Source organism: Cantharellus anzutake, assembly GCF_015039405.1.
Source record: "Cantharellus anzutake strain C23 chromosome Unknown EI90scaffold_123, whole genome shotgun sequence".
Classification (NCBI taxonomy): domain Eukaryota; kingdom Fungi; phylum Basidiomycota; class Agaricomycetes; order Cantharellales; family Hydnaceae; genus Cantharellus; species Cantharellus anzutake.
The window spans coordinates 157,920-225,693 of NW_024067073.1; the positions used below are offsets into that span (position 1 = coordinate 157,920).

The window sequence follows — 67,774 nt, forward strand, 5'->3', positions numbered from 1 at the left end:
GAGTGCGGTGTGCAAGTGTGGTGTGCAAGTGCGGTGTGTGAGTGCGGTGTGCAAGTGTGGTGTGTGAGTGTGGTGTGGTATGTGGTGTGAGTGTGGTGTGCTGTGTGCTGTGTGCTGTGAGTGTGAGTGTGGTGTGCTGTGTGCTGTGTGTGTGAGTGTTGAGTGCTGGGTGCTGAGTGTGCTGGGTGCTGAGTGTGCTGTGTGCTGTGTGCTGTGTGAGTGAGTGAGTGTATGCATGCCTGGAAAGTAATTGCCCATGGGTTGGGTTGGTGGTTGGGGGTTTGGGTTAGTGGTTGGGTCGGGTAGGGGGGTTGGGAAGTTGGGTATGGGGCTGTGGTGTGGTGGGAACGTATCTCTTTAATAATGCCATATGGAGCAGAGCAGGACAGCCCCTGCAGTGACCAATGTGGAGTAAGGACAGGGAGCAAGTGCAGAACACATGGCTAGCTGTCTCTGATTAATATCAGGTACACTATGATGGCAACTTAATAACATTGATTTCCCTGGGTAGCATGTATATATGCAATCCTGCTTCCATTTTTATCAGTCACCTGCCAAGACTTTAACCCACATAGATGTGGAGGAGTGTCCATGCACCCTCCCTCTACCTGACATCTAGGGCTCCTAGCAGATCAGACCCATATTGGCATATCTTTGTGGGCCAATCTGAATGTTGGGGACATAGCATATGACTACATATATCACCGCATGTAGCTGCATCAGCCCATAACTCTCTCACCCCTTTCCCTGATCTGACTCCGCCCCTTGAGCTGAGTATCTCCCTGCTTTTATTACTTTGTTGCCTACCTCATCATTTAGTTCTGTTGATCCTTTTTCTTCCAATTGATTCATATCTCTCATGTATATAGCCCTATGTGTTGCTGAGGGTTGGAACCTCAGCTTTGTCTATGACTAGGTTTTTGGGTGATACTTGACTTGAACTGACAAGTGATCCCTGACACTGAATGCACATTTCAATCTGTGGATATGGCTCAGATTCTTGGATTGGGTATGGAGTTTATTTACTGCAACAAATAGACCATTGCCTGAACTAAACACTTTGCATACAAATGAAGATGGCATATATTTGAAATTGCAGTACGGTTTGTTAGAGGGTTCCTCCCAAACTGGATGGCCAAGCTTGCAGTGCAGTGCCGAAGGCACTGCAAGCTCGGCCATCCAGTTTGAGGGGAACCCTCATAACAATTGTAGCCTGGTATGTCCTGAAAGCACTTCAAAGGCACTATAGTTCCTGAATTTTTTTTTTGATTTTTTCCCTATATTTTTTTTTTCAACTTTTCAGAGACCAAAATTTTCCTTCCACTGCTCCTGGCACATTGCATACTCATCATGTTGGAATACAAGTCACATGATGAAACTGAACCGGAATATCCGGGAATATTCTAGGGGTTACTAGGTGCCTGCATAAGCGCTGGGCATAGAAGAGCCTGGAATATTGTTGAGAAGTATGAATATGGGCACTGGAGCACCGTGTGTATTTTAGTTATATTTCTTTCTATATTACATCTGGGTTGCAAGTGAACCGCTGAAGCGGGTTGCCATATTTGGAACTCCGGATTTACAACACATCACCACTCCCAGCTGCTCCTGAACCCCCTCCCAGGAGAACACTATTGGCTCCAGGAGTGCCCAATCTGCTGTTTTGTCTCCTACATGCTCCAGCCACTCTTGATGCTCCGGAGCATAACGGACTTTTGCTGATGAATATATAAACCATTAAATCTCGTGTGCACACCGGGTACTAACTTCACAACCTTCAATGTGCTCCCAATGGGTTGGGTTGATGACCGCATGCACTCACACTGAAATTGCATTGCACAACTTATGTACAGCTCGTAGTTCAGGCGATTCAATCCAATGCAATTCAGTAGCCATATCTGTGTTATTATCGAGGACAAAACACTCGAGTTAAACAAACAATAACAGCTTATTGCGCCAGTCGCTTACGCAGTTTCGCCGCGCCGATATACTTCGGCGAAACTCACGTGAGCGACTGGCACTGAGTCTGCCTTGCAAGCAAGGTAATTTTTGACCACTGACAGTTTCCCATATATAGACCACAAAGGGGCCAAGTAAATCCTATGGCGACTGCAGCGGCAGCCCCTACAGTTATAAAACTGCCACTTGGTAGTATTCCTCGATGGGAGGAAGGCGAAGATGATGCCAGTCTGATAGAAGACAATCGGGGCGAGGACGCTGAGCAGCAAGCCACAAAGACTCTTAAATCAATTCCAGAGGTACGCCAGTTCAGTCCCTTGCACCGTTCGCTGGACTAACTAGCCGTTGATGGTAGAGGCAAGTATCAGTGCAGTGTCATCACCACGGCCAGAAAGCTTGACACACTGCTTTGCAGTCTTGTGCTTCTACATACTCTGAGACAATGTAGGCGCCCTATACACGCTCTCTCGAGTGCTGAAATGAACGCCTACTCTTCAGCCCGTTCAAGGTGGATCAACAACCCTCCTTTAACTAAATTTTCTGTGCGACATCGAGGGAAAACCACTATTGATATTCACCAGCCCCCACATAGTCTTGTCTTTCTGGGAAGATGTGATGTAGAGATAGGACCGCATGTTTTCCTCGACACGAAGTTCATGGAGGTGCAGTGGGACAACATGTACCAACCACTGACTTCTGCGGGCTCAGCGCCTCCGACTCTCTTGCTCAGGACAGACATCATCATCGAGCTTAGGGAGAACTCTGCGGAACGTTTCCTATTGCCATTAGACGGTGCCGTGGTTGAGCGAGCTTCTGAGCGCGGTCAAGTGTTCACTTTACTCTCGCTTCTACTGGACATCCCTCCTGAATCGACTCCAACTGGTACTCCCAATGCTAGCACCAAACAGCCAGTCAACATGAGACTCGCCCAAGGCACTACTTCCATTTGGGAGGCATTAGATAGGCGTATAAATGCAACGTCTCCATCAAAGCGCAGTAAGGCAGAGGAGGACTTCAAGAAGGTGGTACATGGCGCATTCTTTGAGGGTTCTTGTCCTGATGATGCTAGTTCAGGCGGTCAACAAATTCCAACGAGTATTTCCCCCACATCGTCTTCCGTCCGGAGCCTTGTTTGATGAAATCGAGGAGGTATGATCATTCTGTCATAGCCTTCGATGAGATCACAACTAGCGCCATCAGTCTGTTTTAGATAAAATAAGGCCTGCTCCGCTGCAGGCTAGAGCGCTGCGAATAGGACCACCAACTCCTGTTGCCCCGCCAGCCAAGCGTAGGCCACCACCAAATGCGAACAAAGAGAAATCAGTGCCCAAGGCTGTTGCTGCGGAGGGATCTACTATAATAGCGACTGAGGGATCATCAACAAAGAAATACGAGAGAAGGACAAAAGTGACATGTACCGTTTGCAGTAAAGCTATCGCACGCAAGACGGATGACGTGTCGAGGGAAGGATATAGTAGGCATCATTTAGTCCTAGAGGACTCCGCTAACCTCATTCATAGAGCCTATGTGTCGGCTGTGCGCTTTTGAAGCAAGAAAAGCAGCTCGAGCCTCAGCGAAGGCTTATGCCGCCTCCGTTGCTGCTTCTCGAGGCCCAACACCAGGCCTCCAAGTGGAAGTAGTTGTCCCACGACCCCCTCACACCACAACACCGGGTCACACATACAGCTACTATTCAACATACCTCCCTCCGCAGCAGCGACCCCCATACGCCCCCGTCTATACGCAATCACCATACCGCAGTATATCGGGAACACCTACAAATCTCACTGCCGCCTCTACTTCTGGTTCTGCAAGTGCGTCCACACATACTCCAGTTAACGCCGCCTCCCCTTCAAGACCGCCAACTTATCCTTACGCTGGCACAGTATCCTCATACCCGTACTTTACCCCAGCGTCAGGTTCGACGTATCCAACAAGACCATATGGTATCCCGGGGTATTACAATGCACAGTCCGCTCAAGAATGGGCTCGATCAACGTTTATCACAACTCCTGGAGTGCATTCACCAGAATTACCAAGAGTCCCGCTTTCGACAGACAGGACCCCCGTCACTCCCACACCCCCAAACCCGGCCTCTACTTCTACTTCTGCTCCTGCTCCAACCTCAAAACCAATGCCCATCGACCCTACTCTTGAGGAACCACATGCATAAATCCCAGGCAGACCCTGCGATGTCAAGTTTATAGTACTGTGATGTTTTCAGTAATGGATACAATATGATTAAGCTACAATGGTATGTATGTATGCATAGGCATGGTATATAATTGTGAATGAGTGCAAGAATGCGGGTGAAAAAAAAAGGAAATCTGAACAGATGAGGAATTAGCAAATAATTAGATGGACAGGATTAGCCGGAGTGTAGCTGAGGGGTCGTGATATACCAAAATATGACAAGCGACGATACAAACGCGGCATTTTTCCAATGTCGACGCAAAAAACTGACGAAAGCCCGGAAGATTACGATGCACACCAGGACAGGATAACGGAACAAAGCGAAATTCGAGAGCCAAAGGCCGAGCGAGTAACTCAGACTCCAGTACTTCCCAGTTAAACTGAACATGATCGCGACAACGCTGAGGGTAATGACAGCAATGAAAGTCAATGCGACGCGAACCCAGCGAGGCAGAACACGCCAGATGGGATATAAAAGCCAGCGGATAATGAAGCCAACTAGTTCGAGTGTATACTCGATGACCGGAGCCAGCATTTCGCGTGCCCAAGGGGGCAGAGAGGAGATGTACGGGAGGGTACTTTGGCCAGAAGCGGATAGTTGACGGGCGAGGTCGATGTTGCGGCCGAGCTGAGCAAGAAACTCTGAGGGAGATAGTGAGGTGGAAGGAAAGGACGCACCTCAGGATAGGCCGTATCTATTCTCATCGCCGCTGCTTCGCAGTAGGGCAACACTCGACCCATGGATTCCGTCACCTTAGCCTGAAGCAATCTAAGTTCTTCCAACTCCTTTGCAACAGATGTCCAATATTCTTCTAGTCCAGCGGTAGCCTGCAACATCGTCATCACGCTAGCCGCAGGTTCGTGTATAGGGGGAGGATGCGACCAGGGAGGCTGAGTAGGGCTGGATTCAAAGAATTTCTGTAGATGCGTGAGGCTCTCCTCTCGCCTGTAATGCCTCATGTCCACATCCAACCAAGTTCCCTTTGTGGAGGCACCTTCCCGTGGGGAAGAATCAGGTATAGGAGCGAATGCATGAAGAAGGTCAGAAATGACATCGTCACTTTCACCACCCAAGGTAGAATCCATGAGCATCTTCAGCTGCACGTAGGTTGCGACTTGAGTTAACGCCATAGATGTGATGGTGGTAATATTGTGATCCTGCAGGTGCAATCGTTGAATGAGCCTTTGAAGAGAATGAGCAATCCGTTTTGGGGCGCAAAATATTTACGACTAACGAGGCGCGCATAGCATAAATATTCCTCTGCCTCATTTCCATACGTTCTCTGCGGATCTTTCCTCCTTTCTGTGCCACAGATTCTCCACGTGGTATTGTGTGCGAGAATCTGGAAATTGGATTCGCTGTGAAGGGATGGTCCAGCACCGGCCCGGGAGTCGGTGTAGGGGCAGGCAGAGACGATTCTTCCATCCGCTTAATTTCTCCAGCGGGCGAACTTTGGGGATCATCAGAAATCTGGGCATTATTCCTAGCCACGCTGGGGGTGGGCAGTGCTAACCGGGCTATGAGTGGCCCAACCCACCTACGAGAACTGGAGCGGCCCATTGGAGAACGAGCCTTGCTCGGCGACTGAGATTTTCCAGCCGGATCATCTTCGCTGGCAGAGAGAATCTGATCAGGCTGGGTGCTCCTGCGGGAAATTGACTGTGGAATGATAGCGAGGACGCCGTCGTCACGCAGGCCAATGTTTGCGTCACCTTCACCGTCTGATCCCGAAAAATCAGAAACATCGGCACCATCGCTAACATGCGTGCGAATTAGTCCCAGGCCGGGAACGTACCCAAGATCCCTTCTGCTGCTCGATGGAGAAAATTCTTGCGAGGACCTTGGCTGCTGGGGTGACGAGAGACTGGCCCGTGAGACTCCAGCTCTGGGCAGATGCCGGATGCCAGATAACGATAAATGGAAACCTCTGTGATTGATTCTCCGTGAAGCTTCACGGTCGGATGAACTGCGGGGGGACATGTCCCCTACAGGTGGTTGCATTGAAATCATGTAAACCTGCTGTCCTGAACTTGATGGGGATGGTGACGTAGAAGGTCCATAGAGAGGAAGGTCCACAGAGCCAGGGTAATCATTGGCCCAGTGGTCTTCTAAATCCTGATCTCTCTGGACGTACTCTGACACAGCTTGAGCGGTGACATGCCAGTCGACCATTTCCTTCCGGCTATGGAGGGGCTGAAGAAATTTCAGATAAAGAGTAGCGAGATGGGGCAACCATTGAAGCTGGTGCGACTCGACAGCGTACGGGGAAGGTGTCTGCGCCTCCTCAATTGTTCTCAACGGAACAGGTGCACTAGCAGAAGTGCGGCTCTTCAGGGGTCCAGAAAGGTGAGTACTTCCAGTAGGAAGGACAAGCCGCGGACTAATTGAGCGGCGGAGTTCGAATGTAGTTCTGCGCCACTTTATTACATCAAGCAAGTTTGGGGGTCGTTCGCGTCGAGCAATAGCGGAGTAAATCAGAGTATAACGATGTTCTAACTGAGCTCTCGCTGCCTGGGCACGTTCAATAGTGCTTGGGCGAAGTGCCTCGCGATATGCACGAATCCTGTTTTCTGCAGATCGGTTATATATTAGCACACATCGAAGGGGTGAAATTCTCACCGGCCTGTAGATAACGCAATGCTTGACCGGTGTCATCAGAATGCTGAAAGGCTATCCCTTCCTTGTGCCTTCCGGAGACTTTCTCCTTGATCCCCAAGAAAAGATCGCCCAAATGACGACGATGGGTCCCTTGTCGTAATTTGGGTGACTCAGAGGCAAAGAATAAGTTACTGTCAACAGGTCCAAAATCTCCGGCTTTAGATATGAATGCATCAGTGGGAGGCCTGGTAGGCTCAAAAGTTTGCCGAGGGGAAGGGGGCGTATTTATCCATGCAGATTCAACTGCAGTCAAAGAGGGTGGAGAAAGGGTTGGAAGGGCAGCGGGATTAATGCTTTCAACACGCCGGTGCAATTCCGCGATTTGTGCCTGAAGGAGAGGGTCTACACTACGTTAATATAAGGAGAGATGAGCAGGACAGTTGTGTAGCGCACCATTGTGAAAGGGGTCATCAAGGAGACCAAGGCCAAAATCAACTGGCCAGTCATTCCATCTTCCGCTAGATCTGCGGGACTTCATGCGCCGTTTCTGCCCTTCGGGAGTGCACGGAGAAGACGGGGTATTCGGCTTCCCCTGCGAAGACATTGTTCGAGATCGGTCAACACTCGCAATAAGACTCCTGTTAGACTTCGCAACAGTGCCGAATGACCCGGGTTCGGGGCTTCCTCTCATTGAGCTGTCCTTCTCTCCCGACCCAAGAGACCGTGAGGAGAAAGCAGTTATTTGTGAATGCTGGCTGTGATGACGACGTGACGCCTCGGCCGATGAGCGGCTTTGTTTTTCTGACCTAATAACAGTGGGCTGCCTCCCAACATCCGCCATGGACCAGCCTGATTCTATCCCTATGGGCTCCAGAACGTTTGGAGCTGGGTATGCGATGACTGGTAGGCTTGTTTGCCAAAATAAATGACAGCCCACTTTGGAAAGAGTTCGGTAGCCACCGATTGAATTCCCTGAGATCCACCATGGTCAGCGTTCTCCATCACGGAATCGGATATTTCTGATATTTTGTTATGCAGCCCCCCAAATCAAAGAATTCTGGGCTGGGTCGTGCCATTCTAAACAAAAGAGCAAAAGAAGTAAAAGAGAAGCGTTTGAACAATGTACGCCGAGTCCGACCGTTTTTGCCAGCGAGGACGCTGCATCTCATCCAGTCGAATTTCACACCAGTCTGAAGACGACGTTAATCACCGCAACAACCTGCAATCAATTACTCAAGAACGAGATTTGGATGAATTCCTGAATACTGCCCAACTTGCTGCCACCGATTTCACTGCTGGTGAGCAGCCTTTGGACAGCACATAGCACTTGGGCTTGAGCCTTATCTGCAGAAAAGCGAAGCATAAAAATTATTACAGCACCTGGCCTCAAGCAGTCCTCCGCAGCTAACCCCTTCCTCCTTTCCCTGGATGAAGAAAAGGTCGTGCTACAAAAGCATGCGCAGTTTCAGCAAAACCTTCGGGTCCCTAGACGACCCCCTTGGTCGAGAAACATGACACCCAAAGAGATTGATCGCCAAGAAAAGGATGCTTTTCTTGATTGGAGAAGAAATCTGGCAGAGTAATATCATTTGAATTCCCATCCGTGACTACGTCGCTGACCCTAGACGATTAAAGGCTTCAAGAAGCACACGACCTCCTTCTCACACCATTTGAGCGCAATATCGAAGTTTGGAGGCAACTCTGGCGTGTGCTGGAGCGATCTCATCTCATCGTCCAGATTGTCGACGCGCGCAATCCCTTGCGATTCCGTTGTGAAGACTTGGAGAAATACGTTGATGATGTGGAGGGACCAGAGGGTGAGATGGGTACGGGTAAGGGTTTGAGGCGTACACTGCTGCTGTTGAACAAGGCAGATTTGCTCACTGCAGACCAAAGGTGATTCCACTGTGATGTTGTTTGCCTAAATGCTCATGGGGACCTTGGTTTCAGATTGAAGTGGGCTGAATACTTTGAAGAGAACAAAATTCGATACGCCTTCTTCTCGGCTGCAAATGCAAATGCCTCACAAGAAGCTCGACGCGCCGCTCAACTGCAATCTGCAACAATACCATCCAGAAATGATAATACCCGCGCGGAGGGATATGAACACAAGGGCAACAGTAAACAAGGAAATGGGAATATGATATTTCAGGAGAAAAGCGACAACGGGGAGGCGAAGTCTCAGCCAACTGTTGATGATGTAGATTCTGATGCGTCACACACGTCGGATGTAGTGGGAGCCGCCAGTGATGACGAGTCAGAGGGATATTTAGGAGACATCCCTGCGTGGGCCCGAGCAAAGGCAGAATCGGAGCTTGAAAATCAAGACCCCCGTGCTCGAGTGCTTTCGGTGTTGGAATTGGAAGAGTTATTCATTACATCTGCCCCGGACTTGCGAAGTGAGCACACGGTCTAAGTTCTTGTAAATTCTGCCCTAATATCCTTTGCTATAGGTTTTGCTCAGAACAGTGAATCACCTCACAAACTTGTGGTTGGCTTGGTAGGGTATCCTAACGTCGGGAAATCGAGCACCATCAATGCTCTCATAGGCGAGAAAAAAGTGTCTGTCTCTTCCACTCCTGGGAAGACCAAACATTTCCAGACTATCCATCTCTCTCCTTCCATTATGCTCTGCGATTGTCCCGGTCTAGTCTTCCCTCAGTTTGCCACCACCAAGGCAGAACTGGTCTGTGACGGTGTACTGCCGATCGATCAGCTAAGGGAGTACACTGCACCAGTAGAGCTCGTGGTCAGGAGGATATGGCCCGAGGTTTTGGAAGGCATTTATGGTTTGCAGATACGGCGGAAGGGCGAGGACGAGGGAGGAGACGGAAAGATGATACATGCAGATGATTTGTTGAAGGCTTATGCAAGTGCGTCTTTTGAACCCCGAACCCGATTCTCAACGACATAATCGTGCATACCAACAGTTGCGAGAGGATTTTCCAGGTCAGGTCAAGGAAATCCTGACGAGGCTCGTGCGGCGCGCTACGTACTCAAGAATTACGTTGAAGGCCGACTTCTGTTCTGTCATCCACCACCCAGAGCGTCGGGAGAAGAATTTAACACTGCACAGCAACAATTTGCTCTTGATGCCCTTGTGGCAGCAAGTAGGAAGCGTGCGCCTATCACCCGAGTTGGGAAGAATGCAGATACCTACGTCGACGTATCGGGGTCAGGGCTGCACAAGGCAACACATGCAATCGGTCAGAGCCAGAAGTCGCAACAGATTGATGCAGATTTCTTCAGTGTAGGAACGGGCTTGTCTGATCGACCACGTGCTACTGGATCGGGTAGACCTGGCACTTTGGGCCCTGGCTACACGCGGACGATGCTATATCCTCATCAGAAGCTCATTGGAAATGATGGACGACCTATCGAAGGACCCCTTGTTGTACAAGTCTCATCGGGCAAAAAGCAGTTTAAGAAAGGGAAGAAGCACGTAAAACACAGGAGCGGGAGGGGATACGATTAACAGATGGAAAGGTGACTGTAAGCGTGAGGGCGTAAACCTCCAGCAATCATCCCATGTCAGTGGGATGAGGTAGTGGTGTTGGACTGTCATCCCATGTTACAACCTTGCTGTCGGTGTCTTCCGTTCCATGGTCTCGGCGACGATGGGCACCCAGGCGAATGCGACTTGGGAAGAGACGATGGCAGTCTGATTTCCTGGGGTCAGTTGCAGTGAACGTAATTTTCTGAGGCTGAATGCTACTGGCCGTTCATCGTGCAAATGAATATGGCGGTCCTGGTGCATGGCAATCTGCTCAATTGGGCATATGGCATGAAATTATGTGAGCGTACGATTGAGGGGTTGCTCTGGTTCCAACTGCGCCCTGGATGCTTTCGATAGTAGCATGAGCTATGGGCAACTGACGTGTGATTCGATGAAAGCATTTATCAGAGTTGGCGCTTACGGTCGGGAGACACAACCACCCCCTGCATCTTCCTCACACAAACCTCAGTCTGCGAGCTCGCCATAGATGTGACAGCCGCGTGTCCAGTGGCAGTGCAGTGACAAATTGGCGCTCTCACGCTCAGAACGCATACACTCCGCACCTTGGACAACCACTATGTGGGCCTTTATAATGAGATAGGAGCTATCGCGTGTAACTCAGTCTTGTAATGGAGAACTAATATTAAGATATTTTACCTATCGCGCATAACTGTAACATGAAAATACAATGAGTTATGCGCAAACACAGATAGGAAAGAAATGGTATCACCTCAGTCTCGTAATGGAGAACTGAGGGAGGGAGAAAAATTACGGTGTCCAGCATAACTTATACGACTGGAGCCAATATTGCTCAAAGCGATTGCCAGTGACAACTGGCGATATAAGACAAAGAAAATTGGGAGCGCGTGGTATCGCGACTCTGAAACAAAAGGTATAGTCATTGTTAGTCATGATGATATTACAGCAAGAGACAAAAAAAACGGCCGATCAGATTTTGTTAAACATATCGGGAACAAGTCAGCTGTTCGATTATTTTAGGAAAATTTGAGCACTTATTACATATTGTGTCCCAATGACACTCCTCCGTGCCAAATATGGCTAGCCCGCATTTCCCGTTGTGCGACAATGGGCAAACACCTTAAACCCCCAGCCAGAGAGCTCTTGATTACCATGTCTGAGACTATGAGCAAATTTCAGAAGCTATACAAGTGCCTGCACGCACTGTCCGGAAGATTCTTGCACACCCGGAAAGACATCAACGTGGCCCCCTCACTGAAACTCGCGGCCGACATCGCTGTCTGAATGTCCATTCTATCAATGTAGCTATCCACATATTGGATTCCACTGCCCTCTAACTCTTTGCTGTAGTTTCTAGATAGCCTCATTGAAATGAAGCCCGACCTCATGCTCTCTGAGCTCCGGACTGCTCTCATCAATGAGTTCCATATTGAAATCAGTGAGCGCACAATTTCCCGTGAAATGACGCGTCGCGATCTAACATACAAGAAGGTATTGAGTCACTTTCTAACTATGGCAATACCATTGATGTCTATTTCAGGTTCAGAGAATAGCCGCCGAGCGTGATGAAGGAAGACGCGCGGACTTCAGACAGTACATGGGGGGAAACTACCAAGCAGAACACCTAGTATTTGTAGATGAAACAGGTGTTAGCCGTCAGACAGGAACCCGGACTCATGGTTGGTCACCCCGTGGAGAGCGTGCCCGGCGTCGCGACTTCTTTATTCGCGGCATAAAGTATGTGATCCTAAGGTTTAGATGGCATATTATGAATTAACAACCACAATACTAGATATTCTGTCCTTCCAGCAATGTCACTGGAAGGTATTCTGCATTGCGACATTTAGGTCGGAGCATACACAAGCGAAGCATTTGATCATTTTATCGAAGCACTACTTACAAAAATGAATCCATTCCCTCAACCAAACTCGGTCCTCGTGATGGACAATGCCCCTATTCACAAATCCAACCATCTTGTACAAATGTGTGAGGATCGGTGAGTATCCTAATATTTATGTGGCATTATTATTCTAAACCTCAAATGGTGCAGCGGTGTCCGGGTGGAATTCCTCCCCCCTTACTCCCCAGATTACAACCCCATTGAAGAGGCATTTTCATCCATCAAACACTGGTTGCGACGCAATCGTGCATATGCCGATAATGAGCTCGCATCATACCTTCAACGCTGGAAGAGACCCCAGCAGAAGACGGGCAGTAGGCAGTTGCCATATAGGTCATGTGTGCTAAAACAGCGGTGTATTCTAATTCTAATTTGACCCTGATTTTGCTCCCGATTTGGATCATCACGAGACCCACCCGTGACGTTTAGCAAATTTTGATCGGCCGTTTTTTTTGTCTCTTGCTGTAAGTTAAAGTAAAGACTCCCCAATCCACGCTGCAGCTCGGCTGTTGTCGATGAGCGTTGATATTCCAACACTTTATAGGGGGGACCTCAGGACATTTGCATGGGACTGTCAGGGCATGCCTTCAGGTCACTAGCATAAGTAGCACATTGCCACATGACCCGTATCTCCATCAGCTTCTACTTCTTTTCTTCTTCTTCTTCATCTCCGATCTGATCCGAACTGCAGCTGTCGGTTATGATGCTGCATGATCTTCTATCTTTCTTGATCCGATACTACCAGTTATTAGCTAGTTGACTAGTTACCGCCTCTACCATGTATATATGACCCTGTGCTGGCATGGGCATGTCCCCCAGCTTTGATATCAATTAGGTTTCTGGGGCATCCTTCGTTGCAAGCACGCATGACCCTGACAGGGGCCTAAAAGGCCTTTTTCACCAGACTCGGATGACAGACTAGATGAATCAATAACTATCCTAAAAGACAGTCAAACCATGAGATACCTAGGGGCCCAATGTGGGAACAAACCCAATCATAAAGACCCCAGGCCCACAATCATAACAAACCCCTCACCCAATGGAACAAAACCCACCCAACCATTGAGGGTAGATGCCTTACCATCCAAATGACCATTGGGGGAATGACCCAATTCCATGCCCGGTGTCAGGGTACCAAGCTGCTCAGACTCTAAGTCGAGGGATCCCGAGCCTTCGCTGGAGCTGAGGCTGAGGGGGACAAGGTCAGTCTCAATGGGGGAACCCAGCAAAGCAGATTGTGATAGGGATTCCAGCTGAGCAGCAAGGGAAAGTGAGGACATGTCATTTGTATATACTATGTACAACATACCTGAGCAGCAAGGGGAGGTGAGAGAAGATAGTTATTGTCATGAACCTCTCAGCGCTAACAAGCGTTGTAACGGGGATTTGCTGGTGTACCATAAACCAGCCAAATCCCGTGATTCTACCACCCTTAGCCAATGTTCCCTCCTACACATTTCTTATTTTTCCTGATTTTTCTGACTCCATTTCCACCTGATGTTTCCCCTTCTCATTGTTCTTTCCTTATTTGTCATTACCGGACTCTTCCGTGATACCGTGACCAGCTGTATAGTTAGCTAGACAGTGAGGAGCAGCGGAATCCACCCAGTTAACAAACCTGTGCATGTGACCACTCCAACCCTCCCCCTCTCTTCTGTCTTGAGTCTAGTGGTGATAGACCCGTTATGGAATGGAGTGAAGCAAGAGTCATGAGATCACAGGAAGCAAGATCACGAGCCAGAAGATCAGAAGATCACATGAGGTCAGTGTGAGGCCCTGGCCCATGTCTATATTCCGCCCACAACATCAACTGCGATGCTAATTTAGTGTCGTGGAAGCTTCTCTATTTATTTGTGCCGAGAATGTATTAGAATGTATATAAACCCTCGGGGTAGCTGTAAAAGGCGGATCAGCCTTTACTTCTACCCCATTAATATACAGCAAATTCAAGCGTATACTTAGACAGACATCTGAGGCCTGAGGCGAACAGGGGAATGGAACGTTACCGTCCCCAAACTAGTAAGATACCTTTCACTTTTTTATGCTATATTCTCTTTTCCATTCTCGGCACCATGTTACCGGCGCCGAAACCCCATTTGGCAACGTGCGCGTCATCAGCCCCTGACAACACGCGACTTCGATCAAGTTCTCACGCGAACTTGTTGAACGACTCGACACCTCTTCTGGATGTCATGGAGATACAACACCAGGAGTATGTCTAACGCTCCCACCAACATGGCCAGCCCCTCCACTGGCTGTAGGGCAGAAGACAACACCACCTCAAGTGATGGTGGTGATCTGGGCCTGCAAGGGCCCAGGGACATGTCTCAGACGTGTCTCACCTATATGAGAGACGTTGATGAAGTCACAACGTCTGAAGCCCTTGCAGCTGAGACTCTCGCAGCATACGTCCCAATGTGCGCATTGCATCCTCCATCCCCAACCCACTCCCTTGCGTCTGAAACGGCACGAGTACTAAGAAATCGTGTCGACCAAGTCGACGACGACATCACTGACTTGAGGGGCGATGTCCATAACATGAATACCCAAATCTCTGGGAATAGCGATAACATCGCTCGTCTAGATCGTAACATCATTAAGGTGGAGGAAAGACTTAATGAGAAATTAAACGAAATTCTCCTCACGCTCTCTCGATGCGACGAGCCAAAGCCACCTGGTGGATAACCCACCTGCAAACCCTCCAGTGAACCCAACAACAGGTGGGGACCCTATCGTCATCTCTGACCAGACGAAAAAAACCGCTGTTGAGGTGCAGGCGCCCCAAGAGGTCCCTGTAGTCCCTGTTAATCAAACAGGTCAACCAATCATTGGGGTCCCCATACCTGGAGGGATCCCCACTGTCTCTGCTGTCGTCACAGAGGCGACAAGTTCATGCCCGTCTGTCGAGGTACAAGAATCTGACAGACGATTTGTTCCCATCTTTAGTGGAACTAAGCCACCTACCCCGTCGATGGCGCCAGTAACCACTGACACCAAGGGGAAAAGTAGGGAGATCAACCCAGGACAACTGGCTGGATCGTCGACTGTGGGGGAGAGTGGAACTTCTCCATCCCATTTCAGGCCAGGCTTCGTGCCTGCACCGTTCATTCTGTCGTCGCAACCCACGAACAGTGGGGTGAAAATACCATGCATTGACGCTACTCAAACGCATAATTTCCCTCCCAACCACAGAAGAAAGAAAACAGTGCCAATGAAGGCCACTGTGGAGATGATACAGGAGGAGGACGGTGATGCGGAAGTCACAAGTAATCGCGTGCAAGATGCTGATTCTAAAGCCCATAATCTGGGATATACCAGATTCAATTGGTTCAGAAAACCGAGATAAGTACTGTGTCTGGGTGATCACCAACACCTGCCCTGCTGGTGTCGGGGCCGTGCTCGCACAGGGTGAGGAATGGCAAACCTCTAACCCTGCTGCGTTTATGTCAAAGAAATTCACCCCGACTCAATGGGTGTATTTCGCCTATGAGCTGGAAGCTCTAGGCATTCTGGAAGCGCTCACCAAATGGCTCGACGAGCTGACTGGTGGGCGAAAATTCACTGTGGTCACTGACCACAAGGCGCTTACTTACTTCAAAGAGAAGAATCACACTGCACCACATCACATTTGTTGGCAAAATTTCTTTCACGGTTTCAATTGTGACATCATGTATGTACAGGGCCACACAAACAAAGTGGCTGATGCCCTGTCGTGATACTATGAATCCTCGTCAGACGAGGATGTCCACTATGATGATTATGTATCCACAGATATATGGATTGATAAAGAGGGCGACGACCTGCCCTTGGCACGTGCTGAGGAAGCACGAGAATTATTACACCTGCACAGGTTAAAACTGCAGTGCATACGCCTGGGTGCATCCCACTCTATCGGAGATGCTCAGGAGCCACGAGATCTCGAGGCATCTGAGCTCGAACCCCCTGACGATCGTCAAGGGAGGAGGGAGCTTTCCCTCGAAGATGTACTGCCGCCATTGGCAGAACTACGTCCTCATGTAGAGGACAAGGCTTTCATCGCAAGTGTGAAAGATGGCTACTCCAAGCACACTGCTTGGAAAGGGATCCTCGCAAAACCTGAGGATTTCCCTAAGTTCTCGATCGTCGATGGCCTAATTTTTCGTCTGAATGATTCAGGCGAACCACGACTTGTCCTCCCTGAATCTATTCATAAAGGGGAGAGGATTATGGGCATCGCGATTGAGCATGCACACCAAATCCTTGGTCACCTCGGCATCAAGAAGACGCTCGAGTACATATGCAAACACTACTGGTGGTCTTCGATGTCAAAAGACATCGAGAAATTCTGCACGTCCTGTGGGACGTGCCAGACGACCAAGAAAAGCAAACTCAGATATCCGGGACTGCTTCACCAGCTCCCGGTCCCTGAGAAACCTTGGGAGTCAATCGCCATGGATTTCGTCGGACCATTCCTGACGAGCCTGAGTTATAACTACCTTTGGGTAGTTCTGTGCTGACTAACGTGCCAGGTTCACCTAGTGCCTGTGACAACCCAGGTCAAGACTATTGAGCTGGCGCATCTGTTCCTGCAACATGTCATGCGCTTGCACAGCATGCCAACATCCATTGTGTCAGACTGCGACATGAAGTTTACGTCTCAATTTTGGACTGAGTTACACCAACTAATGGGTGTTAAACTCAAGTTAACTACCGCATTCCATCCTCAAGGGGATGGCCAAGCAGAACGAGCGATCCAGACGGTGGTCCAGATCCTTCGGTCATTCGTCCGACCCGATCAGCGAGATTGGGCTGTGCATATACCCATGGTAGAATTCGCATTGAACTCAAGTGCGAATAAATCAACAGGATTCACCCTGTTTGAGTTGGTATACAGATACCTCCCACAGATGACCGTGTCTCTGCCGTCATTGTTAGAACCGGGCGGAAACAGACGACTCCGGAGTGGAATTGGAGACTTAGCATGGAGGGACCTTGGCCTCAGCGACTCAAGCGGAGCGCTGTGCCATTGCTGTTTGTCCATTTGGTCCTTAATTTCACAGTAGGTGAGCAGGAAGTCTCTAGGGGGCATTTCAGGTCGATTTCGGACTGAACCAAAATGAGTATGTACAAGCGCTGATATATATAATGGAGGGGGCAAAAGCACAAGGAAAACAAAGGGTAACCGAATCGGAACAAAGACGTCTGAACGGGAACAAAGGGTAGAAGAAGCGGAGCGGTACCGAAGGTCATAAGGCAGGACCTGTGATATGTCCGAAAGGAGGTAGGGAGGGTGAGGCCCAGAGGGGCAGGAGGATGAGGAGAAGTGGGGAGGATGACTAACTGGCTAGAATGGGAAGAAGCAGTAGTCCAAATAGGGATGAGGGGTAAACGCGAGAGATACATGAAAGTGCTGAAGGCGATCCACGAAGCTCGGGGGTGGCGGAGCTTACGGAGGTTACGGAGGCGGGGTTGAAAGTCCGAGGGATATTGGCAATGGTGTTTACGTAGTATGAGGTCACCGATGCAATGGACTAAGACTGAGGTGGAGTCAAAGTCCGAGGTAGGGACTATGATGGAGGCTCGGAGAAAAGGTACGAGCGGTGTCCGAGTACGAAGTACGGGACAGCGGTGGAAGGTCGTAACTTGGCAGGAGGGTGGCGGAGGAGTACCAGAGGGAGGAGAGAGGGGAAAGGTAAGGGAGAGGGAGTGGCGGAAAGGAGAATTGTCAGGTCCGAAGGTGAGTATCGGAGCGGACAGAGATAGGGGAGGAGAGGGGTAGAAGGAGGTGTGTTGCCAGGACCGGAGGTGAGTATCGGAATGGCAGCGGTAGGGTATGACTCCGGAGGTGGAGAGGGTGGAGGTCCGGAAGTCAGGTCGGGGTCGGGTCTGCATGGATATGACAGTCATCCGAATTGCCGGGGGTAAAATCCTTTGCCCAGCGGGCCCTGGACAACATCCAGGCCGCTCATGATGCTATTATTAAGAGTCGTGTAGAACAGGCTATCCAGGTGAACCAACATCGGCGCCCTGATTCCCCCAAACTGAAGAAAGGGGACTATGCATATCTTTCAACGAAAGATCTGAACCTCCCCAAGGGGAGGGTGCATAAGTTGTTGCCAACTTATATTGGCCCCTACAAAATACTGGAGGTATTTGAGGACTCATCAAACTACATCCTCAGGCTTCCCCCAGTGTTGATGCAAAGAAATATCTTTGCGAAGTTCCACATCTCACGGCTCGCACCTCATGAGCTGAATGATCCTGTGCTATTCCCTGGGCACGCCGTAGAAGTCTTTTACAACTTTGGCGATGACCCAGAATGGGAATACCAGGTTAAGGAAATCGTCGACCATCGGTGGGACGACAATAAGTCTTTATGGTTCCATGTCCGATGGGGACTTGGTGACCTTACTTGGGAACCCTTGGCCAACGTAAACAATCTAATTGCATTGGATGACTACCTAACAGTACAAGGGGTAGAGAACGTCGAGGAACTGAACCGTCAACGACGGGATCAGATGCTGGACAATAGATCCAGTGGACCATCACGACCGTGGCATGAACGTCGCCTACCGGTCCGATACCAGCGGATATCAATGCCTTATCACGGCCAACTATGGCGTTGAAGCCATGAGTTGCCTAAACTGGCAAGTCCGGGAATATCCGAATAATATCGGATAAATGCGACGAAAGCGGGATCAAATCCTGCTTCCTACCATCAAATTTGAAATCGCTCAAATGAACACGACTGAATCCCCCCTCGCTGATTCTTCCCTCGACCTTTCCCCCATCAAGGAGGCCCTCGTAGACTCCAGTCCAAACTCCCCACCTGTAAGTCCCACCACGGATGCTGCCATGTCGTCGATGGATGACAACTCCACAGTCGCTCAGACTGTCCCCCTGAAGTGCCCAGCACGGGCGTTTTAACCCCAAAACAGGACCATTTGGTCCTGCCCACTCGCATAAGTGCAAGTGAGAAATACCCCCACCTGCCGTGTTCCACGCAGACAGGGCTCGATCAACTCGAAATGATTACAGAAGTCATGTGGGCCTGTATCGAGAAGAAACTCGAGAAACATAAAGAGACTACGTTCGAAGACGAACGTAGGAATGATGAGCTTGATGAGCTCAGGAATAAGTATGAGATGCTGCAGAACAAGGCCGACGACCTGCATTCTGAAAACGACTGTCTTCATCGACGGATCGAATCCCTCCGAAAGGCCAACAACAAACTCAACGAGGATGTTTTTAGAGTCACGCACATGGCAAGGGGATGCCCTGCATCTCCCAAACCCACCCCGATTCAATCTTCTGCTCCCTCGTCGTCACGGCCCACTGTTCCCCAAACCATTGTTATCCCTGGGGTTGGCCCGGTGGATCCTGCATTGGCCAAGTCTGCGCTGTCGAAAAAAACCACCTCTTCCAAGAGATGGGCTCCCACGTCCGACGATGACAAGATGGAAGGTGAATGGGTTGTCGACCCTGATGCCCCCTTCGAAGAATTCGTCGCAAACTATCCACCCAGCTACCACTACTACGAGTACTACGATGCCAAACTCACTGAAGTGCATGGCGAACCCCTACCCCCACCAACATATTGTTGATCGGTGGCCCTTCCTACCTGCTTCTATGACATCGACCATGTCGATAGAATTGAATTCCCAGATGCGGCTGTGCTCGTCTGTGACAAAGAACCTAAGTGGTTCAAGTTGGTTCAAAACTACATACACACCGAAGAAGGTGTGAGGTTCTATGCTACAATGTACCATCTTGCCTGGTCATTCAAGATGGGCAAGCCCTCGCAAGAGGACGTCAACACCTGTACCGACTGGTACAGGGTGGCTACAAACAACTGCGCCTCACGAATGCGTATGTCGCATGACGACATTGAGACAGAGGCAAAAAGACTTCCCGACCAGTACCCCCCAGCTTGTATTGCACAGATGTACATCCTCGCATGTTGATGGATAAAACCAATGACTGACGACGCTCATGAGTGTCGTAAAATTCAACATCAGGAACGAGCACTTATGTACTCGAACCCTCCCCCAATGTCGTACTCAAACCCACCTATGATGTACGCAAACCCACACCCTGTGGCGTATTTGAACGCCCCACCTCCGCCACAATACCCCCTCCGATGTATGCACACTTGTCAGTGTACGAATCCGCCCACGCACCACCAGTGCGTGGGTGTGCTCCCTCCACTTCTCATGGACGTGGCCATCCCATGCACCATGTCCATTACTCGCACCATCATCAAGACGAGGATTCGTCCATGAATGACGCTGACATCGAGACTTGTCACTATGACGACAACTATCTCAGCGACGATGTCGCTGTCGATGCAGCTAGGTCCACGACGACTTGTAGGACTACGTCGAATTGCCCATCCGGCTCTGGCCCATCCGGGTCCGCGCCGTGTAAACGAATGAGGAACTGACCCCCTCATATCCATACCTTCGTCAACGACAATGCCATCATTGATTACTCACTTTTGTCAACAACAAGGCCGTCGTTGATTAATAACTTCTTACCTTCGTCAACGACAATGCTGTCGTTGATTGTATATTCTGTACCCTTCATCTTTCGTCAACGACAACGTCGTTGATTATTCATTTTCTTCATCGGCGACAACTCTGCCATCGACGACCTGCACTGTCAACATCGTCACGGTGGATGATGGTATTTAATAAACTCACAACGACGAGAAAGTCATTTCATTGTCAACAACACTGTTGTCGAGATCTGGGTGCATATGTTCCAGGAGAAACTCTAAGTGGGCTTCGCCTACAAACTACTATTATAGCCTCCTGCAATGAGTGTGCCCCCATTTGCATACATCTTTCGTATGTAGAACGTTAAAATTTTATTTCTTTAAAATGCTTGCTTTCCCCTTGTGTATATATGCTTGTACCCTGTCTGTGATTTAATATCGCAAGGGAGGAGGATGTGAGGCCCCGGCCCATGTCTATATTCTGCCCACAACATCAACTGCAACGCTAATTTAGCATCGCGGAAGCTTCTCTATTTATTTGTGCCAAGAATGTATTAGATTGTATATAAACCCTCGGGGTAGCTGTAAAAGGCGGATCAGCCTTTACTTCTACCCCGTTAATATACAGCAAATTCAAGCGTATACTTAGATGGACATCTGAGGCCTGAGGCGAATGGGGGAACGGAACGTTACCGTCTGTCAGGGCATGGGAAAACATTACCGTGACTCGCTGTCGGCGACTGTTAAGGTCCGCTGCTTCGGTGTCACAGCCCGTTAAGGGTGGGGATGACAATCGTGGCGAAACAGGGTTTCGGCTTCAACGACTCGTTCGTGAGTGTTGCGCCTTGTACTTGATGCGGCCCTGATATTTCAGAGGGCAGGGGGTGTGACTGAGTCAGACAGAGAGTGCAGGGGGTAACCCCAGTTGATTTTCGAACTAAAGTACAAGGTAGTATACAACCGGTATTTATGTGTAATGGAATGAATAGAAATAAGTTGCCAGATCTCACAGAGATTGCAGGCGGGCTTAAGAAGGAACGAAACAAACAAAGGGTGTGGGAGAAGGACGGCCATGCACGGCCGTCAAGAAAAACAAGTGTGATAAGGAATGACTCATAGGCCCATGAGGGGCTGTGGAAACAGGTAGCAGTGGTGGGGAAGGTGATGGGCTTGTTCAGGCAGCGTCGGGCAGGTAGTGGAGTTGATGGGGTCGAAGCGGAGGAGGGAGAAGGTGTGGGGAGTGATCACCTGACCGTGGGAATTGCCGGGTCGTGACACCGTCCCCAAACTAGTAAGATACCTTTCAGTCAGCGACCTGTGTTGACCAGTTGAAGAATCCGTCTTCACTGGTCAACTCCTTATATACTGTACATGAAAACAGGCTAAGACATGCGAGATGAAACAAGAAAACAAGAGAGACATCTGAGTCATACAGGTAGTTGCAAAGCTACATGAATTGAGATGGAACTGAAATAGGCAAGACATGTGAGACATCCATTCGGGGTTACGGCTTAACTGTAACACTACCTTCCTTCTTTCCAAAAATGCGAGGCCCACATCCTCAAGGCCCTAACCAAAATAGTTATCAAGGAGCCAAGGGAAAATGTACTTGCATTTGCCACAAAGCGCTGAGGTGTCACGGTGTAGAAGGATCATGGAGTAAATGCTGATTCACGAAGTAATTCACGGAGTAAATGTCAGGATTCAAGGGGGCAAGGGGAATATGGGGAATGTCGGAGTTGGATCAGAGACATGGGAAAATGACATAGAAAGTTCTGTGATTTCGCAGATAATTACGGAATGCTTTTGACCCTGTCAGCAAATACACAAATTAGATCAGCAAAATCCGATCATAATGTTGTATGCTTGACAAGAAGGCTGTTCCATAGAATCTTTGCTGGCAAAGTCACAGAACCGCAAGTGTCAGAGTCCGGGAGGTTGCTGAGAGTCCGGGGGTTGCTGAGAATGCGCGAGATTGTCAAGGACAAGAAGGCCGGAGCCAAGGTGGGATGGGAGCTGTGGACAAGAGGTTGCTGAGAAGGCCAAAGCTCATGTGGGAAAACATCATGAATTCGAGAGACACCACAAGCCAGAAGCATTGCAATATTGTTTGGATTTCGACTTTCCCAAAGGCCAGAGCCAAGACAAGAACTGGAATGCAACACCAACTGGAATTGCAACAAGATGCCAAGAATGGAACTAAAGTCCCAAGACCAGAATGACCGGAGTCGCAACAGGAGGACAAGAATGGAACATGAGTCCCAACCAATTAGATCAAGAAGAACAAGAGAGAGGCAACTCTCTTTGCCTCTATCTTCCCTCTTTCGAAAAATGCAGAAAAAATTTTCCCATGATATATCCAAAACACATTAGGAACCTGGTGAGAGTGACTGAGAGGGATCGGGATAAAGCCAAGATGTCAGAGAAGGGAGAGGAGCCCAAATGATCATATCTGGAACTGAATTGCAAGAGCAAGACAACGAGACCTAAGCACTAACAGAGACAGAACCACCTCTATCTTCCCTCTTCACAAAATCTGCAGCTCTCTCAACACAATTTGTGGCTCTATGATTCAGTTCTCCACAATAGAAACATAAAATTTCTCGGCGATGGTGATTCTTTTCAGCTTCAGCGATTCTTACAACGTCAATTTCCATGGGACCGGAACCATTTGGATTGGGAGGCAGAAGGGACGGTGCAGGGCTGGGTTTCACAGCACTAGGAGTAAGAGGTTGGGTAGATGGAGCAAGAAGTTCAGGATTGAGAGGTGGCTGAGACTTGGTGTGAATCTTGATTTTTCTGCGAGAGATCATTTTGAACAGACACAGGTCAATTTCGATTGACTTAGCCATTAATGTGTCCAAGTTATCAGGCACATCAATGATCAAATAAGCCTGGATCGTATTGTGCAGTCCATCAAAATAAATTGACCTATAGTCATAATTGGAATGCTGGCAGTTGACTTTGATGCATTTAAACTCTGCAGCATACTCGGTGGCCTTCCCAATAGCAGTATGCCTAAGGGCATGAAGCTTTCGATGCGCAGTTTCCACATAATCAACATCTCCAAAATGTTTCTCAAAGGCTCCCTTGAGGCATGCAAAGTCATTTAGCAAGGTAGCATCGGCACGAGTGACACCCATAAACCATTTCGATGCAGTTTCATTCTTGAGCCACACACCAAAATACATAGTTTGGGCAAATTGGAATTGAACTGATTTGGGTAGAGCATGAAGTGAGACTTGATTTTGGCAATATAGGAGTGGACCCCAGATGGTTTACCCGTAAAAGCCATTGGATCAGGGAACTTGGCTGTGGGATTAGAAGTTGCCACAACAGGAGCTAGAGCAGGAATGGGTGCAGAATTCTGAAGGTGCATCTGAACTGTGTTCATCAAGGTTTGTTGGTCTTGTTGTTGTGCCTGGATTGCAGCCATTAGATCCTGGTGTTGGACCATCTGTTGCTGTAATTGCCTACTGTGGGTAAGAAGATGAGAAGGAAGCTAACTTCTCATCTTCCCACAGTGGCCACCATATCAGGAAAACTTCCGGGAATATCCAGAAGTCACATGAAGGCAGGATCCAGGGCCGGATCATGCGGTGCACGGAGCATGTGGCATGGGAATGCATGTGGGAAATGTAGCAGGTCCGGATGCGGGTCTGGGTCCGGGCTAGTCAGGGTGTGTGCCCTGACACCCCTAGAGTTTCCTCTAGGTTATTGCTCCCCCCTAGAGCTTCCTCTAGGGTATTTCTTGCACGTATTGCTGCGAGTCTCTTATTCTCTGAGTTTTTACTCAGAGTACTGCTTAGCAGCAGTTCTTTGTATTCCTCAATTCTGTTGGGGATAATATCTTCTGCATTTTTATCCAGATGGATATCCGCTGACATGTAGTCATCGAAATGCAGATCCTCGTCAGTTGACGAGTTGTAGTACCGTGAAAGTGCATCTGCCACTTTGTTCTTGTGACCTTCCACATATTTTATTTCGCAATTAAAGCTTGTGAAGAAGGCTTGCCATCTCAGGTGTCTACCTGAGTTGTGGTTTTTCGCTTTGAAATATTCCAAAGCTTTGTGGTCCGTGATTACTGTGAATTCATGGCCTCCCATGAGATCATCTTGCCATCTCATGAGTGCCTCAAGCTCGTAGGCGAAGTACCTACATTGTGTGTTGGTGAACTTTTTGGACATGAATGCGGCTGGATGGCAAGTCTGCCACTTTTCACCTTGTCTAATTAATGTGCCCATGCCCGCTGGGCATGCATCTGTTATGACCCAGACGTGGAGTTTGCTCCTCTCTTCTTCTGAGAGGCTTTCCGGTGGATTCCACTGGACAGGCTTCAGGATCGGAGCCCTGCATGTGAGATGTTTAATCTTGTCAAAGCATTTCTGGTGGAGTGGTGTTCACCTGAATGTCTGCTTGTTTGAGCAGATTGTTTGCAGTGGCCCTGTGTAGCCACTGACGTTCGGCATGAATATCAATAGGTATTCTACCATTCCCAGGAATCTTAGGACTCCTGTGTGGTCTACTGGCTCTTGCCAGTTGCGGATTTTTTCCATTTTATCCACTTGAGCATGGATGCCTTGTTTGTCCATGCAGCTTCCTAGAACATCTAGGATTGGAGCGAATGGCTGGAATTTTTTCCGGCTTATATAAAACTTCACCCCCTTGAGGCGAGTGAACAACCACAATAATGCTTTATTGTGATTCTTCACTGAGCTTGTGCTGGTGAGTATATCGTTGAACCAGATGTGTAGGCGTCTGCCTACTTCTCCTCATAGTTCCCAGGTCAACGCATGCTGGAAAGTACAGGGAGCGTTGCAGTCTCCTTGCTGCATTGTGTTTGAGTTGTATGTCCCATGGGGCATAGAGAATGTTGTCCTATGGACATCATCTGGATCCATGTGTATTTGTTCATACACGTCCGACATATCAATCTTAGATCGGTATGTTGCTCTGGTGACTGATTCTTGGATTAGTCACATGTCTGGCATTGGTGTGACATCGAGGATTGTGTTTGAGTTACGATTCCTTGCATCTGTTACTGTGCACAAAGATCCATCTGCTTTGCAGATACACAGTAGCAGGCATGCTCGCTTGCTGCTCATGGGATACCACCATCCTGCTTTTACATAGCAATCTATTTTGATCGCTAGTGCTTCCTGCAGTGCTGCAGGACATCTCAGGGTGTTTTCCCAAAATTTCTTGTTTGGATCCTTTAACAGGATTTGATGGTTCACCTCCCTCAAGGGAGGCATTTCTAATGGCACTGGCACCATTACAGTTTCAAATTTCTCTCTCCACCACTCCCTGAGTATTTCAAACTCGGGGTTGTTCATGGAGAGACCTTCCAGATGTGGTACATCTGGAAGTTCTAGTCCTTCTGGACTAGGATTGGGCCAATCTTCAGGGTACTTTCTTTTGATTACCCTGAGGTGTGTTTTAATCCTGCCTCCCTGTCAGGGGGGCTTCTTTTTTGGTTGTTCTTGAGCTCTTGCTTGAGTTTTCCATCTGTGTGATCTCGTCACACGGTCTTCACTGACTCCAAGGGTATCTATGTTGCCCTTGTTCACCATTCTCACTTTGTGGGACCGGAAGTCTAAACTTACCTGGTTTTTGTTTAACCAGGGGGAGCCGAATATGGCATTGTATCTATCGATGTTAATTACATCGAAGTAGTGTTTTTCTACATGGCCGTTGATCTCAACGTCCATGTTTGTTCCAAACAGGATCTGTGATCTTGTTCCTTTCGTCCCCATTTGAAGGACGACTGGGTTCTCCAATTGGAGAATTGGGATGTGGACCGTGTGTTAGAACGGGCGGATTCGGACGACTCCGGAGTGGAATCGGAGACTTAGCATGGAAGGACCTCGGCCTCAGCGACTCAGGCAGAGCGCTGTGCCATTGCTGGTTGTCCTAGGGGTCCCTAATTTCAGATCTAGCAGAGGGAAAGTCTCTTGGGGGCATTTCAGGTCGATTTCGGACTGAGGTTACAAGTTACTATGTACATTGTATATAAGGAGGGGTCCGGAATCAAAAGGAACAAGGGTAGGACGAAAAGAAACAAAGGGAGATGGAAAGAGGAACAACACTGAGGGTCAAGGGTTTGACTCAATGGTGTTTCTCAAAGGAGGAATGAAGGGCCAAGGCCCAAGGAGGAAGGAAGGAGGATGGGAGTGGGGAATGGCCAGCTGACTGAATAGAAAGGAAGCAGCAGCCCAAATAGGAATGAGGGAGTATAGCGGAATTGAATGGAGCAATGCAATAGTTGCAAGGTCCGACATAAGTCCGGAAAGTCCGAACTCGGAAGTTAAACTCCGGAATATTGGCAAACGTAATTAAATGGAATGAGCTAACCAATACAATGGGTATAAGCGGAGGTGGGGTCAAAGTCTGAGGTCGGAGCTAAGACTGGAGGTTCCGGAGACAGAGATGCAAACGGGATTCCAGAGCGGAGGTCCGGAGTCGGGAGCATAGGTGTTGCACACTCGTCTGGAAGGTGTCGAGGTTGAGGTCGGACCCAGGATGTTCCAGAGTCGGACCAAAGGTGGTGTCAGAGCCAGAGGTGGGATAACCTCTTGGGAGTCGGCTGTTAGACACTGGTCTGGGGTTGGCACCGAAGGTCGCCGATGCGGGCCGCTATAGGCCGCGATGGCCGTGATGCCGTGAACAAGGCCTGGGGGTAGGGCATTTGGCCTCAGCAACTCTAAAGGGAGTGCTGTGCCCCCTAGCTGTCTCTTGGCCCTCATTTTGAACTCACTGGGGTTGCCTTGTTGGGGTCAGGACTTAGGGGTCATGGTCACATCGATATTAGAGCTGAGGTACTATAATGTAGTATACAGGATATATATATGAAGATAGAATGAATAGAAGCGGACCCGGGCCGAAGGCCGAAGGGTCCGGAAGCAAATAGGAACAACGAGCGGGGTTGGCCGCACAGCGGCCGGCAATGACCGAGGGTCTAAACAAACAATAACAGATAAATAAACGAAGGGGTGTAGGGCCGCGATAGCAGCGATGGTATCATAGTGGAGTAGGCGATGTCGCGGAGTCACGCTAGGTCGGTGCCAGAGGCGGACTCGGGGCAGGGAGGTCGGTGTGGCTGTGGGGGAGTTGGCCAAGTGTAGGGGAGCCTAGGGGAAAGTGGGGGAGTGAGCAGGGAGCCCTCAGGGAGGATAGGGCTGAGGTTGGGGCTCGTGCTTGCGCTCGCACAGCGGGAATAGGCTCGGGCGGCATCGGGATGGGCGGCTAACGGGCCGGAATGCATGGTCGTGACATCGGCAAGGAGAAGGTGACAGAAGGGAAGTAGGGCTCCGGAATCAGTTTCGGAGTTCTGGGAGCCCAGAACGGAGGTCAGGATTGTATGGATATGACACTGCATGGACAAAGTCCGGTGATATAGCATCCATTTCGGCTCCACTGTCAAATAGCATGTAGGCTTTTATGCCTGCTATTTTTATGTGAGCCATCAGCGTTCTCTTTGTTGAGAGTGGTCTGTTTGCGGGGTATTTTCCCACATCTTTTGAGATGCGGAATTTCGCATCAAACAAGGGGTCTGGGTCTCGATGGACTTTTGGTCCTTCTTCCCTTTCTCCTTGTTTTCCTTGGGTGCTTTCATGTATTTCCCCAAGGCGTCTTTTCTTGGTGCTTCCACCAAGGCTTTGGTGACTTTCTCATCTGCCATGTTTTCTAACTGGCACGCTACTGCCAGTTTGATTCTATAATTTATGTTGTCATGATCAACAACTGACATTGGGCCCATCCTTATGGTCCCGACATTGACTTCCTCACCTTCTGAGTCAGGTGAGTATTGAGGTCCCTCATATGGGTCCTCTACTTTGAAGCTTGATGCTCCGGAGTTACCAGAGTTGTTCTCTGGTTTTTTGTCTGATGAGTCTTCTGACTCTTCTTCTGATGTGTTCACGATCTCCATGGCAGCTATGCACCTTGGTTTTTCATTGCTTGTTGCATTATGTTTTGGGCAATCTTTCGTTTGCCCTATTTTGCCACATTTGCCACAAATTGGGACTGACTTTTGGTCAGTTTTCCTCGAGTTTTTCAAGGATGTATCCTCTTTCCATCTGGATTTCGGCTCTTCAGCCTTCTTTCCTATGGGAGAGCTCTACCGTGGCTCGTGGTTGCCGTGGTGGTTGTTTGGGTATAATATCCCGATTTGTAGGCTGAAGACATCTTCAGCCCATTGATTATCTCGTCTACACGAGATATTGCTTTTAAAGATTCTGTCGTGAGCAATCATTTCCCTCTTCCATTCAAGGGGAATGTAGTTTAGGAACCTGGCATTGAAGGATGCCTGGTCTGGTGGCATCACCATTTGGGATGCTGCTTTAGACAGTTCTAAGTAGAACTGTTTTAGGCCTTTTTCCGCTTCATATTTAACGTTGTGGTACTTCTTTGTCACGTTCAATGCAGCAGAGGCTTTAATGAAGGTTCTCATCAATATGTTGAGAACCTCGAGGAACATGCCCTCGTCTCCTCTGAGGAGAGTTTCGTCTCGGAGTCTTATTCCGAGGTCAAATGTGGGTCCCCCTAATCTGCAAATCAAGCAGTCCAGATGGACTTTGTTGAATTGGGGACCTTTGCATCCTCGCAAGGCGAGGAATCCCAGTAGTTCTGTGAACCACTGCCAGAACGATTCCATGTCGTTCTCCCCTGACCATTTCTTGTCAGGGAAAGCCAGCCCATTTTTTAGAGCTTCAGGCTTCACTCCCTCTGGGTAGCGGGTGAGTATTCTCACTTCGGCCATTCTTATGGCCTTTTTGTACCATTTCTCCAGGTACTCCTCTTGCTCCCCTGCCTTTATGGGGTCGCTATCCAATGGAGATCTCTCCTTTGGGGGGGTTTTCGCTGGGGGAATTTTCCTCGCAGTGTTTCTTTGGTTTCAGGCGAACTTGCCTGAAGTTGTATTTGGATTCTCTCATTGTTTTGAGAGAGTGTGGTTGTGTTACCTCTCTGTTCAAGAGGTTCGTCGAAGGTGGATGTTTGGCCAAACCTTTGGTATGTGCCGATTCTCCTCCTAATTTCTGAGCGGTGCCTTCTTTCGGCATTGTCTTCTCCTATCCTTGGGAGAAGGATCTCCTTAGCGTCTCTGTCGAGTTGCTGATGATACTCCAGTGTACTTTCACTGGTGGTTCTTTTCGTGAATTTTTCATGAGTTCTGGTTTTGTCCTGGCCTGTGGCCCAGGGGTATTTTTTTTGTTTCCTCACTATTTTGTGAGAAGTTTATCTTCTTCAGCAAGTCCATCTGCTTGCTGATTTTGTCAGTCAACACATTGATTGCATTGGCCATCCTTCCTAGAGTTACCCCCAGATGAGCCATGCTATTGTGGCTTGTTTCCTCGATCTTTTTTTGGATTGAGTTTATCATGTTTATTATGCATGATTCCTGGTTTTCCAGGAGGAAGTTTGGTTGGGTGAGCAGTGACTCTCCCCAGTTGACATTGCCACTTCTGGGGGCTCCAGAAGGGGTTCTTGGAGTAAAAACTCCATGCTTGCTTTGTTTAGGTGAGGCCGTTGCAGAGGGTGCTTCCCTTTCATAGAGGGGTCTGTTCAATGGTTTTTCCTTACTTTTCCATAAGGCTTCCTCAGTGAACTCCCTCATTTTGGTTCACCTCCTCCTCATTATCTCGGAGACCTCCTCTGAGGTTGGTGACCTTGCCTTGTCTGGCATGGCATGGGGTAGTGTGAACAGCAGAAGTTCTTTTGGAGCTTCTGCACTCTGGGAGATCCTGCTCTCAGGGCATTTTTTTGTGCCTTCTCGGGCTTCCAGCCTGAGAAGAAGTTGGTCTTCGTTTTTCGTCCTCCATTTGGACGGAACCTGGAACAAGTCCAGTAGTTTTTCGGATAGCCGATGTGGAGGTTCTTCCCTCTGTTTCCCTTTGTCTGCCTTTGGGGCTTGACTTGGGGACATGGGGGAGGACTGGGGCCCTGGAGTTTCCTGCGACTCTATCCAATCAGCTTTTTGGGCTGATCGTTCGGTGCTTATGCGTTTGTCACGCAAGTCAATCACCTCCTGAGGTGAGGGATCTTCCCCAGCTTGGGTTAGATTGATATGACGTGGAGTTCTAGGGGTATTGGGCCCTGCACTTACTCCACATAAGTTTTTATAACCTTCAGGGGCCAGCCCTGATGTGGTTGCTGTTTTCAGATCGTGTTGATCCTCATCGTCGTCTGATGATGGCTGTTGATTTGAATCTCCCATGATGGGAGATTGCAGTTTCTTGATGAACCGCTCGTTTCTTTTTATCGTCGCTGCAGATGCAACCTTGCCCTTGCGGGCATGTTTAGGCGCCATTGGTGCTACCGAGTCAAAATGTTAAGATTGATAAGTTTGGTGGGTTGTGTTGTAAAACACACCTCATACACTTAAAAAAGTGTGAGGTCTCAGTGGGTAGCTCAGCACACAGAGCTGTAAGTGATACAATGGTGTGTATTTTACGGTGGTGTGTAAGCAGTTAACTGGAGGTTACCACTTACCCATGTGACTATATGTATCTTTTAATTACATATGGCTTGGGGTTTGGGGCTATTGCCCTGACATCTCTCTTGTTTTCTTGTTTCATCTCGCATGTCTTAGCCTGTTTTCATGTATATAAGGAGTTGACCAGTGAAGACAGATTCTTCAACTGGTCAACACAGGTTGCTGACCTCAATTGATTTCTTGTGATCTTGTGATCTTCTGGCTCATGACCTTGCTTCCCATGATCTCATGACTCTTGCTTCGCTCCATTCCATTCCCACACTCGTTAGCGCCGAGAGGTTTGTGACAGTTTGACCAGTTCCAACAACACACAACTTCCGGAGCAGATCATGTCTTTCTTGGATCTAAATATGTCCGCAAGCTCGACTCCTGGTCCCAGCAATCTGCTGGGTGCTCTTCCTGAAAACTCTTCTACTGTGCTCAATCCAGAAGTCTTGCTGAACCTAGTTGTACATACTTGCCCTTCATTTATATCATCTTCTTACCCACAGTAGGTTGTGCCCTGGATAGGGCTGGTTACACCATAGGGCTGTGGACCATAGGGGAGGGTCACAGGGACCCAGGAGTCATCCCCTGACAAGGGGGAGCACCCAAAACCTGGAAGAAATCATAATTCCAGAAGAGAACCTTCAAAAACAATTCAAAGGAAAAGACCTCATTGAGGCAATAAAATCTGGATACTCGCAAAGCCAGATCCACCGGGAAATCCTAGAGAACCTGGGGAATTTCAAAAACTTCTCCATAAAAGATGGGCTGATAACCTGACTTGGAGAAGGAGGGACGACCCAAATAGTAGTCCCAAAAGGAAACTACGAAAGGAAGTCCATTCAAGGAATAATCTTCGAAAACATCCATGAAACACTTGGACACTTAGGATCCAAGAAAACAGTGGAAACCCTCCATCGATACTTCTGGTGGAAGTCGATGAGGAAGGACACCCACAAGTTCTGCAGGTCTTGTGGAACTTGCCAAACAACAAAGAAAAGCACCAGGAGAAATCCTGGACTGCTTCACCCACTCCCGACCCCAGAAACACCGTGGTCGTCAATAGCCATGGACTTCACAGGTCCATTCCCAACAAGCTTGGGATATGATTACCTCTGGGTAATCATCTGCAGGTTGACATCCAATGTCCACCTAATTCCAATAAAAACAACAACAAACGCATTAGAACTAGCGTTCATATTCCTTCATGAAGTTGTAAGACTTCACAGTCTACCACACTCGATCATATCAGATCGAGACTCGAAATTCATGTCAAAATTTTGGCACAAATTACACTGAATACTCGGTGTGCAGTTGAAATTCACAACTGCATTCCACCTGCAAGGTGATGGCCAAGTGGAAAGAATGATACAAAAAGTAGTACAGATACTACACATGATGGTCAGACCAGATCAACACGACTGGGCAGCGAAGCTGTCGATGGCAGAATTCGCAATCAATGCAAGCTCGAACACATCGACAGGATTTGCCCCATTTGAATTAATCTATGGCCACATGCCAAAGATGTGCCTAACAGCACCACCCTCGGACTACCCGGGAGTGAATGACTTTGCCCAAAAGGCAAAGGAAAACCTCATGGCAGCACACAACATGATAATACACAATTGCGCTGCTCAAACAATCCAGGCGAATAAGAAAAGACGCCCGGACCCACCTTTGAGAAAAGGCAAGCTTGCATACTTATCCATGGATAAGCTGAACCTACCCAAAGGGAGGGCAGGCAAACTAAAGCCCCTGTATATAGGGCCTTATGAAATTCTGGAAACATTTCCAGATATGTCAAACTACATCCTCAAGTTGCCACCACAACTTGAACAATGCGGAATCCACCCAAGATTCCATGTATCCCAGCTTGTGCCTCACGAGCCGAATGACCAAGAAATCTTCCCAAATAGGGAAGTAAACATATTTTATGATTTCAGGGAAGACCCCAATTGTGAAGCAGTAGTTCACAAAATCTTATACCATGCATGGGTTCACAATGAACTCTGGTTTAAGGTTAAATGGGAGCTAGGGGACACCACATGGGAACCCCTAGGAAATTGCAACGATGTAACGGGGATTTGCTGGTGTACCATAAACAAGCCAAATCCCGTGATTCTACCACCCTTAGCCAATGTTCCCTCCTACACATTTCTTATTTTTCCGATTTTTCTGACTCCATTTCCACCTGATGTTTCCCCTTCTCATTGTTCTTTCCTTATTTGTCATTACCGGACTCTTCCGTGATACCGTGACCAGCTGTATAGTTAGCTAGACAGTGAGGAGTAGTGGAATCCACTCCAAGTCAAAAACCTGTGCATGCAACCACCCCAACCCTCCCCCTCTCTTCTGTCTTGAGTCTAGTGGTGATAGACCCATTACAACAACCTTGTCCACATGGACAAGTACCTCACATTACAAAATGTGAGGGAACCAGAAAACCTCCCTATCAAAGAAGATAGGGAACTCTCAGCATCACTATGCCCCCAAAAATGGAGGCAGAAGAAGTAAAGCCAAGGGGCGATTGCCCACAGCCAAGAGTGTGGGAAAATTCTGGGCGAGCAACTCACCTGGACAGCCACACCATGTGCTAGACATCACATGGGCTAGGAGTAACCTACCTAGATCACGTGAACCACAGGCTCACATGTAAAACCACACACACTTGCAGCGAATCCCATGCATGCAAGAACCTAAACTCCTCCCACCACCACAAGAAACAAAACGATGAAAATGTCATTCTCGGGGGGAGGCAACCCTCGATTTGACCTGAACAAGCTGCTGGACATCGAGATATGACAACCCAGGGAGCAAGGCTCCCCAGAACAACAACAACACCAGGCGCAGATAAGCACCATGGACTACACGATGCACACAGCACAAATGAGTGCTGCAAACCAACAACCATCCATGTTGCCAACAGGCACCGCATACCCCCAGCCTCCCCAAAGGGGCTTCCAACCATATGCAGTGCAAACTGCACCAATGGCACAACAAGCGCCATTCCAGGGGCAGCATTTGCTGCTGCAGCCCCAGGCATACTCCCCAGGGAACTTCCCTGGCCAGATCAACCCCTGGATCAGCCAATTTGGCCCAGGTCCAACAACACCTCAGCCAAATGCAGGCTGGGAATCAGCTATCGCATCAGCAGTAGCTGCTCAGACAGGTCAGCTCCGCCAGGAGCTGAAAGAGATGAAGTCCCTCATAGGAGGGAGACGAGGGAGTGACAGTGGCTCCTCATCCAGACTGTCCAAATGGGCACGGTCTGATAACTCGAGGGCATCAGATGATGCCTGCAATAATTGTGCCCATTGGAGGCGCGAATACAACAGAGCATGAAGAGATGCTGAGGGCATCTTCACCTCTCTGAAAGACACAGAGAGAGAAGTCGATCTCCAAAAGAGGGAGATCAAATTACTAAAACATGAGCTCAAAGAGGCATGTGCACTGGCAGACTGTCAGGGATCGGCCCCTGACCCCACTGTCAGGGCACCCAACCACACCCCAGAACCACCTTCCCAGACCTCCCCATCCCTACATATCTCTCACAACTTCAGCCCACATGTGAGCCCACAGGAAAAATCACGTGGGTCAAGGCGAGCAACTCGCCTTAACCCACGTGACACCTTTTCCGAGTCGCGGGAACATGCTCGGCTTCTACCCAGAGTCACGTTACGAACTGTACAGTACACTTCCTTTTATAGTAGCCAAGCGGGGAATAGGGAAACTTACCCTTCTTCTCAACTCAATCCCCGCTTAGGCAAGTTGTAGTTACCCTCTGTAATACATGACAACTCAATCCCCGCTTAGTCCCTTCAGTGAGTTTGAGGAGCTGAGGACAGGGTCTAGCGCCCAACCACCCGGAACATCGCACACACCTAGGCCTGAGGTCGGGCTGTCCCTGATCAAGGACCGAGCCCTGACACAGACCTCGCTGCCAAACCCATCATGACAGGGGCCTCCCAGGTCAGGGGGAGGGGATACGGTGCCGGGGCACCGACTATCCTGCCACCCCATGGGCAGGCAACCCTGTCCAGGTTGCATAAGGGCCCACCCTCAGAAGGGCAAACCCATGTCGAGGGGAAGAGGGAGAGCAGTAGGCAACCGACGGCAGACCCCAAAACAGGGACCACTGCCAATGTTATGGAAATAGACTAGAATCTTATGGTCCATGGGTGGACCCAGGGCCTCCCCCCATTTTACTTCTCCATCAAACCCCATGCCAAGCTTTCCCACCGGGTTTTGGTGCTGGCTGGGGGATTTGTTGAGTTTCAAGGGACTTCCCTTGACCATTATAACTTTTATATTAGATAGTTAGAAGTCATATGATGTGTAAGGCAGATGCCGAAAATGTTTTCTTATTATCGAATACATAACCCACAAACCTTGTACCGCAATTGTAACATCCTCACCATTGTGCCACCACTGTAAACTCAACCTGTAACCTCGGAACCATGTCCACCTCCCTATTCATCCTCTCCATGACAAAACCGCAACGAGGAGGGCATTCCCACGCCCAACCTCCTGCTGCCCACTCCCACCAGTCCACCGGGTGGTTGAGCAGTCACTCCCATCCAACCAGAAGTTCCCTATCAGGAACTGTAGCCTATCCCACCTCCTTAGGAGAGGGATATGGTCCAGGCAGCTCCAGGATGCCTGGCCACACACCCACGGGTCCCACTTCCCATGGTCACCCACTACTGTGCACTGGTCCACCAGCCCGCTTTCCCCAACAACTCCTGCTACCGGTACGCTCCCGTGAGCGCCAAGTCACTGATAGCCACCAACTGGGTGACTCCCTTTGGGAGTCCCAGTATCCCATGCTACCAGTACGCTCCATTGAGCGCCAAGTCACCACTAGCCAACCACTCCCAGCACACCTGCTACCGGCACGCTCCCAGGAGTGCCAAGTCCCCGTTAGCAGACAGCCAGGTGGCTCCCTCAAGGAGCCCACGTCATACTCACTACCGGTACACTCCCAGGAGCGCCAAGTTACCATTGGCCAACCCACAGGTTGTACTTCCAGACACTCATCCCATTCTGCTCTCCCTCTGATGGCTATGCAGCCACCTCCATTAGTGAGCCGAACGGTTCAGGTTGGGTTCCCCGGAACCCATTCCTGTAACAGCCAGAGGTGGCGGGCCACTGAGTACCTCAGCACCCTATGGGCAAGCTACCCTGCAGGGAAGTGTCCACATGCTATACGAGACCGCCAAACTCAATGAGTTCAGCAAAGTCGAAGCTCCAGTCAACATAACAATCAACCCCAACTTCCCCATGAGGAGAATAGCAGGGTCAGGGGTGGTGCACAACACTGCATACACTTTGTGGACAAGCATGAGTGGAAAAGAATTTGTACACTGGTACGAACAGGCCGAAGCCCCCTTCAAAAGCAGCAAGGTACATAGAGTCCTTCGCGAAAAAGTGAAGGAAACCGAGAAATACTTCTTGGGACTCCTGAGTATTGCAAGACTCACAGAGGAGTACAATTCCCTGGAGAACAAGGGAAAAATCTCCTGGGAAAGTCTAGGCAAAGCTGCCTATATAAAGTCCCAGTTCAAACTACTCAGGACTCCTGAGGAACGCGCCACAAGAACTGCAGAGCAGGAAGCGAAAGCTTCCAAATACCGAGAAAGAGATGCAAGTCTCTGCACTGGACAACCAGGCCAGTGACCACCCTTCCCCATGGGAAGAACAGTAGACCTACTGTACTCTACACCTGAGCCAAGTAGCTCAGGAACGCAACAACCCGCTCCCACCCAGGGAGCACCCACTTCGTCGAGCCCACAGCTCAACAATGTAGCCCAGGCTACGTCATCGCATCCGATGCAGCAATCGGATGTCCAGATGAACAACCCGGAGGAAAACCCTCCTCCAGGGCAATAACTCTACCCTTGAGGAAAGGGAAAGTGACATGGTAATACACCATTGAGGTGCCCATGAAAACACCTTCCCCCAACTCAAGGAACTGCAAGTAACAATTGCGGAAATCTCTACTTCGTCAAAAAAAAAACCCACATCCACCACCGCTTGTGTGTAAAAACACCATTTACACACAAATCCTCACGGAACAAGTGAGGAACACCAAAGACATACAACCTTTGGGTTGAAATTCATTTTCGAAAAACTCCATTACTTTCCTCTCTGCGATACCCATGTATCGCTGTTCACTTCAAAGTGATGGCCCCACACTCATTTATTCCCTTAATTTTTTCACCAACATGTACAAATCACCCACTTTAAAGTGGCGACAATAAAACACTCATTGATAATTTCAAACTCAATGTAACTCAATTTTTAAATTTTTATTCTCTTCATCATTAACCTTGTATGCATTGCAAATGCAATGCAAGGGGGGAGAATGTCAGGGCAATAGCCCCAAACCCCAAGCCATATGTAATTAAAAGATACTTATAATCACGTGGGTAAGCGGTAACCTCCAGTTAACTGCTTACACACTACCGTAAAATACACACCATTGTATCACTTATGGCTCTGTGTGCTGAGCTACCCACTGAGACCTCACAAGAGACATCCGAATCATACAGGTAGTTGCAAAGCTACATGAATTGAGATGGAACTGAAATAGGCAAGACATGTGAGATGTCCATTTGGGGTTACGGCTTAACCATTACAGTTATCTTCCTCACTCGCTACCCAGGGAATGATAAAGTCAGTATGCCCGGCAAAGCGGGGCCGCTCTACAGAAGGAAATATAACAAATGTCTGTGCCAGTCTGGGGATGATGTCAGGGTCCAGCCCTCGTTCCGTGACAGGGCCAGGGAGATCCTCCTAGTTGCTGGGGTGTCTAGTCCCAGTCCAAGATCCTCAAACTCACTGAGGGGGCTAGCCCCAGCCTTCACAGGAAATGAGTTGAGAAGAAAGGTAACCTTCTCAACCTCCTGTGAAGCCACTAGAAATGGGAGTTGGGAACTATACAGTTTTCGGCTCTTTTCTGACTTTCCATAATTGGCACCCCCCCCATGGGAAGATTCTGGGTGAGCTGCTCGCCCAGAAAGTTCCCATGGTTGTGGCTGTGATGGTTTCTGGGTGAGTAACTCGCCCAGAACGTTCCCACAGGTCTGCATGCATGCGGGAATGTGGAACAGTGAAGGGAAAAATAGGAGAAAATGGGGGAAGGGTACCTGAGGGTGTGTGGGGTCGGGGACTGTGCCCTGACAGATGATGATCAGGCTGTGTGGGTAATGCCAGTCTGGGGCAAGTGTGTCATCAGTTGTGTGTAAGCAGTCCGGACTTAACCAGGCTGTACTCTGACACCCGGGCCCAGGGAATGCCAAAAGACATAGAAAAATGCCTAAACAGAGGAATCCATGAATTCACATGGAATTCAGATAGCCCTCCCCCAATCAGTATGGATCAACTGAACAAACCGAAAACCCAAGGTGGCAAAAATGTCCTGAACTTACATGACAGAAATGAAGTGATCCACCTCATCAAGCCCCAAAAAGTCCTAGACAGGTCACCCAACAGGCCCCCCACCTCAGATGTGAGTGCAGATTAGTAAAGCGTGGCAACTCAGTCTCAAGCAAATATGCGAAAGAGAACTGAGGGAAAAAGGAATTGAATGAACAGAAATTCCCATGTGTCAGGGCATACACCCTGACCTAGCCCATACCCACATCCACACCTGCACTTGCACCCACACCCATGCCCACACCTGGCCATTGCACTTCCTGCATGCTCCCTGTGCCAGACGCTCTGTGCAGCTGGATGCCCCAGGCCCCGGGTCTTGGGTCTCATGTAACTTCCAGATGTCTCCAGAAGTTTTCGATATATTGTGGCCACTGTGGGAAGATGAGAAGTTAACTTCCTTCTCATCTCTGACCCACAGTAGATTGTGCCCTGGATAGGGCTGGTTACACCTGAGGCTGTGGACCATAGGGGAGGGTCATGGGGACCCAGGAGTCATCCCCTGACACAATCCCCGCTACCCACAAACCAACAACACAGCAGAAATGCTTGCCATTCACCATGCCACCACCTTTGTACCCTTATCATCCAACCTCCACATCAAATCCAACTTGAAATGGTGCATAAACACCCTTTGCAGCAACCTTGAATCCCTCAAGAATTCAGACTACACATTCACAAAAAACAGATATATTACTAAACTGACCATAAGTGCACTGAGATCCAGACCTACCCCCACCTCATTTGAATGGCTAAAAGGCCATGCAGGGACCCTCAGAAACAAAGAGGCAGACTGCCTTGCTGCAATAGGAGTGCAACTGGACCCAGAACCCCTCCCTCCTGTAACCCCTCCACCCCCCCACATACTGAGTGGAGCCCACCTGCACTCACTAAACCAATCTACAGCAACAAGACCAATCAGTGTCAGGGATGCATCCGGGGTAGAGGGGGTCCAGGGTGCGAAGCAGGCATGCGTACTGGCAGGCCCGAGGTGGGGCAGCAGTCCCTGGCCACTCAGACTGAAGTGGAAAAGGTGAATTGTTATTAAAGGGGGAAAACTATACTACTTACCTGAAGTGGAAAAGGTGAGAAGAAGGTTACTTCTTCAGTTCCCACTTCAGGTACATTTATGTACATGTGGCTTGGGTCACATGACAGGTGCCACATCATCCTCAGAGACAGCTGCAGCCATCTGGGTGTCCCATGGGGGATCCTGAGAGCATCTGCTGCAGGCGCTGTAAGCAGGCTAGGGATCTAACCCAGCAGGCAAACAGGAAAGGATGGGGACTGGATTGGTATCCAACAGGTCAGGGAAAGGGGGTAATGGTAATATGGTATGGTCCGGTGTGGTACAGTGCATGGTGTACTCCAATCAATCTCTCACCCCACCTCTCTGGGTGACACTAAGGTGAGGACTGATCCAGAGGTCTTCTTAGTTGTCTTCTGTGTCGTACTACTCCCTACTAGCTTGGGAGGGGCAAACTCAGTGGTTTCTAATCCAAAGGAAAAAGTAGATACATCCTCATGTACAGGTATATATGAGAAATGATCTGGAAAAAATGATGAAAAATATCCAATGTGCTTAGGTGGACCATATGGGCAACAATCAATATTGGAAAATGGGAGGGAAAACAATAATCAAGAAAACAATAAAGCAATAAATGGTATCCAACCAAAAATACCCAACTCTATCCATCACCAATGAACTCCCGCTAATCATGGATCCTAATACTCCTAAATGACGTGTTTCCAATGGTACCAATATCATCCAAATCGGTGCAGTGGTTGCTGAGATAAGTGAAATCCAATCTGAGTGTGGCCATGCTGCTGGGTGGACATGGGAATTTGGTCTGTGGGGACTGGGAATGTGTCTGGAAAAATAGGAAAGAATCATGGAAGGGTAGGGATAGTATATGAGGACATGTGTGATGTGTTTCGTGAAGTGGGGATGTGCTGGGATGGGGAAATTGTGATATTCAGTTTGTTTGTGCAGTACCAGCTGTGCCCACCTACAGTGCACATGCTGGGCACAGTGGGAAGTCATCTGAGGTGCCTGGGCCAGACAGGTCAACAGTACATTGATACAAGGGAAAGTGGTCCATGTAAATAGAAGGAATAAACAGGAAGAGAGTGATGGGAAGAATGAAACAAAGGAAAGGGAAGAAAGAGAGAAAAGGGAGAAAGGAGGAGGGAGAGGGATGGGTAGCAGGGCAGCAGGTGAGGTGGGGCCGGGTGGACCTGGATGGACCCCGGTTAGGTGGGTGTGCCCTGACACTGAGTCCCTCCTTCTGCAAAGGGGGCTTCCCACCCTCTGAGTCCATGCTTGCAGAGTCCATGCTCCTCCTACAAGCCCACTCCACCCACAAGTCTTGTTTGAAGTTTGCTGTGAGTGTCAGTCCATAAATAAGGGATCTCCCCCAGATGTCAAGCTCAGGGCACAGCACTCCCCTTGAGTTGCTGAGGCCGCGATCCCACTCTGCTAACCTTCAACAGTGCTTCCAGACACACTGCTAATTTTCACCCACACATCCATGTGTGCATGCTCCAACAGACCTCTGCCAACACCTCCAACCCCGACTCAGACAGAAACCTGCCCATCTTCTGACAGGTTGTTACTTGCTGAAGTGGTCATTCGCTGTGAGAGTGGCTTGACCATCAAGTAGGTAGATGTCATTGATGTGAAGCAAGTGAAGTAATTTGTGGCAATGTGTGAGGAAGGGATGGGTTTCAGGGTGGTGATGCATGCTGTGCACGCTATCTTTATTCATTGATTATTACTTTTTATTCCTCAATGTAAACAATGTATATAAAATGTGGGGAAGGGTGAAACAGGTTTTCACTCTTCCCCTCCCCTGTTAGAAATAAAGCTCTATACTGCCTACTTCCTGACAGCTTGAGGATAGCAGGAGTCAACACTAAGGTCATGTAAGGGATGGACAGGGACTGGATCTTGTGCACTTTGCACGCATTTCTTATTCTTTATTATTTCTCATAATAAACAATGTAAAACACCTGAATGTACATATATAGCATCTGGGGTCAGGAAAAGGAGCTTAGCTCTTCTCCTCCCCCCTGTCGAATACTAGCTCCATACAGTCTATGTTCTCGACAGCCTGAGGATTGAGGAGTCACCAAGGCCAGCACCCCAACTGGCCTTACAGGTCGGAACCACAACTGACCTTTCACAATGGATCATGGAACATGTGTTCACCTGAGTATGGGGGACTCCCATATGGCTTGGAAGTACAGGGTATGGAAATGTGAGTGTACAGTTGCTGCAGCTGTGGTTGGCAGTGAAGGGGAAGTGTGTCCATGCATTTGTGAACAGGGATGTTTACAGCATGGCTGAGTACAAGCTGAGTATTTACAATTTGATTTTTGCATTGAGCATTGGAACTGTTGGAATATGGGATGGAGTAACCTCCCTGGCATAACAGGCGAGTAGTGTATGGATGCATGCTAGAGGTCTTGGGTTCGATACCAGGCTTGTCCATTTTATGTCATTTGTCCAGTCACCTGGTTTATATCATTTGGATATCATGGAGTAAGTCCAGGAAGGCAACATGCAATTTCTTCAGGAACAGACTAACAAAGTGTTGGAACAGATTATTAAAGTGTTGGAATGGATCAATAAGGCATTGAAATGCATTGAGAGCTCTTAAGTAATGCATTAAAACAAAATTCCGTGTTTTCCGGCACATGCCATTGAGAGGTGTAATTTAATTGTAACAGGTTACAACACTTCCACAGTGTTTTCCAACATGTGCTCATCTCTATTAGAATTAGTCTATGTCACATTAGACTCTGACTCTGACAAGAGATCTAATTGTAAATACCTATGTCGCATTAGACTGCAACAAGAGTTATACCAGACTCCTTCCCAGTTGCTCACATGATTTCTCCAAGGTTTAGCCACAACTTACGTTGCCTCCAAAATCTGTCAAGCAACTGGTACAACTTGCAACATGTGATGTTCCCATGCTAAGTTGTAATGAGTTGTACATAGGTTGTGGAATATAATTTTTAGTGTTTACACATGCAGTCATTGCACCCAACCCAACCCATGGAGACTAAGGGAGCACATCCAAGGTTGTGAAGTCAATATCTGGGTGTGCACAAAGGTTAACAGTTTATATATTACTTGGTTACCAGTCACTTGTTTGTGCCCAGTGGCATGAGTGGTACAGCATTAGCTGAGGCTATGTGGTTTTTTTAAGTGGCACATGTTCAATTCTCACTTAGAAAAACTTTTTTTTTTCATACCCTCCACTCCTTAGTGTACAGAAAACAACCATCTAACATATAAATAATCATGGTCGGTCTTTTACGAGATCTGATTGGCTTGGTTTACCCTGAAGCCAGGTTTTGAACCATTTTGATTGGCTGCTCTATCTTACCTAATTGGTGCTGAGGGTTCTAACTTGCTTGCATCTCTGTTTCTTCTCCCCCTTAGGCCTTTTATACGCCCCAGTGTACCTTACATCATCCTATCAGCATCATTGATACCATCACTCCATTGACAACTTCATCTCAACTTTGACTGGTGATGTTCAGTGCATCACTGGTTAACTGGTGAATTGGCTCCCTGGCACATTGTAGCCATATTCCACCTCATTCGCTGGCTTTATCATGGTCTTAGACAGGTTTCTGTTGTAATGACATCGCTCCGGAAATGGTGCTTCAGATCAGACACAATGTGGCTTGCATACCACACTTGGCCGACACTTCTGCAGGCATCTCAGCTCCAGTCTTCATCTGCCAATCATTTCCATGTTTCAATAGGCACTTTCTGGCCATTTAGAGTGCTTGACAACATTCAGATTGCCTTCATTCACAGCACATTGGTGGCATTCTTGCCCCACTGTGGACTTTGACCTCTTGACATCGCTCTGATGTCATGTTGAAAGTCAACAGCTACAGGAAATCCAGCGACAGCATGAGAAATCCCACACTCACCTCACATCGGTGGCATCTACCACTCTCACTGTGAGCAACCACTTTGGCAAGTGACACACCCCCTCACCATCTTCATCTGTCATTTTAACCCAGGTGACAACTAACCACTTTCTGGCTATATCTGACAAACACACTTCGATGTCATCAACGACAGAGCCTTAATTGGGTCTCCTTATGTATATGTACCAACTCATCAGTTTGCATGCTGTGTCACCCCTTTGTCCGACTCTTCACTTTCACCAATGCTGCCCGACTTCTCGCTGGGCTTTGACTTCATGCTCTCATTGGTTGATTTCATGACTTTCAGATTCTCTGGCAACTTTCACATTGTCTCTGCTTGCCTCACTCAGGCAGTATCTATGTACACAAGAATCACTCATCTTCAGTGCTGCAGATTTGACTTGTGAGCAAGAGACTGCACAGCAATGTCCATTGGACATGCAGATGGCCTTAAACCCTGATGTGTACCTCAACAACAACTGGGATGGAGCAAAAGGGAGAAGGCAGTGCCCTGTTCCCAGTATGTATCTGAGTTTCATTTCCGTGTTTTTAGATACAGTCTCACTCTGAGGGAATTCCATCACCCTTGCCTTTTCCCCCTGGCTTATTCCTTCCGAGATAGCAGGAGTCAAAGACAACGATTGAAGTTTTTGAGTCTACACTGTCTGCCAAAGTTGTTTCTTTGATTTGAATTGGTGTATAGTACTGTGTTGTAATACCCGCATTTTAATTTTCGGTTGCACTCATCAGGTTTGCAACCAGCCAAAGGCAGTTCAACTAGTTTCACACAATTATTCCATGGGAGGGCCCAAAAAAAGTTTTCCTAAGTGAGAATCAAACATGTGCCACTTAAAAAAACTGCACAGCCTCAGCTAACACTGTACCACTTATACCACCAGGCACAAACAAGTGACTGGTAACCAAGTAATATATAAACTGTTAACCTTCATGCACACCCAGATATTGACTTCACAACCTTGGATGTGCTCCCTTAGTCTCCATGGGTTGGGTTGGGTGCAGTGACCACATGCACAAACACTAAAAATTATATTCCGCAACCTATGTACAACTCATTACAACTTAGCATAGGAACATCATGTGTTGCAAGTTGTACCAGTTGCTCGACAGATTTTGGAGGCAATGTAAGTTGCAGCTAAACCTCAGAGAAATCATGTGAGCGACTGGGAAGGAGTCTGGAGTTATACATGAATTATAAAGAAGATGATATAGAGATCGTTCTCACCTCAGACTCTGACAAAAGATCTGAGGGAGAAGAGTCTAAGAAATCCCTTCTTATATATGCAACATTCCTGAGTGGCAACATCATTGTACAAAGGGAGTTTTAAGTTGAATAAGAAGGGCAAAACACCCCCAACACCTCAAAGCGCCCCAGAATAACTGCTATCAATAACTGCTACACAACTTCCCGATGTAAACCAAGTTGGTATTCTAATAATCTCAGAGGGGTTTTGTAGGTTTTCTACCATCTAATCAGGGTTGACTGAGGTCGTAGCGGGAGACGGCCCAGGAGGCCCAGAATGTATTGCCAGCAAGCAAGCGGCGCAAGACATGTGTGATCCGGCTACAAGTACAAAGAAGTTCCAGACAAAACAACAGAAATACACAAGAAAGTAGAACAATGGATCATAGTAATACATGCAAACTCTGGAACAGTTAGAAACCAGAAAAAGATATGGAAACAGATACACGCAAGATCAGAAACGAAGTAATCGGTGGTGAAAGGTGAGGGGGTGGGAGAGGCGAAAACTAGTGTGAGACTGCAGCAGTGGATATGCACGAGTTGAGGGGGGAAGCGCAGCAAGGGAAACAGGGAGGCAGCAGCAGCAAAATCATGAGAGTGAGTTTGAAAGAACAGCAGCAAGTTGGCCTTGTACTCACCACGAGAGTCGTGAGAGATTCAGGTGATAAGGAAGGAAAAAGGGGGCACTGTGAAAGCCCTTTTTATAAGCATGGCCTGAATCATCATGAGCACTCTCATGCATCAGCAAAAGTCCATTATGCTCCGGAGCATCAAGAGTGGCTGGAGCATGTGGGAGACAAAACAGCAGATTGGGCACTCCTGGAGCCAATAGTGTTCTCCTGGGAGGGGGTTCAGGAGCAGCTGGGAGTGGTGAGGAGTATGTAATGTGCCAGGAGCAGTGGGAGGAAAATTTTGGTCTCTAAAAAGTTGAAAAAAAAATTTTCAGGAAAAAATCAAAAAAAAAATCAGGAACTATAGTGCCTTTAAAGTGCTTTCAGGACATATAATTATTTGCAAAATTGAGGAAGAAATGATGGAGAAAAATGGAAAATACTTTTGGAGACCCAAGAAATAATGAGAACTGAATTGATGGGAAAGTCTGAAAATTGAATAGGAAAGTGAGGGGAAGCCTTGTAAGCATTGTTATTTTCTGCTGTTCTGATTTTTCCTGATTGTTCTTGGTCTCACTCCCAGCTGCTCCTGGACCCTCCCAGGACCTTTCAGGAGCTTCCAGGAGTATTGAGGAGCAGCTGGGAATGAGACCAAGAAGAATCGGGAAAAATCAGAACAGCAGAAAATAACAATGCTACAAGGCTTCCCCTCACTTTCCTATTCAATTTTCAGACTTTCCCATCAATTCAGTTCTTGGGTCTCCAAAAGTATTTTCCATTAGCTGCTCCTGGACCCTCCCAGGAGCTTCCAGGAGTATCCAGGAGTATCCAGTAGTAGCTGGGAGTGAGACCAAGAACAATCAGGAAAAATTAGAACAGCAGAAAATAACAATGCTACAAGGCTTCCCCTCACTTCCCTATTCAATTTTCAGACTTTCCCATCAATTCAGTTCTCATTATTTCTCGGGTCTCCGAAAGTATTTTCCATTTTTCTCCATCATTTCTTCCTCAATTTTGCAAATAATTATATATCCTGAAAGCACTTCAAAGGCACTACAGTTCCTGAATTTTTTTGATTTTTTCCCTAATTATTTTTTTCAACTTTTTAGAAGTCCCTATTTTTCAAATTTTCCTCATTTCCCTCTATATCCCCCCCTCATTCCCCCTCATTCCCCCCCTCATTCCCCCCCTCATTCCCCCCCCTCATTCTCCCCCTCATTTCCCCCTCATTTCCCCCCCTCATTCTCCCCCATTTTCCCCTCCCCCATATTCTGCCAGCCTGAAAGTGATTAAGTTGCCAGATTAATCATATATCAGGCCATAAATTTTGATTGTGTATTGGTGAGTCTCAGTGTCCTTGATATATAGTATAGTGTTTGATCTAAATGTTAAGCAGTGTCTTGTTGTGTTAGTCTTGTGGTAGGAGGTATTCATGGGGGATCTTCCCTCTTTTTTTCCTTTTCATTTTCAAATGCTCCAGGAGCTCCCAGAAGCTTCTCACCCCTATACACTTTGAAGCATTTAAATTGTATTTACTGGATATGTTTGTGCACAAAGCAATGCTCCAGGCCCTCCTGGGAGTGCCCTGGAGTACCTAGCCAACTCCAGAGGAAATGGGCTGTTCCTGGACCGGCCAATCTCCTCCTGATTCTCCCAGTGCTCTCGATACTCCAGAGCACTCAGGAGCATAACAATTTTTTGTTGATGTGATGAGTGAAGTTCAGTACGTACCTCTGCTGGTGTGGTCCGCTTCACACATCTGCGCCAGAAAACCCAGCGTACGACTGAGGCACAGTCCCTGGGTCCATCAAATGGTCAGGTCGCACAGCAACTCGTGAAAGCGGCAAAGGGGCAAGTGCAGTGCTGAGACAGGCGCATCGGGGTGATCGAGCCAGGGGAAGTCATAGCATTGGCTGGGCCGAGTCCAATCGTTGCCCCGTGATTAGTCTCGTGAAATGAAAACATTAAACAACAAGTTATCCACCATTTCCCCCATATCTCCACCGAATTTCCAACAAACTCATAGTCACTGTGTTCAGAGCCAAATTATCCCATGTACTATTCTGCACTGTAATAATGCACAAGCTGTGTTATCCTGTGCTATTCCCTGAAAAATCCCAAGCCTCTGAGCAGGCACCGGTTTAACTTACAAGATGTGCAAAATCATGCCTGGGTATTTGCCAGGAATATAGCAGGGCTGAGCACGTGCCTGCACTATCCTCTGTCCTATTCCTTGTTTCTGCAAAATCCGTGTTCTATCCTGCATCAAGCACTAGCTCAGGCCTATTCACTATTAATATTTGTTTTAATGATGTTTGGTTTTGTGGTGAAAGTCTTACTCCGAAGGTCTTTCTTGTCCGCGTCCACAGCTGATGCTTGCTCCGGATTGATGAGGATAATCGACTCCATCTCATCCTTACTTGCACCAACCTTACCCTCTAACCCTTCATGCCTCCTGGTGGCTTTCTAGCACAGAGAACCTTAATCAATATTACCAATCATCAGGCAATGCACTGCTCTCAATCGCACCATAATTGCACTTCGCGCTTGCATATTTTTTTAGGAATTGTCGAACTGTGATCTGGTCCACTTGGCTTTGAGCGGTGAAGTACTGCTCCGCGGCGTCACGGACGTTGTTCTCATCAATCATTCCTTTTTTGATGTGGATCTTAATTGTTTGTGCCAGGAATCAGCGGTTTTGCAAAGGTGTGTCCACTTTCATGTACCGGTGTTCCTAAGCTAATTCTCACCACCTCACCGCCTCACTAACCACTTATTGGCGCCTTGAACCCCAACCACCAGTTTGGGGTAAGGGCAGGCTCTCCATCTGCTCTGAGTCGCGTTGGAGCATCATCTGGCAAAGGCGATGGTAGAGGGTTTTCACATCAATACTTTCTATGTCGAGTCCTGGGCATTCAAGGCTAGATCAGTAAGCCTGACCCACATTACATGTTATGGGGCATGCGACTCACACATGCATTGGCAGGCCACTTGTTCTTTGTCTTACCTCTCACACCGTTTCTAGCCGTTCAGGTGAGTGTCCGCGGTACTATTAGCGGATTTTAGCTGCACTTATTGAGTCATCTGCCCTATGGGAAGACTATCGCTACTTTGGCCAGTGGAGTAGTGTTCCATCGCTTCAAGTCTGATGTTGTGGGCATGCTGAGAATGCTGGTTCTGATTGCGTTACCGTGGAGATCTAGCTGAGGACCAGATGGAGTTTTGCGCATCAGCGAGGTGGACAGCATATCGCCTTCAGGACCTTGAAGTCCATTGGGTGTATTTATTGTTCTTACAGCACTACTATCTGAATTTGCTCTAAAAGTATGAAGCACAAAGAGGATGCGGAAAATGAGTGGAAAATGAGCAGTACCGAATATTGTCGGATTTAAGAGTCGTTTGTATGTGCGTGCAACGGACCTCTATTCCGTGTGCAATATTCTGTGAAATATTCAGTAACGGATACTGCCAGGACCTAGCTGGTGCCCCGCAAATCCGGTCAGCGAAATCCCTGTGCTATTCTCTGCCCCAGTGTGCGGGAGTTCTGAACTATTCCTGACATATCCTGCGATCATTCTAGTGTGCAATATAACAGAGAATATCACAGATATCCCTGTACTATTCGGCTACGGATAATCTTTCTCTAAACGCAGTGAGTGTGTTAGGGGTTTCCGAGCCATTCACCAAGCCCTTGCCACGTGCGTGGGTTGCACCAATTTGTCAAGCTATTCTCTAGTCCGGACTCCACCACAAATGGCGAACTTTTCATTGCATGTCGAGTCTTCCGGCCATCTTCCACCTAGCATGTCATTCTCCAGCTGAATTGTAAAGGTCTGTCCATAGCCAACCGTTGATTAGCACAATTCCTGTAATCCAGATCGCAGGGCGATGTTACATGAAACGAATTGTACGGTGTCTAGACGCAACCACAGATCGGGACAGTAAAGACCGAAAACAACAAATGTTAGAGCCCACATCACGAGAAAGAATAAGATATTCTATCGGGGTGCCCAACGTGGCAATTCCGACCCAATCATGGGCCAAAGTGACCATGCGGAGCTAGGACATAATAGGCAAGACATTAGTGGCTAGGCGAATATAGGATGATGGGAGATATGGTCCCTGTTACTATGTTGGTACTTTGGGCAGTACTGGTGATGTGACGTCAACCAGCCGCATAAATAACATAAAATGAACGCGTTTGCAAAGTCTGGGCATCCAGTCCTATTCATTACACTGCGGCCTACATCGGCTCAGCCACGCGAATTGAGATGTCGGGTTGTGTCTATCGAGGGGACTCAGTCGCACTGTGAGAGTTGGTAGTGCTACTTGCCCCCTCGGAGGGAGTGTGATGTCACAGCCCACTAGCACTCTCCCTGCGCGCACGCGGCCGTGACGACGACGTGGATGGTGATAACTTGGATGATGACCTCTCGCCATTCCTCTCCTTATCGGGGGCACTTGCGGGCAGCGGGCCAGGATGGTTCTCGTCGAGATAAAGTCGATTCTGTTCGATATACTCGATCACACTGGCCGGCAGTAGGTACTGGATACTCATTCCACGGCGTAGGAAGAGGCGGATTTTGGTGGAGGAAACATCGTTCTGAATCATCTGGCGAATCACATAGATGTTGTCATGCCATGCGCTCAGAGATTCGAGAGCTTCGTCGACGTCGGAACCAGCTCGTTCAATGATGAAACACCCATAGCGTCCAAGAATATGTTCAAGCTGGAGTCGAAGAAAACGTGGTTAGCATGATTTCTATAACGAGAGAAACGCCGCGCGCAGGGGTGGGAAATACACACGTCTGCAGGTGACCAGACGCCGGGCTCGGACATTGTGTGAATTAGGTCGGACCCTGCGAGCAGCATGACTCGAACTTGATGTTTCACTCCTGAACATTGGGGACAAAGGAGATGCTCAGTAGCGTGGATCAAAAGCAGAAAAATTCAGCGCACCCTCCATGTCATCCACTCCCCCCCTTACTGTGTTAATTTCATGGTCAAAGTGGTCAAGCACAAGAGCTGTGCGTTGGTACTCCGTTTGCAGCGCTTCCCAATCGTCCACCATCAACCACCTGCTGGTCTGGTCGCAAGCGAGTCTACACATCTCGACTCTATTATGACCGGGAAGATGTCCCGGCGGGAGGAACATTAACAATGAGCCAATAATGGCAATCGTTGGGATAAACCCACCGTCGGGAAGCATTGAGCAGACCAGGCTTCTTGTAGCCGTCCCCGACAGGCGACATGTAACCACCAACGACCTCAAAATCGGTCTCCTGACGTACATAATCTTGCGCCATTTCGAACATTCGCATGTGTGCATAAGTGATAGGGGAGAAGGAGCCACAAGCTACAAGAACAACAGGAGTCTTATCGGGATCACTAAGTCGCTTGAGTCTGTGCGTGAAGAATGTGTAGTTGCTCATTTCTGCGTCGCCAGACATCGCTGACAGGGTGATCGGTGAAGGAACAGGGTCGATTTGCGAAATGGATCCAGATCTGGAAGTTGCCGGGTCACATCACCTGACGGCTCCCGTGATAAAACAATTGTATTGATGCCTTTTACCTTACTGCTCACGATCATCTCATGCCTCTGATTCGTCCCAGAAAAGAGTCGACTGGTACCAAAGAGGCCGAGGTAAGCATGTGAACGATCGTGGGATCCCGATTCCCATTCTTCAGCTGACCACCACTCATGTGCTTTCTGTCCACGAAACCACAGCCAAAGCTGCCCACTACGCATGCATCTCTACTCAGCAGTGTCGTCGACGCCTACACTAATCTCACGAGGGATCAGCTCGTCTTATTTCTGTCGATAAGGCACCTGCCTGTCGATGGCTCCTCACTTGATTTAGCTAAGAGGCTGGCTGAGCATGATCTAGAAAGCTACTCTACGTCTCCTGTTGTTCAGTCCTTCCCGGGCCCTCCAGAAGTTGCTCCAGAACACCCTCCGCCACCGCCCATAGCCAAGCCATCCAAGTTGCCTACGCTCCCTGCTGAACTCCTTGCGGACATCATGGACTGTATGGGTGATTGGGAACTAGCCAAAGCTGTGGGAACGGTCACATCCCTCAAAGCACCAAAAGAATGGGATCGAGCTTCCTCTGCAGATCTTTCGGCCCTAGTTGGGAGTACCAAATTTGACTTCTCGGCCCTAACCGCGACGGGGGCCAACGCGATCGTCAGACTTTGCTACACCCATATCCTCGATCTTTTGAAGAGTCACGACCCCACCTCGTTCGATCGGCTCTACGGCGGTATTCACTCACGACTCATCCCTTTCCGTGCTTCGTGCTCCGGTCGGACGGAAGTCCTCACATGGTGGAAGGAGCAGCATGAAATACCTAAAGACTACGGAGACGATTGTATTGATGAAGCCTGCCGCCATGGGCAGATCGAAGTTCTCGAGTGGTGGAAACGCCATTCAAGTACACTTCCGCTGCAGTATACTGAGGCGGCGCTGGAGAATGCCAGCGCACGAGGCCACATCCATGTGCTGGAATGGTGGAAGCAGTCAGGGTTGTCACTTAAAGTTGGTCGTGTCATGGACTTAGCAAGCAAGGCTGGTCAGGTGGAGGTATTGGATTGGTGGCTCCATTCAGGTATCGAAGTCAATTATGATAATGGAACCCTCGAGCACGCCAGTCGGAACGGACGCCTTAATGTTTTAACTTGGTGGCTGCATTCTGGGTATCAAATGATGGTGCGTTAGGGCTTTAGTTTTCATAAGAATTTTGACTTCTCCTGAAACTTTTTACTTAGTACAATGAAGACGTGTTGATCGGTGCGACACGCCACAATCGGCCGGAGGTCCTCCAGTGGTGGTATGATAGCGGCCTTCCTATTCATTACCGCATATGTGATATCGAGGAGGCTGTCGAGGATGCCATCCGACAAGGCTCCGGGGCGAAGGAGTGGTGGATGAAGCTAGGAGTGGATTTCAATGCGAATAACATTGAATGGGTACAACTTAAGTTATTGCGGTGAGGTATCCTTCTCGTGCAGGTCAGAGCATCGGGTCTGATGAACCTTAGTTATCAATAACTTCATCGTGCAGCCTTACATCCTCGACGTTAGATGAAAGTCTACCCGTGCGAGTTTAGATGCCTTATTTGCTTCTTTCACGTCTGAACTATTGTCTTCTCATATCCTTGTGTCTGTTTCTTTTCAATCCTCCACGACTCACTATACCCATCATTGCATGCATTCACCCATCCTTGTGCTACGATTTATGTGTACTAGCCATTAGATCCCCCGTTTCTGTCCGGCTTTTTTCCTCGCACTCCACATCGATTTCCGTCTTGCAGGAGAATCGGTACGGGTTAAAACACACGCGTGTTCCCTCAGGGATTAAACGTCTGTATTTGATTGCGCGCTACGACATTTAGGATTCCATCCCTTCCGTCTCTGGGGCCGGTCCACCCCCGCCCTCGGCACGATCCTTGTCCTGTCGACGAGCCTGTACAATATCATCTACTCGGAGCAATACGCGGGCAGCCTAATCAGAGGTAACGGGGACTCAGTAAGTTTTACATCCCAAAGCAAGAAAATATCAACCTCGATGGCGGTTTTAAGGGTCTGGATCTGAGTAACCGGCACAAATTGATTATTTGTTTTCGAACAAAGAAAGTATACCAACCTTAACACTAGCAGATTCAAGGAGTCCATACTTTTTCATGTCAACAAGTTTGCCTGTATTACCATCGATACCCCACATGTGCCCCCAACGGCCTGCTTTGCCTGTTCGAATAGAAAGTGCCGCTCATGTGAATAATGACAACGCCAATGAGAGAAAGCTTCGCATACTCTTAACTCAGTCAACGCCCGGATGGCATTACCGCCCGCATTCTGTATCAGTGTTCGTGGGATAACTTCCATAGCGTCCGCTATTGCTCTCACGCCCCAAGCCTCGACGCCTTCGATTGTCCGTGCTTTCGCTGTCAACCCTACACTCACTGCCATCTCGGTGGCGCCTCCTCCAGGAGCAAGACGAGGATTGAAGAAAACGTTACGTGCGACGGACATAGCGTCCGCGAGATTTCTGTCCACTTCATTGAGGATATCTTTCGAAGGGCCACGGAGGAGAATGGTACATGCGCGAGGGGCAGAGCACTCGGTGATGAATGAGAAGTACCTGGTATCGGGATATCAATGAATCGGACGTGCATTTCCGCGACACCGCTTACTCATCACCCATTTTGTCTACATAGAAGAGCCCACAACCTGTCCCGACATCTGAATCACGGAGATCCTCAACGCGATTCACGATAGTGCCTCCAACAGCTCGAGCGATACGGTTGTTGTCGGATTTGCGGACCCGACGAAGGACAGACACGCTAGCTCTCGAGAGGTAATGCTGCGCAATGTCTGCGATGGGTCAGAGTGTGGAACAAGCATGCAAGGACTAGCTGAAGAATTTACCTGACACGCCCTTTTCGGTAATGACGAGATCGGGCTTAAAGGAGATCAGGGTTTGGCATAGTTGCTGCACCTGCTCCTCCTCGATCTCTTGTGCTCGGGCCCAGTCCTCCTCCTTCGACAATTCCATGCTGGTCTGACTTTCGCCTTTCTTGTACTCAAGAGGACAATCCAGAAGTATGATGCGAGGATTAACTATTCGTCTTCGCATACTTGGATGCGTGACGTCCTTGTTGAGCATTACGCCACGGATAACTCTGCTTTCTTCGATTTCGCCTCCTGGAACCTTCTCAACACGAGCATATCGCTTTATGTCAACCGTTTTTATCCCATCATCGTCGCGCATGACTGTCCGTACAGCCTGCAAAGCAAGATTGCACATAAGGGAAGACCACCTTGCGACGAACTTCGTTCCAACTGAAGTCTTGATCAGATTAAGCATCTCTGCGTCGCTGGATGTGTCGATAGGGACCGAAACGCGGGTAATAATGTCTAGCCCTTCTTTGAGTGCTTTGTTAAAGGCAGATATGATGACTACGGGATGCATATTCCTTTCGAGAAGAGGAAGAGCCTGAGCGAGAATTTCTCCTGCCAGAATGATAACGCTTGTTGTGCCATCTCCAACTTCTTCATCCTGCGTCCGGCTCAGATCGATCATATTCTTGGCGGCAGGATGTGCAACGTCAATCTCACGGAGTATCGCGTTCCCGTCATTGGTAAGACTGAACACATTGGTAAGGAGTGGTTGTTCAGCTCTGGCAAAGTCAAACCCACAGAATGCCACCCATAGGATCAAGTATCATCTTGAGCATAGCCTTTGGTCCAAGACATGTTCTTATAACATCGGCAACAACCTGGTGAGGAACCTCAGGAATGTTTCAGTCACAGGTTAGGGGGTTGCTCACCTTTCCAGCTTGGATATTCGATGTCTGTGCTTTGCGTCCCGATTGCCGTTCGGGCGCAGTATCTAACAAGCCAGACACGCGTATGGATAATTTTTCTCCCAAATTCCCGGAAAACACGCACTCATAACAAAGACCGGCGTTTGGGCGTTCATCGTGAACTATTCTGCGACGATATTTTGGGTTTGAACGAAATCGCCTTTTCTGATACTGAGGCAGTGTTCGCAATCGCGTGACTTGGTCTGACTTGGTCGGAGGACGTTCTGCTTGCATCAACTGCACGGCGTCTGCACCTGGCCGCCATCTTTTCCTGTCCGGACACTGTGCAGCCAAGTGTACCTTCGCCCCTCACGCGCTCTGTGTTTCTTCCACTAGAAGCCTACTTCATATTCCTCGGCGTGTAATGGACAAATGTACTACATACTGTAAATGTACTCGCATCTCGGGCTACCATGAACTTCGATCTGCGATGATGCGCCTTTGGCACATCTACTATGCAGGTTTCGCAGATGATTTCCTCGTCTAGGGGATTCTGTGTTTAATTCGCTGCGCAATCGACATACGTCCTCACACACCAAACCCCAACAGTCATCCTCCTATCACTAGTGACACATCTCCTTAGTCACCGACCGTCATCTGAATAGCAAGCTTTGTCATGGCCTGTGGACGTGAGGGATGTTCGATTGCCGTCATGTCCTATGGTTACATTGTGCTGGCCAGGTATGTGGGCTAAAATGCAGCGGGTGCTTTGCAAACTTCCCGATCATGTTTGCCATTACCAGCCGGCTTTCGATGATCACTCGCTTAATGAAATAGCTGTGTCCATAGGTGACCCTCACGACTGCGATCATGTTGGAGTGGGGCGGGTATTCTCCCTGTGTGACTTCGTAGATGATGGATTAATTAGGTAGCCGGGCAATCCTTGGTCTAGATTATGTCACTAAAAGGTAGAAGAGCCAGAACGATTGTGGAGCATGCTCGATTAGTGTACAAGATGATTAGATGCAATGTCTAGATCCTATCAATAAGGATATTGTTGCCATGTGGTGAGAAGCGATGATACACCATGCCATGCCCTGGCAGTCTTGTTCTTAGTCGTCTCCAATTGTCAATGCCTCCAAATCAAGTAGGAGTAACTTGTAATCCGGGTCCCCCGCCGGCGCACCATCTGCAAGAGTTTGATCCACCCCACTCTGGAGTTTTAGCATAGCTTTGTATTCGCTAAAACTGAACTGTGGTCGTTCTCTCACAGTGTCCAGCATAGCCTAAATTTTGTGACAGTCAGGAAACGACCACCGAAAAGCGCTGGACGCACCGAAGGGCCAAGGAAAAATAATGAATAAAATCTACGAGCCCTTTCGAACCCTGTGTTGACGTCCTGAGACATAGCTTCGATGGAACGAAGACCCTGATGTAGTGCCACTATATTCCTCAGCATCTTCCGAACACCTTCTGCGTTTGCTAGGCGGATGGATCGAACTTCAGTGATAAGGATGTGTTCCATAAGTGACCCCAGGCCTTCGAACACAAAACTGGTGCACACTCGTGAGTCTGATCACTCTAGCGTTCCAGAACAGCTGGCACGTACCGACGCTCACGATCGGGTAATGTGGCAACAAGACAGTTGTCATATGCAGTTATTTCCTCATTCAACTCATCAATGAATGGGTCAGGTTCCGACGCTTCTTGGTCGATTTGATAGGATGACTGGCAGACTGTCAGATTATTGATTACAGGGTTAGGACATCACATACTCTGCGAATCCCGCTTTGCAGATGAAAATAAGTGCGACACCGTAAATCGATTCTGACTGAGTATAAAATGTGCTCTGATAATCGATCATAGATCGTCAGCAGAGCATCGAAGCGCCTGCGAAGAGCAACATGTTAGCAATTTTCAGGTGGGGGAAGGAGCTGATGCATACAAAAGCATGGCACGCGTCAATGGGAGTCGCAACTCTGTACTGTCTTGGCGTGGAGCAGACAAGTGATCGGAGAAAAGATAAGAGTCCGACGTTATTGGGGTTGACGTTGGTCTCGGAGTTTCAACCGCAGAGACAGGACTGTTGGGTTCTTCGGCAATCTGACGAAGGCGTATAAATTGTATCATGAGCCATAACTACCGGAGATCATTGATCAAGCTGATTCCGTTATTTGCAAAAGGAAACATACTAATGATTGATATAAGTTAGCCAAACTTGTTACATTTCTGATGGGACCAAGATTATCTTTTCTCTGGATGGGGGATATCTCTAGTAGAGCGCCCTCGTGAATGGTTTCTTTTGAACAGGCCTCATCCCGTGAGGCTTGTGCTCCGGCCTGCATCATCATCAGTGTTGTGCGGTCATGGTGAATTATTCAAACTCACGGTAAAAAGGACGTTTAACAATGACACCATCTCCGGTTTCTGTGCCCAGGCGGCTGGTCTTAAATATGCGAATTTATCCTGTTCGATATCTTCTCTGGATGGCTTTGTAAATAACTGCAATCGATCATTACATCGTTGATAGTACTGATCAACCACTATTAAAATTAGACGAGCGTAGTGTTCTTGGTGGAAGGGGGCATGTTGCATCATCGTGCACAATGAATTGACAAGGGCGATGAGATGCACGCTCGACTGAGTTGGTCATGATTGAGCAAGGGTGATGGTAGAGTAAACTAAGAGGACCTTACTTTGACCAGTGGGTGGGATGAAAGTGATGTCCAACCAATATCCTCATGAAACGCGTCGAGACCGCTGAATGACTCTCGTGAGAGCGAGATGACGCGTTCTTCTAGTTGCGGCAAGTAAATATTTAGTACGAAGTCGTTAAGTATAGACTGCGCCTCAGAGAGCATGAGGGGCGCTCCGGTATGTGTGAGGACGGATGAGATGGAATCAAGCCACATAAGAGTTGGTCGGAATAAAGCGGTAACATGAAATGCGTGGGGTCGAATCAGAAGGCGATGCTCGCTTGTTCCTGAGAAGCGATCATCGGCTGCAAGAGCCGAGACCGATGTTGAAGCAATTTCGGTAGAGCCTGTCACTAAACCAGGAACCATCTCTTTAAGGACTTTTGACAGTTCATCGTCGTGCTTCCGAAGAGCACGACCTGACGCCTTAAAGTCGGTGTCGGCGAACTTAAACACACTCTGTCAAAAGCGGATTAGCCAGCGTGGCTCATCAGGTAACACGCATCACCGTACTAGAGGCTTCTCGCGACCTTGGCCACTCAGCACGACATTGATTGAAGCGATCGGGTTACGGCTCGAGACGGACAGGTTATCCTCGTCTCGAAGATAGAGCTTAATCAGCTGGCTGATCTATGGCGAGGAATTAGCCGCAGCGGATTCAAGGTCCAACTTTCATTGTACCTCAGTCTGAACCGGACTCCACACGTCTGCCAAAGGAATTAATGAGCCAAACTGGATCCCCGAAGAATCTTTAAAGTCTCGTCTCTGTGCACAATGAGCCCGGGCACCATTCGAATTCAGGCGACTTACACTGCTAATGCGGTTGGAAACCTCGTAGGTCACACGGAATCCCTGAAGTACGGCATTCAGCTTGGAGAACAGTGTCCAAAAGAGATCCCTAAGAGTTTCAAGATCAGATTCCTTCGAAGTAGCTTCTAGCACGATCAACCGGAGCGACGAGGAAGCGTCATGTGCAGAGCGAGGTGTGTCAGCGAAGGTGTATGCGGCAGTTCTAACAGCAGTAGATACTGTTGGGCTGCGGAAGCGAGACAACCCGATACCACGGAGAAAGTCCGAACGCTCGTGGACCTCTTCGATAGTTTTTTCCACCAAATGGAACAATTCGGCTGGCAGACGTTGAACAACCGTATCCAGCACACTAACTAGCTTCCCAAGGACCGCAAGTGCTTCTAAAAGTGACTCAATGAAAGTGAATGAATCATATTCAGGATTCTCGTCGTCAGGAGACGTGAGTGGCTTTGACGGCAACATTGGGAGCGAATCGCTTGCTTGTGATGCCACAGCATTATAGAGGGAGGACCCGAGAGTCCTTTCACGAAGACTCGAAACTGTGAGATCACTGGGGTCTTCCAGATTCATTGGTGACTCGTTGGAAGTACGCAACGATAAATGCTTGAGGTAGCGGTCCATCCGTGGATGGTGGGAGGTTACCGGGTCGGAAACGATAGAACGCCCAATATCATCTAACTGGTCAAACTCCACGGAAGGGACTATAAAATTGTGAGGCGGCACCCATCCGAAGGTTGTCATTTATCGACTGTTTAGCACTCACAGGTGTCTTGATTGGGGGTATATGCAGACCAGCGTCTATCGCACCAGAATGCTTTTAAATATAGGTGGCTTTGTAGTTCCTCCAGTAATATATCGCGTAAACCCTATCGCGGCCGTGTTAGTTCATGAAAACGGTTTGAAAAGTTATACCAACAGTCTCTTGAGAAGTCAAATAGCTTCTTAAATCAGATACCGCTCCAATTTCCAGCATATCAGGCCTGTTGATCATTTTCAGACTTTTGACGAGTAAAATAGCGGCTTGAAGCAGCCTCTTTTCAGATATCAATGACTCCAAAAGATCAGGGACGGCCTTGAGCTTCTCGCTGAAAGAGTAAGATTAGACGAGTATGGGATAGGGCTGATGCTATAGCCTACATCTGATCTAGCAAGCGCATCATCTCCTCAAGGGCCTGACCCCTTGACCACAGCTGCGCGAGATCAGCTCGTTTGCTGCCCAGAGCATCGCGTGACTCAATCAGGTTAGTGCGAGCCTGTGATGTATCTTCTTGCGTTTTTGAAAGAGAAGTGAAAACATTCGCATGGTGGGGCAATGACTGAGCAAACGCCTTGTAGTGCTCTATATCTGGTTAACAGGGTCGTGAGAAAGTATCCGTTGTTGTTTACTTACTGTCAATGGACCCCTTCAAAGCGCGCTCGAGAGAGAATTTTGAATCAATGAAAGATTGGAAATCGCGACCTGCAGAGGATGTATCTAAAAGAGAGAGGGCCAATGTGACAGGATTAAACTGAGAAACAATCAGCGTTACGCTGAGACTAAAAGAGGACACATTTTACATCCTCAGAGAGAATATCCTCCCATTCATCTTTGACATCGTTAAGAACAACTACATCCCCAGTCAGAATTGTACCTGCAAGCCGAGCAAAAATATTCATACCATCAATATCTCCTGTTCCTTTCCCCGCCGCTCGTCGGGTTTTCTCCTTAAGCCGGTCTCTCCTTTCCTTATCTATTCTTCTTTCTCGTTCCCTATCACTCGTGAACCCTTCCAATGTGTTTTGCCGCCTTGCGTTTCCCGCTCTCTGAAACGCTTGAATCACCGAAGCCAATGCTCTGGGTGACTGAGACTCCCCAAGTTCCTGGAGACCATTATTGTCCATCCCACCATACGGATCAGATGTGTCCGTCCCTCGACTTCCTACAGTGTCCGAACGATTCCGCGGAGGGCGTGGCGGCCGCCCGTCTAAGCGCGCCGAAGGGCTGTCCCGCCCTCCATAAGAATACCCATTGGAAATATTGGAGATGGAACCCTCTCGTGAGCGAGGTAGCGGAGCAGATGAGGGGGGTTGCTGAGGCTGCAATCTACTAATCGGAGGTGCTTGCCGTGGCCGTCGATCTGAACGTGCAGGTCGGACAAAGGTCTGTGGTGGCGGTGAAGAAGTAGAATCTTGGCTCTGGGTGCGACCTCGACTCCTATTTATAGCTAGCGGAGGAGTAACTGGGATAGATTGATGGATAGAATCATTTTCCTGTATGGCTGGTGAACGTGGTCGACGCGACGCTGTCGGAAACTGACTGCGAGACATCAAACCAGCAGAAGTTGTAGCGCCAAAAAAATTTATGCAGTCCTGGCGTGACGGAATCGGTAATTGGTATATGACACGCGAAGAGCTGTGGAATCGTCGTTGCGGGCTGGAATTATGTTAATTTAATCGGAGCCTGCCGTGTTCAGCCGCGTCGTGGAAACCCACCCGCAATCTCAAACCGGGTGCCACAGCTCAAACTCATCGAAGTGACCAAACGACGACGAGCAGTGCGCGCCGTTTGATGACGGCTGTGCTCTCTCCTCTTCTCAAACCAGGTATCCAAATTGTGCTGGACAAAGCGGACATGAATGATGCCCTGTGAGCAATTGTGCGCCTTGACCCTTCATAGGGCCACCGGGAATATCTTGCTAATATGGATTCAATTTTTTCGGCCATATTCTCATTTAGCGCCGACGAAGACTGGAAGACGAAATATGAGGAGGTAATGGAAACCCTTCAGGAGACTGAGCAGGAGTTGCAAGACTTTCAAGTTAGCAGCAGGGAGCTTGAAGAAGAACTTGCCAAAGAACTTGAGCTCGCTGAGAAGGCGAAAGAGGACATGCAACGCAAGTTTGACAAGGCAGAGAACGAAAAGGATGAATGGAAGGTGCGTCCCGATGGTCATGCGCTGCAGCGTCACGCCGGCCGACGTGCATCCTCCTGTAGAGCAAGTTTATGTCCCTACAGTCCACCCACACCACTACCGTCAATTCGCTCCAGCGCGAACTTGAGGCGCTTCGAGAGAGCAACCACCTCGTAAAGATTCAGCTGCGGGAGCTGGAGATGGGCAACGACGATCTAGAGCACCATGAAAGGCAAGCGTGTGTGCACCGTCATCCTTTCCGGGGCCCTGATCTGTCTATTGTTATGCTAGAGCTGTGATTTCTTCGCTCGAGGATCTGGAACAAAAATATTCCAAGCTGTTGGAGGAGAAAATCCTTTTGGAGCACGAGCTTCAAGACAAAGCTGCGTTAGAAGAGGGCATTCAACGTGTGAAGGACGAGCTTAGAGGTTAGTTTTCGATGTCTTTTCCCTCGCTATTCGCATGGCCGACGACGACTCTGAAGACGCACAAACGGAAATTTCGGTACTACAAGAGAAGCTTGAGAAGGCACCACCGATGGAAAGTCCACTATCCGACCGCTTGGGCCCTGATTTCAACCCACCGATCCCTTCACCTGAGAGTCTTCTCCAGGCTCCTTTGCCCTCTGACGAACTCAGGCTCACTGATTTAGCGAATGCTCAGCCTCCTACACCTCCTGTGGAGTCTGATTTAGAATTAGAGATAATAACTGGACAATCTGCCCTCCTCAGGAAAGCCGGTTTCGTATCTCCACCTCCTGGAAAATCAAAGAATCCTTCTTCCCCTTCTGCTTCCCCCTCACGACTTCCTGGCCCTACCCAGCGACGACCACTCACGACTAGTATTTCTGCACCAAATAATGCCGGTATGACCTCTTCAATAATACGACCAACGACGCAACGCTCGGTGTCAGTCAGCACGACCACCTCCGCCCTAGCAGCTCGCTCACGCGGAATGCAAATGGTCAGCGATATGCGGTCCCGGGTGAAGACCCTTGAACAAAGAATTCAGAACCGTGTGCCACGCCTGAGAAAACTGAGCACACGTGCCTCCCCCCTCCCAGTCTCCAAGGAGCCTCGGTCATCCAGCGAGAAGGAAAAGGATGGAAGTGACCCTGGCTGGGTATTCGTGAAGGATAACCCTCGTGTGGAATCCCGTTCGTCCACTTCGTCCAAAGAGCGCGTGGCAAGCCCTCCGCCTCCGTCAGCATTCAGAGTGGGTGGGTTGGCCGGCTCGGGGCTACGTCCGCCGTCCCGAGCAGGAAACAGACCAAAATCGGTAACGCCAATGACTTCTCAACTTTATGTTGGGGACCCTGGACTTAGCCGCTCGTCTTCCTCGAATCCGAACATTCGACCGAAAAGCAATCTATCGCCGTTCCCAACTAATAACAACGACGCAATGATTAGGCCTGTCACTCCCACGATGATTCCAGTCCCGGGCGGTTCTGATGCACTGAAGCGATCCGTGTACGGCCACCGTTCGTCTTTAGGCACTTTGGCCTCGTTACAGCCGCAGCCTTCTGGTGCGAACGCCGCCACCATACCGGCAAATACACAATCTACCACTGTTCGGGCGAAGTCCACATCAGGATCGATGCCATCACGTCCACCTTTGCCATCTATGCTTCCTTCGCCACGAAAGAGTCCGCCTACGAGAGCTACGAATACAACAAATGTTACGGCGGGACGTTCATCAATAGAAGACCATCAAGATCCGTTGCAGCGACCCGGATCCCACCTGGGGATGAGTTCCCGGACTGCGCTTTCCAGCAGCAAAATCGGACGACCCTCTTCACTTACGGCTAGTGCTACGACCGGGCGGTCATCCTCAGATACGAGACAGAGAAATTACCACCCACAATAAGCGTGTGTGAGAAACGTTTCTTGTTGGACGTTTGTGACTCTCCTCTTCAAGTTTGTGTTGTTGATATGTAACTTTTCGGTTCTTGAGACATTAAGTAAATTTCCACTCATTTTTTTCCCATTGCTGAATAGACTTGAATATTGTAATACAACAAGTGATCGACTAATTTATGTTGAAATTTATGTTGATTGATGGATTTCGTAGTTGAGCTAGGAACCGGATATGTGGCTAAATGAGGAAGTCCCCATTTGTAACCGCGCGCACTCCGATTGCCATGACAGGACAATATCAGCCCAGCCTACAAAAAGCCAGGATGAGACGCACCTGTCGGGCAGCCGGTTGTCCCTTGCACTCTTCGGAGGCTGGGCCCATCTCACTTTCCTTTTCTTCCTTTTGCATCATCCATGCTCGCTCTCAACACCGTCGTCGACGGTGGGAGATTCCACATCCTCGACATCCTAGGAAAGGGTGGCAGCGGTGTCGCTTATCTTGCTTTCGATTTGCATCGCTCAACATCTAATACTGCCAAGTACTACGCCATCAAGTGTCTTCTTCGCAAAAGTGACCAGTCGGACCTCCTGCGTGAAGTCCAACTCCACAAATGCGTGTCCAAACATGAAAATATTGTGACATTGCGTCGATGTGTTCCAGAGGGTCAGTTCCAGATCCTTATCATGGACTACTGCGCAGATGGGGATCTTTTTCGGCTCATTATCCAGCAGCGTAAGCATCTATCCTCTAGCTCTGTCAGTGTCCCTAAGACCCGCAATCCCTGATTATTCCCAACCCCCCCTCCTTTCACTAGACCGATATTTTGGAAACGACGAACTTATAAAAGATGTATTTCTCCAAATCATCGACGCTGTCGCCTATTGTCATTCCCGAGGCATCTATCATCGCGATCTCAAGCCAGAGAATATCCTCTGTAGCCATGATGGAACCAAAGTGTACCTGACTGATTTTGGCCTCGCAACTCAGGAGCCCATTAGTCATGACGTGGGCATTGGAAGTGGATATTATATGAGTCCCGGTAAGTAAATTTCATTGCTTGCCATAGCAATGAGCTAACGGTTCGGATCAACACCAATAACAACTCATGCTTCCCATCCTGACGGTGTCACCCTTATACCTGGTGTGGTTCGCATCTCTACGGGGCTGCCGGGTTGCACTCTTCTGCTTTCTTCGTCAACAATCAGAATGCAACGCCGGTCCGAAATATGACTCAGCGATGAACGACGTTTGGTCACTGGGAGTAATCCTCATGAATCTTTGTTACGGTCGCAACCCTTGGGCGCGCGCGGATCTCTTAGATGAGACCTTCCGTGCATTTCTCAGTGATCCGAACTACCTCGCGTCTATTCTTCCTATCCCTCCTGCAGTGAACAGCATCCTAAAAGGCCTATTTGCTCTGAATCCAGGATGTCGAATGACTTTAGATCAGCTGCGCACTGCAATCCTGAAAGTGGATCACTTTATCATGAGTCCCGATGAGCTAAGGCTCGCGAAGCCTGAGGCTAGGAGGGTTGCCGCAACGATACAGGAATTAATTTCTGCACGAACGTTGAATCGTCGAGAGACTGTCCCTCGAGATGTAGAAGCTCCCAACACTGCTCCCGTTCAAACATCTCATGCCTCTATTGATGCGGTCGTCACACTTTCGGAAAGCATAGTTACACGGCGTGCTCTCAAACCCGTGGTTCCTATCGTTGTCGCACGCCCATCTACCTCTCCAACATCGCGGGCCACCGATGATTCCTCGTCTTCCCTGAGCTCCAATCCTGAAACCCCCCCACCTTCCACTCCAAACTCAAATGTATCGCGTCCCCCTTTTCGCTTGGGTGCACTTTGGACCAAATCGTCGTCTGCCCTCAACCGTATCAAAGTACCTCTGGACTCATCCCGCTTGTCACCCCTCAAAAACAGCGCCAACCTCACCGCATCCGTTCCTCGGCCGAAGGAACAACATCCGCCCTCGTCGCCCTATTCGAGCCAGCACTCCAGGAGCAGAAAAGGCGGTATCGCAGCCCTTACTTTAAATCCCCTCCGATCATCACGCTCACAGCAAACACTTCGGCGGGAGCACACCCCTTGGGTTAGAGAAAGAACTCCTTCTCTTCCTGGAAGTGTGCATACTGGAATATCAATTGATCCGGATACCTTCACATTGATGCCCAATACCCCATCCATTATGTCTTCTGCTGAGCTCGCTACTCGTACTCATGGTCATCCTTTATCTTCCCAAAATAACCCCACCGCGGCTGCTACACCCTCCTTTGGCTCCAAAAATAATCTCTGCAGCTACGGCAGTACTATCATCTCGGACGAAGGGCGGCTCATCTCGCCGAGAGTGCGAACAATGGAGCAAGCGAATGGAGCAAGCTTGCACTCGCTGAATGTCTATCTCCATGAACTTGAGCCAAGCGCCGGGTCGTTTGTATTGTATGACAGAGATGGGGAAGCTGTTGAGAGCTTCGAAGCGCTCGAGTCCAGCTCGCCAGGGACCGTAACTTGGAAGACAGCCCGGATTCATGCTGAGCAATTGATCGCTCAGGGGGACACCATGAGGGAGCGGGAGAATGACCCGAAGCCGAGATTGGTGTTTCCGAGCGGAACCGGGGCCGATGGTGGTTATTTATCTGCGAGGAGATTAGTGCCAGCCGCAAGGTTTGCTTGGTTTCATAAGGATCGCCCGGTGGCTTGATATTTTGTTTTGCTCGATGCACACGTACTCGCATCATGATTCGTCCCATCATCGGTAGCCTTTGTAAGTGCAATTACTTCCACACAAAAAGTGCCTGTTTTCGTTTCTTATTTTTTTTATCGGATGCACTTGATTCCTTTCCTTCACATCTTTCCCACATTGTTTTTGGGTATGCGATATTCACCCATCATTCGTTCTTATATGTAATTCAGCGACGAACATGATGATGGTGTATTATTATAGTTGCAGTTGCTCCTTATTTTTTGTTAATATGTACTTGTTTCAGAGTGATAATGGGTCGCCATGAGTGGAATGTTAACCACGGGCGATTGTCATGTCGGATGGATCCGGCAACTTGGAAAATTCACCGCGCTTCTCCCCTTCACGGTTCGGGTTCGTACTGTCATTGACCATCCTAAGCCTTTGAAATAGTTTGTTGTTGGGTCTTCCACGGTTTGCATCGTCCCGATAGCTTCTGCTGTGCTTCCCCAACGCTGTTGGACTCTTGTGGTTAGTCAAATACATTCGCACCCGTCATATCCCGACTGGAACCTTCAGCAGTCATGTACCGACTCTCAAGCGTAAGCCGCTCCTGCTACCTGTGGCCACCATCAGTGCTCATGCTTACATCCTGGCCCCCTACTCTTGCGTCGATGGCGGCCGATTACCCGGACATTCTTTCCCACCATTCATGTCCCGTTCAAATCCGATGGGGTACTCGTCAATACTCGCGCCATCCTGCATCTACCGATCCTATCATCTCATTTGTGTTCCAAACTCTTGAATACCCGAACAATCCTGTCTCTTTATATCTGTTCGCTTCGTCCAACTCCGCAATTTTCCCATTCTTGGTCTTGAGACTTTCTTAGCGCAAGGCAGTTTTTTTTCGAAAGGCTCGCCACTTACCGCCATCTCAGCGAGCCTTCTCGCGCGCGATTCGGCTGATGGTGAGTTCACACTCTACGAATCACACAATAGCGTTTGGGTTTTCGTTCTTTTCGGCGTTCGCCTATTCCTGTCCGCCTGATCCCACAAGGCAGACGTTGCATCCATCTGGATAATATGACTTGGATATGCGATCAATCGTTCATCTCGCCAAGGCTCAGCTTCACCCGTGACCCGAAAAGTCTTTGCCATGCGAACGAAGCACTCATTCAGGATTTTGGACACCAGTTTGAAAACTGTCATGGGCTCCTCAGATTCGGGGAGTGTGCCAAGAGACATTGGGGGAAACTTCTACTGTTCATGTATTCGAGCTTAATAAAAGGGTGCAGCACCAGATTACTTGGTCTCCTGGTCACTCCACATCTTCACATGACCTTCATTACCTCTGCCTTGGGTTTAATCCCATCAAACCTCTGCCATCATTATTACTGAATGTCTGACAAACGTTGATTCTTATTTTTCTTCTTTTTAAGTCGGAATTCCGAATCGAACGTGATACTTTTGGGGAGCTCAATGTTCCTGCCAGACGATATTGGGGCGCCCAAACCCAGCGGTAAGTGGAACATCGTCACCTTCGCAATTGATTGCTAACCGAGGGCTCAAATCAACCAACTCACTGAACCCTTGAAATACGTATTTGATTCTCCCCGCATCACGCAACACCTTATCACTAGCTCGCTGCAGAACTTTGACATCGGTGGAGAGACTGAACGATTACCTCCTCCGTTGATCAAAGCGTTCGGCGTTTTAAAGAAAGCAGCGGCCCGAGTGAACATCACATATGGCCTTGACCCTAGAGTTGGAGCTGCCATTGATCAAGCTGCGGATGATGTGAGTTTGTTTCGCCTTACATGATCTGTTTAGCGTTGAATTATTTGATAGGTTATCTCGGGGAAACTCATAGACGAGTTCCCACTTGTTGTATTCCAGACGGGGAGTGGAACACAGAGTAATATGAACGTAAATGAGGTTATCTCGAACAGAGCTATTGAGATTCTCGGCGGCGAGCTGGGATCCAAAAAACCCGTTCATCCCAATGACCATGTTAATATGAGCCAGAGCAGCAATGATACGTGAGTTCTCTCCGCTGATATTCTTCTCTGGATAATCTCATTTTTCAATATAACATGCAATCAGGTTCCCCACTGCCATGCACGTCGCGGCCGTGACTGAGATTGAAAAAAATCTTATTCCAGCCATTGGTGAACTTCGTGATG

At 48.7% G+C, this 67,774-nt stretch overlaps 14 protein-coding genes across 14 annotated transcripts in view; 9 read left to right on the top strand and 5 right to left on the bottom strand.

Annotated features, from left to right (window-relative positions):
• Window positions 1-2,102: 2,102 nt before the first annotated feature.
• Window positions 2,103-4,132, top strand: EI90DRAFT_3134696 (uncharacterized protein; the record flags this gene model as incomplete). Its single annotated transcript, XM_039064683.1, has 6 exons — window positions 2,103-2,258; window positions 2,322-2,403; window positions 2,458-2,984; window positions 3,034-3,108; window positions 3,160-3,433; window positions 3,480-4,132. The coding sequence occupies 6 exons, from the start codon at window positions 2,103-2,105 to the stop codon at window positions 4,130-4,132; spliced, it is 1,767 nt and encodes a 588-aa protein (XP_038909060.1).
• Window positions 4,133-4,172: 40 nt separating this feature from the next.
• EI90DRAFT_3086982 (uncharacterized protein) lies at window positions 4,173-7,684 on the bottom strand. The gene is made up of 5 exons (XM_039062215.1): window positions 7,205-7,684; window positions 6,773-7,153; window positions 5,388-6,723; window positions 4,831-5,335; window positions 4,173-4,780 (listed from the first exon to the last, which is right to left on the bottom strand). Exons 1-5 carry the CDS (start codon window positions 7,590-7,592, stop codon window positions 4,328-4,330), a joined length of 3,063 nt encoding a protein of 1,020 aa, XP_038909061.1. The 5' UTR covers window positions 7,593-7,684; the 3' UTR covers window positions 4,173-4,327.
• A 99-nt stretch (window positions 7,685-7,783) lies between these two features.
• EI90DRAFT_3282550 (uncharacterized protein) lies at window positions 7,784-10,413 on the top strand (the record flags this gene model as incomplete). Its single annotated transcript, XM_039066905.1, has 7 exons — window positions 7,784-7,873; window positions 7,941-8,049; window positions 8,102-8,330; window positions 8,387-8,647; window positions 8,702-9,150; window positions 9,205-9,624; window positions 9,682-10,413. The coding sequence occupies 7 exons, from the start codon at window positions 7,784-7,786 to the stop codon at window positions 10,224-10,226; spliced, it is 2,103 nt and encodes a 700-aa protein (XP_038909062.1). The 3' UTR covers window positions 10,227-10,413.
• EI90DRAFT_290363 (uncharacterized protein) lies at window positions 10,139-10,878 on the bottom strand. The gene is made up of 3 exons (XM_039054147.1): window positions 10,669-10,878; window positions 10,556-10,613; window positions 10,139-10,462 (listed from the first exon to the last, which is right to left on the bottom strand). Exons 1-3 carry the CDS (start codon window positions 10,730-10,732, stop codon window positions 10,273-10,275), a joined length of 312 nt encoding a protein of 103 aa, XP_038909063.1. The 5' UTR covers window positions 10,733-10,878; the 3' UTR covers window positions 10,139-10,272.
• A 32,332-nt stretch (window positions 10,879-43,210) lies between these two features.
• EI90DRAFT_3134707 (uncharacterized protein) lies at window positions 43,211-43,634 on the top strand (the record flags this gene model as incomplete). Its single annotated transcript, XM_039064684.1, has 3 exons — window positions 43,211-43,360; window positions 43,431-43,502; window positions 43,566-43,634. 3 exons carry the CDS (start codon window positions 43,211-43,213, stop codon window positions 43,632-43,634), a joined length of 291 nt encoding a protein of 96 aa, XP_038909064.1.
• Window positions 43,635-49,698: 6,064 nt separating this feature from the next.
• Window positions 49,699-50,776, bottom strand: EI90DRAFT_3147434 (Nucleotidylyl transferase; the record flags this gene model as incomplete). Its single annotated transcript, XM_039065532.1, has 4 exons — window positions 49,699-50,073; window positions 50,151-50,239; window positions 50,304-50,461; window positions 50,541-50,776. 4 exons carry the CDS (start codon window positions 50,774-50,776, stop codon window positions 49,699-49,701), a joined length of 858 nt encoding a protein of 285 aa, XP_038909065.1.
• Window positions 50,777-51,045: 269 nt separating this feature from the next.
• On the top strand, window positions 51,046-52,337 carry EI90DRAFT_2945421 (uncharacterized protein; the record flags this gene model as incomplete). The annotated part of the gene is made up of 2 exons (XM_039055324.1): window positions 51,046-52,053; window positions 52,113-52,337. 2 exons carry the CDS (start codon window positions 51,046-51,048, stop codon window positions 52,335-52,337), a joined length of 1,233 nt encoding a protein of 410 aa, XP_038909066.1.
• Window positions 52,338-52,353: 16 nt separating this feature from the next.
• EI90DRAFT_290851 (uncharacterized protein) lies at window positions 52,354-52,881 on the top strand. Its single transcript, XM_039054328.1, has one exon. It carries the CDS (start codon window positions 52,454-52,456, stop codon window positions 52,736-52,738), a length of 285 nt encoding a protein of 94 aa, XP_038909067.1. The 5' UTR covers window positions 52,354-52,453; the 3' UTR covers window positions 52,739-52,881.
• On the bottom strand, window positions 52,735-54,825 carry EI90DRAFT_3147436 (T-complex protein 1; the record flags this gene model as incomplete). The annotated part of the gene is made up of 9 exons (XM_039065533.1): window positions 52,735-52,848; window positions 52,908-52,934; window positions 52,990-53,090; window positions 53,129-53,484; window positions 53,537-53,717; window positions 53,772-54,490; window positions 54,543-54,622; window positions 54,674-54,735; window positions 54,795-54,825. 9 exons carry the CDS (start codon window positions 54,823-54,825, stop codon window positions 52,735-52,737), a joined length of 1,671 nt encoding a protein of 556 aa, XP_038909068.1.
• Window positions 54,826-55,761: 936 nt separating this feature from the next.
• On the bottom strand, window positions 55,762-60,036 carry EI90DRAFT_2945346 (Sec8 exocyst complex component-specific domain-containing protein; the record flags this gene model as incomplete). The annotated part of the gene is made up of 17 exons (XM_039055322.1): window positions 55,762-55,935; window positions 55,986-56,202; window positions 56,259-56,377; window positions 56,425-56,539; window positions 56,595-56,788; window positions 56,842-56,988; window positions 57,038-57,289; window positions 57,346-57,804; window positions 57,859-57,975; window positions 58,027-58,110; window positions 58,156-58,856; window positions 58,919-59,021; window positions 59,072-59,240; window positions 59,293-59,494; window positions 59,546-59,663; window positions 59,713-59,762; window positions 59,814-60,036. 17 exons carry the CDS (start codon window positions 60,034-60,036, stop codon window positions 55,762-55,764), a joined length of 3,444 nt encoding a protein of 1,147 aa, XP_038909069.1.
• A 718-nt stretch (window positions 60,037-60,754) lies between these two features.
• Window positions 60,755-62,998, top strand: EI90DRAFT_3087005 (uncharacterized protein). The gene is made up of 5 exons (XM_039062216.1): window positions 60,755-60,780; window positions 60,871-61,069; window positions 61,129-61,277; window positions 61,337-61,473; window positions 61,530-62,998. The coding sequence occupies exons 1-5, from the start codon at window positions 60,767-60,769 to the stop codon at window positions 62,909-62,911; spliced, it is 1,881 nt and encodes a 626-aa protein (XP_038909070.1). The 5' UTR covers window positions 60,755-60,766; the 3' UTR covers window positions 62,912-62,998.
• Window positions 62,999-63,315: 317 nt separating this feature from the next.
• EI90DRAFT_2945325 (kinase-like domain-containing protein) lies at window positions 63,316-64,394 on the top strand (the record flags this gene model as incomplete). Its single annotated transcript, XM_039055321.1, has 3 exons — window positions 63,316-63,634; window positions 63,717-63,941; window positions 64,108-64,394. Coding segments are annotated over 3 exons (831 nt in total), but the record flags the coding sequence as incomplete, so codon positions are not given.
• Window positions 64,395-65,922: 1,528 nt separating this feature from the next.
• On the top strand, window positions 65,923-66,578 carry EI90DRAFT_290734 (uncharacterized protein). The gene is made up of 2 exons (XM_039054282.1): window positions 65,923-66,122; window positions 66,174-66,578. Exon 2 carries the CDS (start codon window positions 66,176-66,178, stop codon window positions 66,479-66,481), a length of 306 nt encoding a protein of 101 aa, XP_038909072.1. The 5' UTR covers window positions 65,923-66,122; window positions 66,174-66,175; the 3' UTR covers window positions 66,482-66,578.
• A 96-nt stretch (window positions 66,579-66,674) lies between these two features.
• Window positions 66,675-67,774, top strand: part of EI90DRAFT_3147438 (fumarate hydratase) — a gene marked incomplete at both ends in the record, with an annotated part of 2,286 nt that continues 1,186 nt past the window's right edge. Inside the window, 5 exons of the mRNA XM_039065534.1 lie at window positions 66,675-66,908; window positions 67,031-67,110; window positions 67,232-67,388; window positions 67,440-67,630; window positions 67,695-67,774. The exon at window positions 67,695-67,774 is cut by the window's right edge and continues 194 nt beyond it. Coding sequence (XP_038909073.1) covers window positions 66,675-66,908; window positions 67,031-67,110; window positions 67,232-67,388; window positions 67,440-67,630; window positions 67,695-67,774 — 742 coding nt within the window. The remainder of the gene's footprint in view (window positions 66,909-67,030; window positions 67,111-67,231; window positions 67,389-67,439; window positions 67,631-67,694) is intronic.

Bases quoted from the DNA above. Each gene is read 5' to 3' on its own strand.
- EI90DRAFT_3086982 (XM_039062215.1), bottom strand. From the start codon at position 7,592: ATGGCGGATGTTGGGAGGCAGCCCACTGTTATTAGGTCAGAAAAACAA. The intron at 7,154-7,204 runs GTGCGCTACACA...AACGTAGTGTAG, and splicing joins TGATGACCCCTTTCACAATG to ACCCTCTCCTTCAGGCACAA. The intron at 6,724-6,772 runs GTGAGAATTTCA...ACCGATCTGCAG, and splicing joins ATTGCGTTATCTACAGGCCG to AAAACAGGATTCGTGCATAT.
- EI90DRAFT_290363 (XM_039054147.1), bottom strand. From the start codon at position 10,732: ATGGCGAGCTCGCAGACTGAGGTTTGTGTGAGGAAGATGCAGGGGGTG. The intron at 10,614-10,668 runs GTAAGCGCCAAC...AGTTGCCCATAG, and splicing joins GGTGGTTGTGTCTCCCGACC to CTCATGCTACTATCGAAAGC. The intron at 10,463-10,555 runs GTACGCTCACAT...AACGGCCAGTAG, and splicing joins ACCAGAGCAACCCCTCAATC to CATTCAGCCTCAGAAAATTA.
- EI90DRAFT_290851 (XM_039054328.1), top strand. From the start codon at position 52,454: ATGCCTTATTTGCTTCTTTCACGTCTGAACTATTGTCTTCTCATATCC.
- EI90DRAFT_3087005 (XM_039062216.1), top strand. The intron at 61,070-61,128 runs GTGCGTCCCGAT...ATCCTCCTGTAG, and splicing joins ACGAAAAGGATGAATGGAAG to AGCAAGTTTATGTCCCTACA. The intron at 61,278-61,336 runs GCAAGCGTGTGT...TTGTTATGCTAG, and splicing joins GATCTAGAGCACCATGAAAG to AGCTGTGATTTCTTCGCTCG.
- EI90DRAFT_290734 (XM_039054282.1), top strand. From the start codon at position 66,176: ATGTACCGACTCTCAAGCGTAAGCCGCTCCTGCTACCTGTGGCCACCA.